Source organism: Rhipicephalus sanguineus, chromosome 6 (assembly GCF_013339695.2).
Source record: "Rhipicephalus sanguineus isolate Rsan-2018 chromosome 6, BIME_Rsan_1.4, whole genome shotgun sequence".
Lineage (NCBI taxonomy): Eukaryota > Metazoa > Arthropoda > Arachnida > Ixodida > Ixodidae > Rhipicephalus > Rhipicephalus sanguineus.
This window is the reverse complement of record NC_051181.1, coordinates 150974145-151035092: the sequence shown is the minus strand read 5'-3', so window position 1 is coordinate 151035092 and position 60948 is coordinate 150974145. Positions and strand designations below refer to the sequence as shown.

Below are 60948 nucleotides of genomic sequence, written 5' to 3'. Positions count from 1 at the left end.
TTCGCTGGTCGAGCTCGAGCGTGTTGGTGGCATGCGGCGCTCCATAATATCCACAATAACTGTGATACATGCAATGCACAAGAGGAACTTTGGTTTTATTTTGATCTCGCTCAAGGATATTATACATTAAATACAATCAAAGTGACTTACGAGCGTGAAAGAACATTAACGCACGAGGGGACGTGAAGTGCAACTCGCTCCTCGTGAGTTAGCAGTTGTGGTTCATCGTCGCTGTCACTCTCGGTGCTTTCACAGCCTTCTACGTCCAGTGAAAAATCCTCGTCGTCAATATGGTTTCCTTCAACATCACTGCTGAAAGCAATCTGAAGAATTTTCTCCGCCGAACGACTTCGACCACTCCGCGTCACCACGTTTACAATTAGAGAGACATCTGGGCGCGAACATTTTGCTCTCAAACCGGTCAACAAGCAAATCGCTTGCAGTGTGCTGCCACCTATCAACAAACGTACAAAAACAAGCGGCACAGCGGTGGCTATGAAACCCAACACCACCAACACTACCAACACACTGGCGAAGGACGGCGTGGATGGAGAGCGTTCGCTCCACGAAAGGCGTCGAGCAGACGCGTCCTCGAATGATTGAAACGTCGCTCGCACGATTCGTAACAGCGCTTTGCTGACAAAGGATAGAGGTTCTATTTTAATGTGTCGCCAACTTGAGATCGCTCAGTTATACAAGAGCACATCGCGAGCCCGCGCGACCGCCCGCGTACAGAATTATGGGACTCATGCACTACAAGAAACACTGACCAATGCTATATGCAAGTAAAACAGGGTGAGCTTCAACTAAATATGTCAGACGATAACATTTAACCAACCTACGTGGCTAAGAAAGCCTCGCGAAGCTGATAGTATGTGTACGCTCTGGGCTAGCATTGAAAGCGCAAGTTGCCACGTATTTTCACGAAAACTTCGCGTCTCGCAAGAACGAATCAGATTTCTCGTGTCACGGAGGGCCCGGTTTCTTCACTGATGCCGGGAACATGCAAAGTCGTAGTGTTCCTTTCTTTCCAACGCGTTAACACTGAGGCTAGCACAGCCGAACAAGGGAGCGATTGCGTAGTGCTGCCATTTTGTCGTCTACTAACCCTCCTCGAGAGGACGCTCCTGAATTCCGCTTGGCGGCGCGACAGTCTATGGGCATTGCGAATACACGCGACAACCCTACACGCGATGGTTCACCAAAGCAAAGGTTGAACGCGATTAAAGCAAGATGGTCCCGACGGAAGGTGCGAGAGCTGTTCAACAAGTAGGCTTATCTGCAGTGGAACGTCCGTGTGCTGGTGGTTTGCCGCCGTACACCGCTGCCGACGATTAGCAGGAACTCGAGTCACACGCCGCTGACGAAGGTGGAGATTTGATTCGAGCTGTGGGTCCTGCTACGGGACCACGCCAGAGAACACGCTTCATCTACCAGCTACCAGTTCGAGTTCGCGTGCCGCTTGGCTAGACGGTTCAACGAAGTGTTCGCAGGTGTTCGTTCCCTCGCTCCCATGCATGTTCATCCCCGCTCACCCACCACTCTGTCGCCTTCCCCGTGCGCGAGCGAGAGGAACCGGTCCACCACGAGAAGGAAGAAGGGGTGTTCGCTCCCCTCCCGACACGCACAGAGCGGTGTCACGGCGGTGGAGCTTGTCGAGCACGCGCACTGTGTGTGTGTGTGTGTGGGGGGGGGGGGGGGGAAGAGGGTCTGAATTCGCCTAAATTTTCTCAATTTTGCATGTGTGTATGTACACGAATTAACATGCACAAATGGTGGCTGACCACCTCCCCCCCAATCTTCCCCAAAAAATATTTCTATCTACGCCCCTGTACATAAACTGCCAATTTACACCGCGATTCACGACATACCACTGCCTGCCTCAAAAAAAAAAAAAAAAAAAAAAAAACTAACGCAGCAGGAATATATCGATCCATTGCTACTTACACAACAGGCAAATTGACGAGCGCCAAGCAAACGTCCTAGCATAGAGCACCAATCTAAAATAGAGGTCGGCCCACGCTCGTGTTCCGACCAAGCCCGGGTGGCGTTGGCAGAAGGTAAACAGGCGACGTCGGGCCAAGCGCGCTGGCCAACTCGCTGCCGACCAGGTCGATGGCCAGTCACGGGCCGACCTCTTTCTTTGGTTGTATGGCCGACTAGATTGGCCAACGACTGCTTCCCAACTCGTAGCCAACCGTCGGCCACTGGCCATGTCCCCTTCCCAAGCAACATTTTATCCTTGGCAAAATGTCGGCCTGATGTCGCTGGCCAACTGCACTGTCGTTGGCCCAACCTTGGCAACCAATGTAGGGCCGGTCTTGGGGATTGACATTGGCCTCATGTGGGCCTGCGTCGGCACCCGATGTAGGCCCGTCCACCGTGGCCGACGATGCCGAGTGCATGCCGCTCGCGGGTTGACCAAGGCCCGACATCACATAAGCGTCGATTTACCGACGGCCGTGGGTCGGTTGCGGACGTTTCTCGCTAGTATTGCTCTGCTTTTTTTTTCTTATTTTTTGTGCGTGTTCTAACAAAACGCATCAATTGTTTTTCTGGTGTGTTGATGCGTGTCGTATTTAATGTGAACGGGCAGTTTATAGAGGCGTTTAACTCTATCTGAATTAATTACGGGCAGAGTGCACATGTAAGACGGAATTAAACGCCTCTAGCGGTCTGCACTAACGTGTTAATACGTAACACACAATAACAGAAAGACGTGAATATAAGTTTTCTCTCTTTATATGTTTATTTTGCAATGATATAGATGCACTAATTTTACATGCAACATTGTTCGCACGGAGCGTTTGCATCAGCCCTTGTGCAACGCAACCGTACAGTCCATGTGATCGCTGCATGATAGCGTTGACATATATATAAAACGGACGGCATTCTTGTTGGATCGGCTCCCTTCTTTCGGCCAGTTCTCGTGCTCTTGGCCCTGATCACGTACGCAGATGCGACGTTTTACCGTCGAGATGTGAGAGGGTAAATCGCCACCCTCATCAAGATGTGAGACTTTCATTGTTCTTCTGTCGGGAAAGACTGAAAGAAAGAACAATGAATAATACTCTGAGAAAGGTAGACTATTTACTTGACCAGTTGCACAGTCATGTCGCGTCTAGAAACTCTATTCACACAACTAAACAAAATTATTTTGTCACTGCACAAATAAAAAAAAAACACTGCACTTACAATAAATGCCAGTGTGCTGAAATTCTGAGAAGTGCTTGCAAGCTCCACAGCGCACAAACTAGATAATATGTGGAGACAGGATGGATTGAGGTTTTCATTGTTGGCTCGTAATGTCACTGCAAAACAAATGGTACAATAAATAGATTAATGAGAACACAATCTTACTTTCAAAGCGGCCGCGGGCCAGTCACATATTGTGCAGTCGGCATTTACAGCACACTTGCGATCAAATGAAAAGTGATTGTGTGAAACTTTCGTAACCAAGCATGCGTCTTACCAGAATTCTTTTCAGTTGGCGAGACCAGCGCAGCACGCTATCCACACCAGTCCTTGTTGCAGTGTTCCTTAGAGAAAACGGTAAAATAGGTTACGGTCTTACAATAAGATGCCACAAATAAAAAACAAGAAAATCTTACATACTTGCCCGTCAACGATGTCTTGGGTCCACGGACAAATATAACCACCGTTCGCCTGAACATTTCTGATCTGCCCGCTAGAAGAGACGACCAGATTGACGCATCAATTGCGCAAATAAAATTTGATTTTGTCGCTAGACAAAAGTCACGATACGATACACCGAGGAAATAGAATGTCACTTACGGGTTCGCGTCAAATCCTCGGCAGCGGGAGACGGCCGCGCGCCTCCAGGATCAAGGCAAACGAAATGCTTCTGAGTGCTTGCCCGCCTCTGCATAGTGTTTCAGCAGCACGTCCTCGCTCGAAAGAGCTACGATTTCGCGGGAAGGGAAATCACGCACGCCACGGAGCTTGCTTCCCTCCCCAGCGCGGTGACAAAGAAAAAAAAAAAATGCGAGAGTTCCGAGGTCCGGCGCTCCGCTTGCACGCCCCGCCGCCCTCGGCACATTCCGTTCCTCCTTTCAGGACTTGTCGTTCTTTCTGGGAGAGGGATGTGATGCATGTTGCGCGTGCTCTCTCTCCAAAGCAAGAACCGCGAAGACCCCATCTCACCACTTGTTTTTTTTGGTTTTTTTTCGGGGGAACGCACGTGTTGCTTATATCAGCTCTGTCTGGTGAGAAAAAAAAAAGGCGCGCGAAATTTCCACTGAAGCACATGCCTGACTCTGGGGCAGCGCTAATGCGTCCAAAAAGCGAATCGAATTTGAATTGAACCGTTTTCGTTGTTAACACAAAATATCGTTGGCACCCTAACATTAAAACAAATTAACATGAAAACCATAAACTGAGCATCAAGTACAAATATTAAAACTCTTCAGAGTGTGCGGACTATCGAATTCTGGCTCTTCAAGCGACTTTTACGCTAATTTTGTGTTTATTTGGACATAGATGATATTTTGAAACATTCGTATTAACGCATATGGGCTATTCCCGAAGACCGAATCAAGTATGATGATATTCGATTCTATATTCCAAATGTTTCCATTATATCTGATGTCCTCCCTCTGTCATGCGGCTCGATCAGATCAATCATATATTTATATTCACGACTGTGCTAAAGCGGTGGACAGTTCGGTGAACAGTTCAAAATCATCGATATTTTAATAGAGATTAGCGCGCTATAGTATCAGGATCAAAATTAAATTTCTGCTCGGTACTCGCATTTATTCCCATTTATTGATGTTGTTTAACCAAATGCTTTGCGTCTAATGCATGCAAAGGCGGACATTTTCTTGAGCTTCGAGCAGAAACCGTAAACGCTCGGTACACTTGAAAAGCACTCATGTCGTACCACTGTACATTGAGCATATAAGTGCTTCATCATAACAGGTCATCATAAGGCTTGAAAGGTGCTCATGACAATGCGGCGGAGGATTCTCAGCGGCCCGATCGCTAAAGGTTCTGAAGTTTCTTGCGAAACAGGTGAAAAATTTCGACATTTAAATTCCGCATCCTAACCAACTCCGCAATTGTACCTTTTTTATTCACATACTTAATGTGCACATCAGAAATATTCGGCTGGATTCGGGAAAACTGAGGCACAGCAAACATGTAACTTTAGTGCTGGGGTTATTGGTTGGAGCAGAACTGCAAATGCGACGTCATTCTTAGACAAATGGACATGTAATAAGCTACAAGAATTCCAGATTTTAAGATTACTTCGCAATTCAGCTTTTCATATATTCAGTTAGAGCTTTCGCGCCCCTGAAACACGTATATGAAATTTTCCATTAAAGTTGTGCAGTCCGCGAGAACTCTATTTCGCACAATTCGTGTGACGAAATTAATATTTTTTTTGGTCTCGCTATAAAGCAGCCAAAACCTTTCCGACGGGAGAAAGAATGAATTAATTCATTTTCAATAAAGTTTATTATTAATAGATGGTGTAATGTATATGGTCGGTTACAATCAACGTGCCATTTGCGAACTATTTCAGTCAATTCTATACCGCGGCACAATGGACCATTGTAAAGCCACATTAAACATAGATTCGCGTGATTGCACATTCTTATCCGTTATGTACTTCCTGGTGGCAAATACATTGATCTCCAGAGTGTTCAAATCTTGCGATTTCTCAAGGTTATAAAAATATTTTAACGATATTCTCCGATCGAATAATTCTTCACAACGCCGAAGAACTCCAACTTCCATATTGATGCCAATTGCATGCGCTCATCACTATGGCCATCGCATGTATAGTCAGCATTCGATTAATAGCTTAACTTCAGTCAGTTCAGAGCAAAACTCGATGTTATCCCTTAGCCGGAAGTTTCCCTTACGTCTATGGTTGACGGTCATTGCTGTTTTCCTTGTTTGACCAAAGGCCGTCATCGCGTTTGTAGCTACACTACATGACTTATTCCTCAACATACTGCCCAAACGCGCTCGCGCTTGTTAGCTCGAAACCTAAATGTTGAATTTCAAAGTAAAATTGACCAGTGTTCAACTTGTCACTCGATCAGAGACGAATACTTTTCACCACGTCGCGTTATTTTGCTGTGCTTTCGATAACAACGGCGTTAGATTGATGAGCTCTGCTGACAAATCCTCATCACTCTATGCAGCCGATGTAAGGCTGGACAAATATATAAATCAATCTAACGGTGTCGAGCAGTGCACCTGGTCCCATGTGGTGCGTCAGCAAGGGACTTGATATTAACGCGATAGCGTTAAAGAGCTCGTATCGCACAAATTCCGCCGTCGGCGTCGGCACCGTTGGTTGTGAGCGAAAAATCATCATCTTGTCCGTGACCGAAAAATCGAAAAAGCTGCAAATAAAATAAATAATAAAAATGTTGGGTTCGAGTGAGAATCGAAACCAGGCCGTCTGCGTGGCAAGCAGGTGTTCTACCACACAGCCACGCCTCTGCTTGGAGCTGCACTGAAAGTAACTTTGATGCTTCCCAAAAATACGCGTCCTGTATACAGGTGTCACAGTACGAGATGTAATATCGCAGTAATATTGCGTGTTACAAGCGTACACTGCCATCGGGCGTCACACCATGTGAATATCCTAACGACTTGGTGGTTTAAAGACAGCCACCCATTACAAAAGGCACACACATTACTGCGCGTATTCACTTAAGGCCACGTAGTGGGTGCATCGCAACTTCGAAAACGTTTCTGGTTCAAAGCATGCTACCCATTACATAAGGCACACACCTTAGTGCGCGCATTCTGTTAAACACTCGTCGTGTTCGAAGTGCGCACTAGGGGCAGGATATCGCTATCGCGTTCAACTCTTAAAGGCGAAGCTTAAACGGCCCCCAATTTTTAAGTTCTCATATGTGTAGAAACGTACGGCACGCTTACGTTGCGCACCCTCTACAGTCAGCCACACATATCGTCAACGGCACGTGAAGCGTCTACTATTAGCAATGTAATTTTATTACTTTTTTTTTCGTTTTGCATGCGAGGCACCGACGACGGCAGATTACCGCGAGGCACTAGCTATGCATTTGTCTAACGCGTCTTGAAATATAAAGCTACAGCCTCCATAGAATCATAGAAATATAAAGCTACAGCGTCCAGTTTTAAGCACGTGTTGCTCCCATTGATAATTATCATTCTGTGAAATAACAGAACTAGTAAACATTTTATTAACATTCCAACAGAACAGCAGTGCGCGTTGCGCGTTGCGCGTTACCCGCCGCAAATGCTCCCATTATGCGATTCTTTTACACGCATGAGTCAGAAGATCAGACAAATCCGCGGAATGTTTCTCATGCATTTCCATGCATCATATTCGCTTGCTTATCTTTTTGTTTGGTATTTTCAAGACGTATAAAATGATCACAATGCGATTTCTGACTGGCATTATTTCGTATCTTGAGGCAGTGCATCGTTGGGATTATTTTAACTTCTTTATAATGTAGGTTACGGTGTACCTGCTTTGTATTTTATTAAAAACAAGGGTTCATTTTTATTTGAAATGCTGTGCTAAAATGATGAATGTCACAAACATATGCAAGGCGACCTCTGACAAAGTGATGGGATAACAGAAACTTTTCAAATAGGCATATCGAGGAATATGAGCTTATTATCTGTAAGAGATAAAGGTGTAACTACATTGCACATTAAACAAAAAGATAAATTCGCGTTAACTTAATTCAAACTTGTTACTACCTAGACGTACACGCGTAAATTTTGACAAACGCAAGTCTTTAGCGGTGCTGTTTCGGACGTGTCCCATTTTCTTAACTTGGCGGCAAAAAGCACTGCTGGGCACTGACGGCGGGTCTGCAGATGTGCGGCTTCTTCGAAAGAGGAGGCGGCTCCACGCTGAGAAAGAAAACCGGAGAACAGCGGGAAAAAGAAAAAAAGAAGTTTCCCTCTCCCGACTGGGAGCTTCCGGGGCGCGGGCCGCAGTAGCGCATGTTATTTAGCTTTTTTTTTTTAAGTGTGTTTTTCACTCCACGCTCCCTAGCTATACTGTAGAACAGCGCGCGTTTCCTTTATGTTGGCCTTAGGCCGACCCTCTTTGCTCTTTCCCGCACTTTTCCACCTTCTGCGTTTTATTTTCCACAGCACGAGTCTTCCGTGGATTGCCATCGCTATGTGTTCGTTCTAACAACCTTGAAAGAATATTTCTTGTTTATATATCATTCGTGTATTGGTACTAAAATCTTGCATTGCGGCCACGCCTTTTGATGAGTTTTTTTCACATAGTATATATGGTATTTCCGTTTGCCTGACTTATCCGTCAGCGAAAGATGAGAACGTTTACTCATTCCATTGCGCAAATTACATAATAAAGGACTAGCTGTTAGAACAAAACATTGCGTCTCTCTATCCGCAGACTGTTTGGGTGCAGCGCTGCTCGGGCAGCACGCAAAAATTTTCATGCTTTTAAGTTATACAGAATGGTTTTTAATGGCCGTTTTAGTTCAGAAATGACATAAATGTATTATGTGAGCTCGGTTTAATGCAAGCGGGTGACATTACTTGCATGAAAAAGCAAAATAAATAATCGCCTATCTAAATAAAGTTCATTTATGACCTTCAAATTACACTGCCTTACCTACTGCAACTGACTAACTGTAGGCACTGAGTTTGCAATAATTGGAATGAAATCTTACGATTTAACATTTATGCCATGAAATTTGAGATAATTCACTGTTTGCTTCAGTCACGTTTATTTTTGTAAGAATCCGTTTTAAGCATCGAACAACGACAAAAGCCTAGTTTAACGCCCATGTATATAAATACTGTCGCACACTTGGCGAATGATGGTCTCGAAAAAATCTAGATACGCACGCCTGGAGAAACCATGCATGAATGTAATGGCTCGCTATTATTTTTGTTATTTAGTCAATAATGTATTTGTATTGTTCGCGCAAATAATCTCTATCACTTGGTGTAATCAGTCAAGGACCACAAGTATGTTGTGTGTCACAGGTGATTTTTGTAATGTTTAAAAAATCACACTGTAGGAGTTGTTTACACTTCCTGCAGTGTATTTTATGCTGCCCTAAAATAATACACGCTGTTCGAATTCTCTGCCGGCAACCAAGGCCGGCACGACGTGTTGCCGACTTGTCGCCCCGACAAACGTTTGGCGCGCTCGGCGTTCACTCGGCCACCAACGGTGGTGCGAATCGTGCAGCCGACCTAGTGCCGACAAGCGTATGGCGCGCTCGGCGTTCACTTGGCCACCGACGGTGGCGCGAATCGTGCAGCAGATCTAGTGCCGACGTAGCTGGCAGCGCACCTCCGGCCGACCCTTTTCGGATGCCTGGTGGCCAGTGAAGTCGGCTGCCGGCTATTTGCCAGTGATCAGCCAAACGTCGGCAGTCGGCCAGCGTTGCTTGGGACATGTGCGGATGAGGTCACTCTCAGGCTCGGAGATGATGTCCTAATGGTGTGTGCGACGTACAGATACCTGGGAGTGCAACTTTCCAGTGGACCGGAGCTGTTTGGCCAACAAGAGGAAATCCTCCGGCAGAAGGCACTTCGGGCCCAGTCCATCCTACGTCGACAATGTCTCTGGGGGTGCAATCGACTTGTGATGATTCGGGACCTTTGGAAGATAGTGCATGTGCCGGCGTTGACGTTCGCGAATGCTGTGCTATGCCTTTCGGCAGTCACGCGGGAATGGCTTGAGCGACGACAGCGGGAGGTTGGCCGGATAGCTCTCGGCTGCCATGGTGCTGTGGCCAACGAAGCTATTCAGGGTGATCTCGGCTGGTCGAGCTTTGAAGCTCGGGAGGCGGTCAGCAAAATTGCCTACCGTGGCCGCTTGCTCTGCATGCCCAGAGAGAGATGGGCGCGGCGTGTTTTTGACTACCTGTCTGCAACATGCATGCGCACCCCGTAGGTGAGGCGCCTCTACCGCATCGAGAGCAAGTTCGGCCTCTTTCGCGCCCCTCTCAGCGCAAACTCATCCACCGAGTGGGCAAAACAGGCGCGGGAACGAGTGCGGGAAGAAGAGGAGGCACGTTGGATCCACAACATGTCGGAGAAGTCGACGCTAGCGGTGTATCGGTGCCACAAGAACAGTATTGGCATGGTACACTTGTACGACAACTCCCTTGGCAGCAAGCTACTATTTGAGGCGAGAGCTGGTGCACTCCGCACACTTGTACGCCTTAAGGCTATTAGCAAGGACGTGAGCGATGTGCGGTGTCGTGTGTGTGGTCTACAGGACGAAACTATCGAACATGTGGTACTGCGGTGTGAGGGCATTTGCCCAGCGATGACGGATGGTGCCTCTCTGGAAACTGCTCTGGGCTTCGAGCAGGCCGGCGGAGACGACAGTCGGCGTAGTGTGGACAGAGCCGCGGTCGCAGCGACAAAGGGCCGCCTCGAATGCTGGCGAGCGGCTGTTGCGGCGAGACATTCTTGACTGCTGCCCAGTCAGAGCGGCTCCTGTTTCTTCCCCTCCCCCCCCCTTTTTTTTCTCTTTTTTTTCCCTCTTTTTTCCCCCTACCGTTTTACTGAAAAACAGTAGAGCTTCATGTTTGGCTAGGGCGTGGTTTCCACGTCCACCCGTTGCGAGGGGTTGGCCACAAAGTGATCATCATCATCAACTCCAGAGTCTGACGTCTATGGTCAAGCCGTCTACCTTGATAAAGTAGTTTAAACACTGGCCCCCTTTTTTTTCTCTTTTTTTTTTCCTCTTTTTTCCCCCTACCGTTTTACTGAAAAACAGTAGAGCTTCATGTTTGGCTAGGGCGTGGTTTCCACGTCCACCCGTTGCGAAGGGTTGGCGACAAAGTCATCATCATCATCAACTCCAGAGTCTGACGTCTATGGTCAAGCCGTCTACCTTGATAAAGTAGTTTAAACACTGGTTTAAAACTGTCTGAAACAGCGTGTCCCTGTGAACCACGAACGTCTCTTCAACGTCCATAAATGATTCGAATGTCAATGTCGTGCGGTAACGTACATTTAACATCTCCTGTACGAACCTTGTTTTTTAAAGAAAGCGCGGATGTGTGTAAGACGTACCATGTACGTTAATATTTTGCACTGCTGGTGGATAGACATTGGATGTGCATGGTACGTACACGTGTAGTGAATATAGGAGTCAGGTGAATTGAAGTGAAGTTCCCGGCCGTTGGTCCGCATGATGACAAAAATTGAAGGTAATTTAATTACTGATATTTAAAACTTAATTAGGTGACATAATAAATAATGATGGAAAGGGTGTTACGTCTCAAAACCACGTTAGGATATTTCGGCTATGGAAATTTCGACCTTCTGTGACATCGCACAGAACACGGGCTTCTCATTTCGCCTCCATCGAAATGCGACCGCCGCAGCTGGGATCGAACCCGCGACCTTCGGGTCAGCAGCCGATCACCGTAACCACTGTGCCACCGCGGCATAACTTGATTGAAGAACCCTGCTCACAGCCTCCGAAATTTAAAAGGATAGAAGCGAGTCTCGAAGGCCGTGAAAAAAAGCGAACAGCATCGTGCTCGCGAGAGCGATCGATGCGGGGTAGTTTGAATAGAAAGACAAACACAGTAGAGTACTTCAAGCGCATAAGCACATGAAGCAGAACAAAAGCATAAAACATCCGAATAAGACTCAGAGAAGACACTCGCTAACGTGAGCGTGCACAGCATATGGTTTCTTACAATGGAACTTTGCACAAGTTACGAGATTCCGAAGCCGTGCGTACACGGATGTTTCGTTCTGTTTGAAAAATGTCTTGCGTCGTTACAATCTGCTGCAGTCCAGCAAAAGCATAGCCTTCGAGATATTTAGGCAGCAGTCAAAGAAAACTGTTGCCAGAGCCGGGGGTTTTGCCAACGTCTTCCTCATGCCTGGTCGCGCTGCCCTGTACGCTTGCATTCTGTTGCTTTTAGCTTGTTCTTTCCTCCTTTTGGTAGCATGGCCAGCCCTTCTCGAGGCTTTGGTGAATGGCTCTCGGAGGTAGCTTCGCATTGGGGCCAGCAGGGGGCCTTTTACACGTGAACAGAGCAACGCGCGGGATGTGACGCAACGAACGTGACGTTTGTCAGTCTGATTTGAAGCGGGAAAACGCAGCGGGCGGCGGTTAGTAGTGTGTTAGCGTCACTTAGCGTGTTAGTGGTGTTAGTTTTAACGCGATAGCGTTAAAGAGCTCGTATCGCAGAAATTCCGCCGTCGGCGTCGGCACCGTTGGTTGTGAGCGAAAAATCATCATCTTGTCCGTGACCGAAAAATCGAAAAAGCTGCAAATAAAATAAATAATAAAAATGTTGGGTCCGAGTAAGCATCGAACCCAGGCCGTCTGCGTGGCAAGCAAGTGTTCTACCACACAGCCACGCCTCTGCTTGGAGGTCCACTGAAAGTAACTTTGATGCTTCCCAAAAATGCGCGTCCTGTATACCGGTGTCACAGTACGAGATGCAATATTGCAGTAAGATTGCGTGGTACAAGCGTACATTGCCATCGAGCGTCACACCACGTCAATATCATGACGACTTGGTGGTTTAAAGACAGCCAACCATTACAAAAAGCACACACATTACTGCGCGTATTCCCTTAAGACACCGTAGTGGGTGCATCGCAGCTTCGAAAAAGGTTCTCGCGCATAATTGCTCCTGGTTTAAAGCATGCTACCCATTACATAAGGCACACACCTTATTGCGCGCATTCTGGTAAACACTCGTAGTGTTCGAAGTGCGCACTAGGGGCAGGATATTGCTATCGCGTTCAACTCTTAAACGCGAAGCTTAAGCGTCCCCCAATTTTTGTGGTCCGTTGTGGCAGTTGCTAGTTGCTCAGTGTGCATTGTTCGTCCTTCGGCTTGTCAGCCTTGGCGGCCCTGGTGACACTCCGTCTGCAAGCGGCAACCACCGAACGTGAGGTCGTACAGTGCGTGCTTGAATCTGTTTGTTGTTGAAGTGATGTTTTCCAGCCGCAACGGGCACAGCGGGTATGTTAGGCTTAGCTTCGGTGCAGTGTAATGTCGCGAGTTAGCCAGACGTAGTTTGAGTTCGTCTTGTCATCGTCAGGGGCTGACAGTAATCGCCGTTCTACATTGTGGGAAACCTACTTAACGTGAGAGCGTGCGTAGTTCAATCTGCGCTTTGATGTTGTTTTTAAAGATGTTTTCCACCCGCGTTGGCCATTGTAAGCAGGGGCGTAGCCAGAAATTTTTTTCGGGGGGGGGGGGTTCAACCATACTTTATGTATATTCGTGCGTGCGTTTGTATGTGTGCGTGCCTATATACGCAAGCAAAACTGAAAAATATCGGGGGGGGGGGTTTGAACCCCCCCCACCCCACCCCCCTTGGCTACGCCCCTGATTGTAAGCTTAGTTGAGTTGCCGTGATTGCGGTCGCTAGTTATTCCGCTGTGGAGCTGTTTGTGTTCTCGTATTGCTCGATGGTGTCGTAAGGCATCCACGTGGGGTAAAACTCCGTTCTCCATCGCGCGAACTCGTCGAACGAGATGTACGTACATCGCGGTTTAAAGTTTTTTCTGTGAAAGCGAAGTACCGTATTCACTCTGTCGTAACGCGACTGCGATTTTAGGCCTAGTTTCGTTGCAGTGATTGTAGTCGCGCCGTGCCGCTGTACCAGAAGTACTTTGTGTTTCTTGGTATGGTATCGTGAGGCATCCACCGAAGGCAAATTCTGCGATATTTTGGCTTTGTCGAAACTGATGAGAGGTCATGCCGTTCGTCTAGCAACGTGAAGTGCTCTTTCGCCAGAGTAGGCTGTCTTCTTGTACTTCGTTCAAATATGAACACAAGTCGAGATGCCGTCAAGAGCAGAGTTCGCCGTGAGGTTGATGCTTTGTTCGAGACGTTTGGTCGTCCCGACGAGGCGTGCGGCAGCTCACAGCCCAGTAAGCGTGCGCGGCAGGTTAGAGACATTCAGTCGAATTCACAAACCAGTTGTCCAAGAAGCGAGTCGCCTAACTCCGGCGCCTGAGTGCGACGCCTGAGTGCAGTGACGCGGCTAGAGGCGATACTGCAGGATGTTCTGATTCCGCAGAAAGCATTTCAGATAGTTCAGGGAGCAGTGCGGAGGATTTGTGTGATTGGAGTTCACCTGAACACCGTGACGATTTGTCAGCGTTCTTGCCTAACGAAGACTGTGCCAGCGCGCAGGAAGCCACTGGACGTGCACCAGATGAAAGTAGTAACGGAGCTTTCAAAGCTTTGCTTGCTCAGTGGGCGTTGGAGCATAATATTGCCCATAGGTCTCTGACACCTCTACTAGGTATCTTAAGAACCCATGGGTGCTTCCAGAGTCTTCCAAAGGATGCTAGGACTCTACTGAAAACTCCTCGTAACACAGCTGACGTAGCGGGTGTTTCAGAGTTACCTCCTGGTTTATATTGCCATTATGAACTTCGGAGAGGTTTGGAGAGAGTTCTTGCTTGCTTGGATGGCTGCCCACAACTCGTCAGCCTGAACTTCAACATTGATGGCATTCCCCTCTCAAAGAGTTCGAGACAGCAACTGTGGCCTATTCAGTGCCTAGTACTCTCTTGTGGTTCTGTCCTGTCAGAAAGGCCGTTTATTGTGGGTGCATTTTTTGGGCCATCAAAGCCAAGCTGTGCAAACATGTTCCTAAGGCCTTTCGTTGATGATCTGAAGGATGTTCTTGTTGAGGGAGTTTCAGTGAAAGGATCTCTGGTGAGGGTGGAGGTCAGCAGCGTAATATGCGATGCACCTGCACGCTCTTTCATTTTCAAAACCAAAGGGCACAGTAGCTACAATGGTTGCCCGAAATGCACGGCTGAAGGTAGCTAGGCAGATAGAGTATGCTTTTCGCCAACAGCAGGTGTTCTGAGAACAGATCAGTCGTTTCGTCAGCAGCAAGATCCTGACCACCACCAGGGCGTGTCTATTTTGACCGAGCTGCCCATTGACTGTATTAGAAATGTCCCTCTCGATCCAATGCACTTGGTATATTTAGGCGTGGCACGAAAGCTGGTCAATCTTTGGCTTTCTGGCCCCCTTTCAGTGCGCCTGGGTCCCCTGGAGCGTGAGGAGATTTCAAAGCAGAGTTTAGCTTTGCAGAATAACGTTCCTTGTGAATTTGCACGGAAGCCAAGGGGGCTTGATGAAAAGGATAGGTGGAAAGCAACAGAATTCCGCCTCTTTCTCCACTACACAGGGCCTATAATTTTGAAAGAAAGCTTGTCTGAGGCTGTTTATAAGAACTTCTTGACTTTGCATGTGGCACCTGGATTGTGTCAGGAGCATGGAGCATATGCAAACACTCTACTGGATCATTTTGTAAAGGGCTTCGTGGACCTTTACGGAGCCAGTAATGTGTCCTGTAACGTGCATTGCCTCCTGCATCTAGCTACTGACTGTGAGTTGTATGGAACTTTAGATGCCTTTTCTGCATTCCCTTTCGAAAGTAACTTGCAGCTAGTTAAAAAGCTTTTGTGTAGGCCAGGCTTCCCTCTCAGCCAGCTTTACAACAGGATGCACGAAAGAGCTCACGCAGAGCCAGTTGGCGCAAGGCGCACTGCAGATTGAGCTTCTTGGTGGCTATGAAGGAGATGGCCTGCCACTGGGTTGCAAATCACCCCAGTACGCCTCGGTGAAGTTCCCGTCATTTACTCTAAGCAAGAAGGAAGCTGACAGGTGTTGCAAAATAAATGATGATGTTGTTTTGATCCATATGATTGCGCATGACCAGAATGGGCAGCCATGCATCATTGGCCGATGTTTCTTAAGTGCAGAACCTCTTTACAGCTACCCCTTTGATTCTAGAAGGCTTGGCATAGCTGTTGTCGACAAATTGTCTTCTCTGAGGTGTTGGCCAATTGTCGATATCAGAAAACTAGTGTTGCTTCCTTACAATGGCATGTATGTTGTATTGCCTCTGCTACATACCAGTGCGTGTCATTAACGGCAGTTTCATAGTCCGGCACAGATAGGCATCTCTATCTTGTTTAGACGAAGTGAATAGGATGTATTCATAATGCTTTGTGCTCTAAATACCTTGCACCATTAAACTGGCACGGCAGATGTTGAGGTGGCGTGAGACTTTGTATCGAATTTTAGCAGTACAGAAGTGGTAATAAAAGCTATGCCTATGACACTTGCAACATATTTTAAAGCTAGAGGCAGGTTGCATTGCAGTGGTAGGTTACTGTAAAATTGTGTGTAGTGTTGTTTAGTTTTTGGTGCTGTTAGTAATGTAGTGCTTATTCATTAAGAAATAAAGTTGTTTCTCTCTCTCTTATTCATTAAGATATCATATTTGCAGAACATTTCAATATTGTACAAAGATAGCTACTGATGCTTAGGATTTGGAACTGAAATTGTGGGTGTACAAAAAGTATATTTGCTTTTTAAGTTTGTTGGTGTGTGCGAACTATAACTTCTGGTTTGTGTTGTTACTAAAAATATGTAAATGCCACTAATTAGCACATGTGAAAATTTTTGTTCGCTCATGCCCGCAAGAAAAAAGTTGACGAACTTCAAAGAGGTTGTTTTGAGGAAAACGCTGAAGTTGCGTAGGAGCACACGCACATTTCCGGTCAATGTGTGAATGAAATAAAACCAAAAATTATATTGGACACCTCGAGCGCCCAAGTGTGATATATTTCTTGAAAGATAACGTAATTCTCTGTAAGGTGATTGCAAAATTACAAAATTGAATTTTCCTGACCAAAGGAAGTCTCGCCCCACCTCAAATGATTGCTGACTTCTAGTATTGCTGTGACGTTTGACAGCCATCAAATCTTGCGGGTAAGAATTTCGCAGCAGACACTTTTTCTGCTGCTTTAAAAATGCAAGTTTCAAGCAATGATCTATGAGAGAGCACCCCTGCTTTTTGTTACATTATTCTTTGCAGATGAAGTTCTCTGTAGTAGAATTCAAAGACGACAAATCTATAGCCGTCATTCCGTCCTCATGGATTCGTGGGCGAAAGTGCTTCTGGCCCCCTGGTCCTGGCAGCAAGACAGCAATGGTTCAGAAAGGTATGCAGCCTTCACCAAAGTCATGAAAGCAACATTTAGTAAGTTTAGAACATCTGGCGATTGCGGGACACCTACTTGTATTATGAACTTTCCTTTAATTCTAGACAACTATCGCGATGCTCGTCTGGCACTACCACGCCTGCAGTACACATCAGAGTTGGAGAGCACTGGGGGAGGAAAGAGAAAGGTAAAAATGTGTTTGTTCAGTTATCGTGTTGTCGCATCACACAATGCTTATTAGATCCTTACATTCAAGGTGACAAAGCCCACCAGATATGAACCTGAACACAACAGGCAGCCACCGCGCCCACCAAGCACATTTCCTGGGCCATCTGTGGCCAGTAAGTGTTTTCACTCACATCTAAACATCACCTTGTTGTAAGGACAAGCCAAGCAAATAACAAGATCATATAGAGCATTGCATTGGCCCAGTTTTGTACTGTACCACACAGAAACTTGGCTGAGTATTGAGCTCGAGAGTGATGAATCTATTTATCTCTGCAGGCCATGAAGAACCACGAAGTGAAGACAGCGAAGGTAACCATTTGAGGTTTTTCGATCACATGTCACATAAATTTTTTGTTTTCTACAGATGTACCTGTTCAGGTAGACGCTGATGCAGAAGACGAAGGAGGTAATTATGATTAGCTTTCACAATAGTTGTATTGAGCGTAAACTGTAGAAATATTCATTTTCACAATAAATAAATTGCCACTGTCATTGGAAATGGTTTTCCTCTTTTTTGCCTTGTGCAGTCTGTTTTCCTGTAGTGTCTTCTAGTGGACTTCTATTGTTGACAGTCCTCTATTGCTGACCAATTTTTAAAAGAAATGCTTGTCTTGCTCTTTTATGCATGTCGCCTGTGTCTTAATGTGCATTCAAACTTTGCTCTGTCTTGTGCTTTGCTAAGGCATATCTAACCATAAATAAAATTATTGGTTTTGTTCTATCTTAGTATGTGACATTGCTAGGAAGAGCAGGTGAAATATTCATTTACCTAAAGTTATTCTTAGCACCTTCAAACCTGTGCATCCTACCATGCTGCAACACAGTGTCTTATTGCCAGTGTGTTTGCTGTTCTGTGCTCAGTGTTTTTGGAGCTTCATGGTGAAACCCCAGAAGGTCATGCTACTGGAGAAAGCTTTGCAGCAGGTAGGAATACACACAGAAGTAGGATTCTTTGTTGTAGCTTTTGAACGTCTTTGAAAGTTCATGCGGCTGACAGTTATAATCTGTATATGTACAGTTCATTGCATGCAAAAACCCACTGATATAGAACACATATGAGCCAGTTTGGGCACAAAAGCACTGGGACTGTGTGTGTAACACATAATTGCTTGACACTGTCAACCCTTTATTGTCCCAAAGTTATGATTTCTCCAGAAGCAAGCTAACTGCAATGAATTGTTTAAAAGAGCACTGTGCTGTGTCAGTGCACATTTAATAACACCCGACGATACAAATTACTGCAGCCACAACTACATAGTTTGTCAGCATATTGTCATTATGGCATGTGAAACGCAGATATTGGTTAAAGGGAAGTCACAGTTTTCTGAGAAATTGGTGTTCTTGCCATGTGAAGTGGACTATGGTTAGCATTGCTAATATGCCCTCGGTGGACATCATATGTATGAAGATTGGATTAATTGGCTTTCAGTTTTCTTTGCCTCACTAGGAGACGCAGAGTTTGCAGCAGCTGGGACTGGTCAACCGCATAAAAAAAAAGTGATGTCTCAAGAAGGTAAGCGGAGCACTCAAATGCACTCAAGTAGGTGGGTGTCGCCTTGCTGAATGATTCTAGTGCGGTGTGTAGTAATGCACAGTGAAAATATAAACATTACGTAGTAGTGCCCTTGTTGAAATGTAACTTCTGGGAGCTGTACAACTTATTGAGCTTTTGTTTGATCACTTGGGCAAAACTGGTTAATATGCACACCGTAAAATTATGTGGTAGTCATCACATAGACGCGAGAGGTTAACTCGAGATTGATTTCAAAGCACACCAAGTGTTTTTATTAGGTGCCTGCGAATATTCGAAGTTTCGAATAATTTTAGAATATTAATTGCGATTCGATTCGCACCAGAATTTTACTATTTTCTGATTTGCCGAAGACAAATACGGTGAACGTCCGATTAGCAGTGGCTCCTTCAGATTTTCAGTACGCTTCACCACATTATACGTGTGCTTTGCGGCAAAGCCAATTTTAAATTACCGTTTTTTTTTTTGCGTATAACCCGCACCCTCTGCAACGATTCGCGGATCATTTTCTGAAAATGATCCCCGCGTATTGCGGCGAAGCTAGCTTCCTTGCACAGCTGCAAAGCACTGCCGCGATGGCAGCTTTACAAGCAAGAATTTGTCTTTTCTTTTTCTTTTTTTTTTACTTTCGCTACGAATATAAAATTATTTTCTGCGGCTGATACGCAAGAAAATGCGTAACTATGTTTGCAATTTTATTGAATCAAGAAAATGCTGGTTCCAGCTCGAAAACGATACAGTAGAGGTGTAGGTTCAGTTAATGCTGTTTTAGACATGAAATTTGGGCAGAAAGTCCGAAAAAACGGACGCCCAAAGATTCTGATCAAGCAAACTTCAGCGCCGACAATGGCCTCTCTACAATGGCCTGTGTGAGGGGCAAGCAAAAATTCAGTTGCAATGATACAAACGGCTCTGGTTGCCATTTTTTTTTTTGGTTTTCCGCAATATTTCAACATATATTTGGGATATCTGCCCAAGATACGCACTGATTCTGTACCCTGAGTTATGCATTATGCTCACGTTGCATGACCACGGTTGTTCCGGATCGACAAGTGTTCCCGTGAACCGAACATCGATAAAAAATATTTTGTTTTTACTCCAGAACGAAATAATAAATAACGTTCTGGTTACGTTTTTTGTTTCAAGCAAAAATATCTTTTTTTTTCTGTATTCGTTTCGTCCCGACACTCTCATACTAACAGATTCAAAAACCATTGTGCTGGATTGCTCAAGACAACCACGCCATGCCGCCACGAAACTGGTCGTTGAAGATGATGATTTTGATGAATGAATGTGTGCCATTATTACGTCGATTGAATTAAGGTGAAAGGGAGACAGCGGAAGCTGAAATGCACGGTACACTTGCGCCTAAACGTCTTGGTTGCTATCTGTGATTCCTGTACAGGGCATTTCAGTTGACTTAGGCAGATCAATAAGAGGTACAGGCATGTTGATTATGGCTTGCAGCACAGGAGTGCGTGGCCTTATAAGTTCAAAGATTGTGTGTGGCTTCAGCTTGTTTTCATTTTAACAACAATAATATTTTCTAACTGGGGTTAGAAAAGTGATAGAACAGCATGTAGTTATGGAAATAAGGGTTAGTGGAAGTCATGCATAAGTATTTGAACTTATGAGGTCGCGCGCTCCCATGTTGCAAGTCATATTCAGTGCGACTGTACATTATGTCATGCAAGCCGAACTCGAGCCGTAAAGTGTTCTTAATGTCCATGTGTATGGGTGCACTTTTCCCCATCATTATATGTTATACTAGCTAATTGACATTCGATTACTCACTTCTGAAAGTTTTTACTGTTCACAAACATCAGCTGTTAGTTCTAACAAGTGTTGAGAAACGTCACAATTTTTGCATGTATACATGGGGATAGCTACTCTTTTAGCATTGTTTCAAGACTTTATGTTAATTGCGTATTATGTAAGAAATGCTAACATGCTGTACTTTCAGTGTGTTCAAATGTGACGTGAATGAACTTTCAAAAGCAGCTCCACAAACACATAGGATGCACAAGCTCCACGCACACATAGGATGACTACAGTGGATGAAGTTTGCACAGGCGCATGTTTTTACTTGCATCCCTTCTCACACGGTCACATTCACCACTCGCTTCAATCATATCCATGTATTCACGAAAAAAAAAAGGGTAAATAGTACCTACTGAGCTCCAAATGCCACCTTACCAGCCCATCTGTATATAGTGTCTTGTTTCTCTAATTTGGGATATCTGGCGACCATACACTTCCTAATTCTTGGCCAAAGTGAACTGACGCTTTTTGCGAAACTATTGATGCCCATTATATTTTCAGAATTCCAACGCCAAGTTTTGACCCAGTTGGCTGGGCTTCGTGTGGTGCAGCAGCAGCAGGGGCAACTCCTGGGGGATTTAGTAACAAGGTTTGCAAGGCGCGACATGGAGGCTCAGGCCAACAGTGAACCACTAGTTGCGATGCCGTTTGACGACTACGGGACCCTGAAACAGTTCGATTGTACTCTGACTGGCACGCGAAAAGAAGTATTTGTGAGTGGCTTTATTCATGTCGACTTCTTTGTCACTGCACAATGCCTTGCATTTATATGGCCTGCTAGCAACATTTTTTTTGCTCTAATTATTTTCTAGCTTAACTTATAATGGCCAACTGTAATTTGGACACCACAGGTGCGGCATAAGAGTTCCGGTAATCGGGACAATCTGGTGGAGTTGAAAGAGTTTCTAAAAGTGGGCGTCCTAATTCTATAACAATGGGCAGAGGATTTGTAGATATGAATGTTTCCGCACTGACATCAATCAATCAATCAGTGTATTTGGCATTCATTACAGCAAGATAACGCAAGGACAAGAACAAAAAGCTGCAATCTAGCAGCTTGACAAAGGTTCTTTCCTCGATTCCTGACAGCCAAAGCATACAAACATCTCTTGTTCTACATTTACACTAAACGTTTCTGCTTCTCATATGTAGCAGAGTAGTTGGCAAAAGTAAAGATATATATATCAAAAGTAATACATGACAATTATGATGTACACTGTTTGCGTGCGCAAAACAAAAAATGTAAAACAGTACGTCACAGAAGCTGAAATAATGTACAATAATGAATATGCACAGATTATTTCACACAAATTAGACAAATTTGTGTACGCTGTATGGACTATTGAGCATTCATATATAAACATAACTATGCTTATACAGTAGGACCCCTTTATACGAGGCATGCACGGGGGAGAAAGTCTTGCCTATTACATGAGGTGTCTCTTATAAGCAGGGTACTAAGTCGTGCATTTTCCTATCAACCCTTACTTTCATGTAGCAAACTGGTCTCTCTTATACCCCACGTGTCTGTTATATCAGTGCCTCTTATGAAGGGGTTCAACTGTACAAAAAAAAAAGAAGCATGTAAACAAGCCAACTTCGAAAAGAAGAAAAAAATACTGACAATTTAAGAACATAACATGTAACTGGCAAATTGTTTTATAATGATAGCGTAACGTGCACTACTGCCCTGAAGACAAGTGCTTATACAAACATGTGTCTGTATAATTTATTCAATTGTGTGCAAGCTTGCGCGCTTGGTTTTTCTAGCAACCAGCATTTTGTGTAATGCTTGAAACTTTCATTCCTGCTGTATTTTCATGACTATGCACATCTATTGTAAAGAGGACCCTTCTACAAAGACGTATTTTGCTTTGCAAGAATATCCTGGTAGCGTAGGAATGGTGTGGTAGAAGAAAGCGTGAATAGTGTGCTCTGTGTGACGTATTCCACTAAGGAGATCGCGTAACAATCAGATGATAGGAATAAGAACCTCTTGCATCTGCCTGTAGCCTTTTTTAGGCTCATTTTATTCAGACTGCCTATGTAGAACTATGCAGTGATCGGAAAGTGCGAACCTGGTGCACAGCGTAAAAGAGACCTAAAATATATTGGATTCTGGAATGTCTCTTATAAAGTGGTTATTCTGCTATTACATGGTGGGTTGCTAGACCTTTAGTTCTTAGTTTGCAAAGTGGCCTGAGCCACCTTGACAAGAGGATGAGGAAGAATGAACACGTCACAAACGCTTGTGTCGCGTCTGTTTTTCCTTGACCCCCACGCATATCACGTCGCCCATTCCACACATTATGTTCTATTACTTACAGAGCTCGCCATTTCAATTCTCTTTAGCCCTCCATTAGCCTAAAGGCTTTTTTTGTTTGCTGAACTTGCTTTTCCAGATTCGAGAACTTGCTGTCAAAGGCGGCGCAAACCCGGCCGCATGCACGAAAAGGATGCTACGGTACGTTATGACTGATCATCTGGCGTGCCAGTTCTCGTGGCAAGGGAGGAAGGGGAAGCTCAGCTTCTGTCAGATGCAGTTGCCGTCGTGCATAACTTGTAAGTATTTTGGTCCTCACATGTGTGCACTCTACGATATCGTGAATAGTTTTGAAGAGTGCCTGGACAGGTGCAGTAATTTGTAGGTGCTTCTGTATCTTAAGTGTATGTGGTTTATTATCATGCAACTACCTGTATGATTGTCTGTTCACTGCAAGTGGTCAAATTGTACACCGTGTTCCAGTAATTACCGTATTTACTCTGCTCTAGGCTGCCCTCGATGGCAGGGCGACCCCCGAAATTCGAAAGGCAAAAAAAAAAACAAGTCTCAAATGCAGGTTGAATGAAAAAAGAAAGGCCGTTTCACCAGCAAAAAACCTCCACTTTTATTGTGTAAACGTGCACCCCGTAGGCACGTAATATCGACTTCGAACGAAACAATAAGAGCGGCAAGCATTCCCAGTCATCACAGTTCACTGGCGCACGTGCGTTCGGTATGGCAGCACTGCGCATATGTGCACCCGTCCACGGTGATAACTTGACGATGGTTGCCGCTCTTCGGGTTTCAATTGAAGCCTATAGTGCGCATAAAGTGCCAGCGCAGCACACCAAACTCGTGCTGCGCTTGCAGGTTTGAAGTTTTCACCGTGTGCAAAATGACCTTGCGCTTAAAGGCCTTGATGTAGTGGCACTGCTGTAGTTGGTTTGTGGCATCAAACGGAGGCGTTTTGGGAGCACGTCATTAAGGCACGACATTTTCAAAACTCTGCCGACACAAGTGCACTGAACAATTGCTTCCAGGAAACTGTCAGCTCTGCGCGTGCCTCAAGCGAGAGGAACATAGGAGGGGGTGTCAAAGTGCGTGGCAAACGCTTTCGCTGCAATTTGGTGACACGAATCGCCCTTGCCAGCGTGAAAGCTTGACGGATAGATGACCCTCGCTGCATGAACATGGGACTACTAGATTTCGGAACAATAGACAATACGAAGCAGGCAACTAGTTCGTATTGTAGTGTGGGGACCACTCTTCCACTGCTGTGCCTGAGCGACCACGGCATCGTGCAGCTACCGTAGAATGTTGCAAATATGAGGTTTGGGCGCGCATGCAGAACCACCTGCACACGTCAGCCCGAGATCGTTTTTTAATTTTTAAGTTTACAAGCCTGTTATACCAGCCTATGCGCTCTAAGTATGCAGTTGTACCCCTTTATAAGAGGCATGCATGAGGGAGAAATTCTAGCCTCTTAATTGAGGTGTCTCTTATAAGCAGGGTACTAAGTTATGCATTTTCCTATCAACGCTTACTTTCGTGTAGCACTCTGGTGTTCCTTATACCCCACGTGTCTGTTATATCAGTGTCTCTTATAAAGAGGTTCAACCATAGTAAATTTTGAAATGCAACATATTTTACAGGTTATCACTTGCATTCTACTGAAATCCCGCTACTGTTCAAAATTTTTTCCACATCCTTCAAACCAAAAAGACTTGCATAAAAAATAATATAATAATGACCAGGTTAGTTGGATCAGGACAAATATGCTCATTTTTATTTATGATATGTGATATACACTACAGTGAACTCCCGTTAAGACGAACTCGGTTAAGACGAATTCTCGCTTATACCGAACAACACGGGACCATTTGTTTGGTTTCCCATAGACTCAATGCAAAAAAAATTCGCTTAAGACGAACCGCCCAACTGTACTCTTCTGTTAAGACGAACTTTCGCGATGATCAACAACGCTAGCGATTCTGCGAAACGAACACTGCAGTCTTGGTGGGGCATTCAGGCGACCGAGAAAAAGCAAAAAAGATGAAAAAAAAGGCACTTCCTGGAGCAAAGACGCGAAGCAAATCGCGACGCGAAGATAAACGAAGAAGACCAGTCAGCGGATAAAGCTGGTATCCCCTCTCACCCCCTGCCTGTGGGTGGGGGAGGTGTGGGCTTTATCAGCAAAGAAAGCAACAAAAAGAGTGCGGGATTTACAACTTGGACCCCCAAGCCATTGCGTCCTTTTGTATCCCCCCCTCCCCCCCGTTCTTCGGCTTCCCAGCTGGAGTACAAAGGAGAACAGAACAACACAAGAGCTTGGGGCCCCTCCACTGTTGTCAGAGGGGGAAAACACAAGGGGAGTGGGGAAAAAAAAAGAAAGCGACAACAGGAACAAAAATGGTCTGTGATGTCAGAGGGGTCAGGTGCATTGTCATCGCCATCACACAATGGCGGCCGAGCACATGTATTTGTGCGCGTTCTATCTGTTCCCAGTGAAGTGCAAATTGTGATGAGCCATTTTGATTATGGAAGCGCACGACAAAGGAAGGCTATTTTGCGCAGTGAATATAGCTGCGTCGTGTCTTTTTCGTGGCGAGGCTTGTGACCGTGAGTAGCCCGATGGGATATCTTCAGCTGCACGTCGATCAGGAAAAGTTACTACGGGCCGAAAACGGGAAAATATCCGGACCTCGAAGAAAACCTTGCAGACTTTCTTAAGCAACTCAGCGTATAATGACTTTGTCAAGGCAACAGCACGCGACCGAGGCGTATCCAGAAGTGATCTTAGAGCCAGCAAAACAGGCTCACAGAAGAAAACGAACTGCCAGGACAATAACTTTTACATTCTTTGAAGGAAAATTGTGCTTGTCTCTTAATTTTTTTGTCTAATCGTCAACATAGGAGCGTGTTACAGTTTTGTCATTAAAATGTGGTAGCAAATATCTTCACGAGCATTTTTATTTTTGAACACGCGAAATCGGGTGCTCGTAAGATTCGTGTAAATACTCTGCTTGAAGGCATAGTCTTTATCTAGATGAGCCAAATAAATGCTTTTTCTTGTCTTTTTGCCCCACATTGTAAGTCTACTGCATTCATTGTTTCAAGTAACATATTTGGATGCACTTGGCATGTTAGCATCTCTCTTTTTGGGGGCAATTCCTGTAAGCCGAACTCCTGATAAGACGAACAGATGACCGCGGTCCCTTCGAGTTCGTCTTAACGGGAGTCTACTGTATTCGATTCAAAATTATTCAACTAAATCACTATTCGCTTCGAATTCAACTTGAACCTAAATTTACTATTCGCAACAGCCTAAGAAAAACCAATACGCATAGCATGAGCACGCCCTCGATTCTGAAGTCTGCTTCGAGACGGTAGCCTGACATGATTTCTAGCGTGATCGTAGCACAAGAACACATTGTGTTATACTTTTACAGGTGAATTTTGGGCATCATCAAATTTGTTTTGTATAAACACATTCAGCCAGCATAACACGTTATTAGGTTCATTAGCAGACACGTTTTACCTCGCATAATGCGGTTGACTTTACAGCTTCAAATTCGTGAAGTGGTTCAGGTAAAAGGCAATTATAGTGTGCCAGTGCTTCAATGTTTTCATGCTTACTGCCTACAAAAATTTGTGTTCCAGGTGAATGGAATACTCTTCAATAAAACCTCTTGTTTCCTCGTAGGTGCTGTCCAGACTGCACACGAGGCTAGCGATTTCACGGTGGAGATGGCCATCCGAGAGTGGCTGCGGCATGCTCCTGCCAGACAACACAACGCGATTGCTAAGGTAAGGCATCTTTAGGCATTTCGCTTCACTGAATATGCTGTCACAAGAGAGTACAGGCACTCATATTTGAAAACTGCAAACAAAGAAATATTAAACGACTTGTGTTTTTTACATTGTAAGAGCGAATAGCATGTGACCTGTGTGCCAGAGGCTTGCACTTGCTGCTGAACATGAGTGCGATAATGCGACTGGTGGAAGCTTGTATTAGCACCCCTTTTGCTGCAGGGGCAAGGTTGCATTTGGAACGTGATTTACGGCACTGAAGAGTACATGCCGGGGTCTAAAAGCGAACAGGAGCAATCTGTGACCAATAGCGAAAATATACATGGCTTTTAGATCAATTGGGAATGCAAATTGTTTCATGTGTCTTTTTTAGTTGTTTTTCTCATGAAAGTTGTGAGTGCATTACAGTGGCTCATTGAAGCTTTTTTAACGCATTCTAGAACTGACTGTTTTTTGTGGTTCATGGAACCTTAAGAATAATACCCTTCCTACACTGTACTACATCTCTGTTGAGTGAGTGCACTTGTTTAAATGCACAGACTATAAATAACTGGAACTGCTAGCCTAAAATGCCAATAATTTTTCAAATATATTCAATGAATCAGTGATGTGATAACTGCACCAAAAGACAAATCCTGCTTCATCCAGCTACGTTTTCGCTATTATGCGCCAAACTTGGCATTTTCATATTTCGAAAACATAACTAATCTCTCGGGATGAAAACGCCCCAGCATGCTCTGATCCTCACGTGTAAACACCACGATGGTGGTTGTGAGTACACGCAAATGAAAAACGTGCCCGTGTGTGCATGCTGAAGAGACTACCTTTTTATTACCCCATACACTGTGTAAAACCTAAGTCAAGAACAGCGAGTAGTACAGTGTAGCCCGGTTATAACGAAGTTGGCGGGAATCTGAAATTACTTATTAACTATAACTGCTTTTTCGCTATATCTGGACTGTAAAAAAAATCACTCATCATGCAGACGAAGTAAAAAAAAATTTTTACGCTCCCTGTAAAACGTGGTCGAGGGTCCCCTGCACACGTTTCGCATACGCGCATATCGCCTCAGCATGCAGGCCGGCGAGAGCGTTCGTGGAATCCGCTTCGGCGGCAGCGGGGTCCGCCGGAACAGCCCTTTCCGCGTCGATCGGCCCCGGACTGATTTTTGCGGCAGCTGCCGCCGGATTCCCTCGACGCGTGAACCTATCGAAGCGCGAGTCAAAAATTCGAAAAACGGCGGCAAACTTCTCATATCGCAGTCGTCGAAGGCAGTAGCGACAACGAAGTACTCCGTAATAACTCTGTTCTTTCCGACAAACGCAATGCAAAGCACAATGACTGTTGTCACGAGTAGCGATATATCTCGACCCGTTTCTCGCGTTTTGCAAATCAGGATGGGCCAACGACCACTGCTTGGGTCGTTTCCTCTTCAGCGAATGCATGTTCCCGCTCCTGAGACGTCACCAGAAAGTTGCTTGCCAGCAGGCCCAGCAGTTCGACAGCCTTGCCCCTGTTTGTGATTCGCCATAGCAACACGTGAACACACGCGAGCGGATAGCCGGAGCGTCCCGGGCTCGTGGCTAGGGTGGCCACGCTAATAGGCCTCCAACGCTCAAGTTTGCTGCAGCGCCGTCCGCCGCCCCAGCGGAGAGAGGGGAAAACTCCGGTAGCTGGGACGGGTCGCTCTTGCTTGGTTTTCCCATCGCGCGCGCGGAGAACGTGCTCCCCGGGCGCATTTTTCACGCTATGGGTGCCGTTCCTTCGTCGTACTCGAAAGCAGGCACGCAGTCTTGCTGCATTGTGAACTGTCACAAAAGTTTAAAAATGTCGAAGAGCCGAAAACTTTCTGTCATGTTCTACGGTTTCCAATGCAAGCAGTCCGAGGAGCAGAGGCGTCAAGAGTGGATTATGGCAGTTCGCCGCGATGCTTTCGCGGTCTTGTCACCTTGAAGCAGTTTTTGTCGTACACAGTATTACGAACTATTAACGGGGAGAAACGCGATGATCGTGCTCATTTGAAAGGGAAGTGCGTTTGTGAACCGAAGTTACAACAAATAGACAGCCGCTGTACGTTTCGAGATTGCGCGCTGGCTTTCCGAGTCAACCATTTGTAATGTTACAGCAGCGGAGCATTTGGGCTTATTACACCACAGTTTAAATAACGTACCGCGAGTACTAAGTGTTTAATTCAGCTGATTGCGGTACATTTCCCGTCGCGGCTCCCTGTAAACAGAATTAAGCTGTATGTTTGCACTGAGCGTTTATATTGGCCTTGCATGCGACACGCCGTGATTGCTTAGAAGGCTGAAGTGTTGCGCTGCTAAAATCGTGGTCATGGGTTCGATTCACGCATACAGCAGCTGCATTTCGATGGGAGCGAAATGCACTAACACCGGCGTACTTAGATTTACGTACACGTTAAAGAAACCCAGGTGGCCGAAATTAATCCGAATTAATCCACCACGGCGTGCCTCGTATTAATGTCATGCGTTCGGCACGTAATAAAAAGCCTTGCATGCCGCTTTGGAAACGAGCTGAAAAAAGAAACAAGGTGGCAATTAAATTTTCGATGGCTTCGCGAATTCAGATGCGCTTATTATTGGGCACAAATCTCGGTATAATCATAAACATGCGCGATCCCAGTGGTTATTGTATAGTATCAGGGGCGTAGCCAGAAATTTTTTCGGGGGGGGGGGGAGGGTCCAACCATACTTTATGTATGTTTGTGCGTGCGTTTGTATGTGTGCGTGTACATATACGCAAGCAAAATTGAAAATTTTCGGGGAGGGTTTGAACCCCCCCCCCCTGGCTACGCCCCTGTATAGTATGATGCTGACCAAGCGAGCTGTCGAAACAACCAAAGCGACATTCGAATGACACGGTGCGTGATCAGGCGTCGATATTATTCGAAATGAAACACGCCTCTGCAAGAAATTTAACATGCATCGTCGAAGTGGGCATGAAATATTTATTTATTTTTTGTTTGCGTATATCATTATGCTGTCAAAGGGAGCTATAAAAAAATCCAAGGCGACATTAAACTTGCGATCCGACGTTATCATTCGATGCAAAACTCGGCAAAAGTGAAACTCCCACGAAACTGAACACTGCGCATTGCGATGCAGCCAGTGACTCAACAGGGCAGATGTAAATTTATGCTCTTCACATTGAGCTCATAATAAATTTAAAGCCGCACGACAAACTTGGCATCCAAGCAATTGAAAAGTTATCAATAGAAAACGCACGCGAGAGCGTGCTGGGTGATTGCTGACAGCTCCGAGTATACACGACTGCCGCAACGAATGTGCGTTTTACCGGTAACATAATTACAGAACTCGCGCAGTCACCTCCCTACTCATGTCAAAGAAATGTGCCCGTTCAGCATCTGCACGCACGTAGCGCTCGCACAAACAGCATCGCCCTTGACGACCTGCTCGGTCCCGAAAAGGTGGTCGATCAACCGTCCTCCTCTGGTAAGATTCCCACCGTTAAAACGTTTTTTTCCATCTCTGGGATTTTTCTAAACCTTCAGAGCAAGCGACACGTGAAGCTGCACGTGCTCGGCGAGCAGAGACAGTTCTAGGTGGCTTTGGCAGAGAACAGCGCGTGCAGGGTGCCTGAACGTGCGGAGACAGCGCAGTCAAAAGGCTGGTGTGGGGACAGGAGCGACCGGTTTTCGCAAGAAAGGCGGCGAAACGCGTGCGACGCAGCGCCCCCTGGCCGAGCTTGGGAGGCCTATGCTAACCACCCAACGTGGCCGCGCCGCCGCGGAAACATCCGGGCAATGCGTTTTTCTAGGAGACGTTGATCCGGCATATCCGGCGTGTGTGTGTGTGTGTGTGTGTGTGTGTGTGTGTGTGTGTGTGTGTGTGTGTGTGTGTGTGTGTGTGTGTGTGTGTGTGTGTGTGTGTGTGTGTGTGTGTGTGTGTGTGTGTGTGTGTGTGAGCGCGTGTTTTACTTTGGGGACTTTACTTTGGCGGTGCGGTCACTGGTGTGGGTTGGTAAGAAGTGTGAACGATGCTGAATTTCGGCGGCGCGAAAATTCCGCTCGCTGTGTACGGCAGATTCCCCAGTGTGACCGAGCCTGTGCAGGCTTATAGCTGGTGCCGCCACCTCAGAGAGAGAGAGAGAGAAAAAAAAAACAATTTAGAAGTGCACCACCTCGCTTTGCTTTTTTGCCACGATGAGGTATACCACAAACGGAAACGGGCTGGAGTGGCCTAAAGCGTGGGGCGGCTTTCTTGTGAAATAAACAGGGGACTTTGTACACAGTGCAACGAGATAAGATACTAGCAACCTTTTACTACTTTTACCCGGCGGTCGCCTGCCTGGCACTGGAAAAAAAAAAAAAAAAGGTTGGCTTGTTTTAGCGCCGGCGACCGGGCGATGGTGTGATGCGGTGAAGCAAGCTTACACGTGGAGCGGGGTGAGAGGGCAAACGACGTTGTAGGAAGCTGCCGGGAGCCAAAAATAGCCGGTTCTTCGGCCTTACTGATTCACGTGAAAGCTCAGAAGGTTGTTTGATGAACTTTTTTTCGAAAAAAAAAGAAAAAAGCTTCGCTATATCCGCTGAGGTGCGTTTATTTACTTCGTTAAAAGTGGACTTGCATTGCATTGAAAATGCGGAAATTTGATCGGAACATCAAGATCACTTCGTTATAACCGCTATTTCGCTATAAGTGGGTTCGTTATAAATGGGCTACACTGTATATGCACTATAACTAAAACGTTCGCGGGCCTGCTGTGCCGACGAAACAAACGCAGAAGGAAAAGCGCTGTAGCAGATAGCAGCAGACATCCATTATAAAAACCAGGGCGTGCAGACAAGGACGCAAGAAGGAAGTGCAGACACCACAAACGTGGTGTTTGTTGTGTCTGCACTTCTTGTGTCCTTGTCTGCCCGCCCTGTTTGTTATAATGAATCCTTGCGAACTAGCTCGGCTTTCTGTTATTCTGACTTTTCATAGTTCCTTGTTAGGGCGCCAGATGTCCCGCGGAACGGCAACCACATTTCCGTACGCTTTCGATTTCCCAGGTGCGATGTCAAAAGCGGTGCGACCATGAATCAATACTCGAGTGATGGCCCCCCGTGTTCGTTGACGATGCTAGTGGCTATTTTTTTTAGGGGCGAAGCTCCTCTTAGTCTAACCTTGTCCTGCGTCAGGCGTAACCGGCAGTATCTCCCATAACCGATCCATCACTTCACCGACCATAAAGCCGTTATCATAAAGGGGGAACGGAATCCTTCCCCCTATTTCTCCTCTCCTACGCTCTCCCCCCTCTCTCACTTCACAACGCCGATGCAGGCAGCGTCTGCTAGCGAGTGTCTTGACTGAAAAAACAGACTGCTCGCTCTGCACAATAGTTCACTGACCACCCCGTATGTATAGGCACTGGATTTTGACTTCCAAGGTATTGCATGTGAGATTTCTCCTATGCGTGATTAAACAATAAAAATACACAGCGTACATGTAGAATTATAGTGAGCTGCAAGTTGCCATGACTCTCATCGACACTTTAAACGCGCCCGATCACACGTCGTTGATGCTGTACTGGGCAGAATTCACGGAAGATTTACGGTTTACCGATGAACCTCCGGAGCTTCGCCCACTCATCGTCATTAACTCTGTGGATATGCTGCGATTTTTTTCAGGATCAGAAGGTTATCATCCATCCACCCCTAACAGAATGTAACTGCTGCAAAAATTTTCGCTAACTCTGTACCAAAGCAGACATGCGCGACATCGATGAGGCGGTTATGGGCAACCTAGCATGCCGCATTGCCACCTGGGGAGCTTTCCCTCGACAACATGAGATGGGGCCTGTAATAGGTCGCACTCACGAGCTCAACTAAAGGCAGCACACGTAAAACCAAGTTTGGCTTCGCGGTTGGGAGAACAACCGCAATACACTGCATAAGTCTACCAAGCTCGCATGTCCACCTGCTGGTATCAAAGACGTAAGGCCACATCGCAAAGCGTTTACATTTGCCGAACAGCACCTTCACTGATAGAGGAATCAAGGTCGCACGCAAATACCTGCACTGTACGACGACATAACTATTTTCAGGACAAAAAGTCGAGCAGCGGCACCATAAACTTGATACAAGCGCCCGTTCAGCGTGGAACGTGCGGGAAGTGGCCGAGGCAAAGACTTCTCCGGGGCCTAGACAGCCGAGACAACACTTGCTCGCACCAGGCGCCCGCGACACCGGCAACACATCTTTGTTTTTAACCGCGACGCTGTTCTTAGTCGAGGCTTTTATGTCCGGGGACGGCGTAGCGGTGCTCACAGTGTGGGGAGCGTGAGGCTTCGTAGAAAGGGGAGGGCTGCGCTGTGCTGTGAGAGGCGAGGGCGGAGGATGGTGAGGGGTAAACCTTCAAGGAGGAGTGAACCTTTGAGAAATTCACCAAGATGAGATGACGGTGATGTGCGTGGAGTGTAAAATGGCGTGTCAGAGTTCAGTAGTATGCGCTCTCATAACGGCGAACATTTATCGTTCTTCCGATGAAGAAGCCACCTGACGGGAGCGTCGGCGAAAGCCAACGCGAGAGCGGGCATGTCATCGTCGAGGCCACCATGATGTTTGTGCGATAGAGGTCGAAGCTAAGCGCCAGTGAAGGGAAGACTTGAACATAAAAGAACGATACATCCTGATGAAGGACAGGCATAAGCTTCGTTGTTTCGACAGTGTTTGCGAAGTCAAACTGGCTGGGGGTTGTTTTTCCTTCCTTCTTCACGCTCCGCTCCTCTGCGTCCCCCCCGCGCCCCCCCCCCCCCCCATAACAATTTTGTCGCTGTACCTCCTCGTTCAACATACAGTAGACTCTCAGTAAACTGAAATCTCTTAAACGGAACTGCTGCTTAAACGGAACAACTGCATCTAACACGATTGGTTTCTTACTTGTATTCTGCACCCTTTTTCATCTCTCAGTAAACGGAACTCCTGTTAAACGGAACACATTTTCCTGGTCCCTTCAGGTTCCGTTTACTGAGAGTCTACTGTACTTAAGTTGAGAAGCGCGGTCGTTACCTCCCTTATCTGAGCCATATCATAACCAGTTTTTCATCTTGGGCGCTGCACAATAAGTGGTATTCGTGTACATCTGATTCTATGTCTAGATAAACGGTAGTAAGAAATGACCGCTTTATAGCCGGTCTTGCACTATAAGCGGTTACTTTTGGTAGTCCAAGCTGTACCTGCATGGAATGTCATAGAATGCTGCTTAGCTCCGCTTTACAGTCGCCGGCCGTTTATTCGGACATGCTCGTTTATTCGGACACCCTCGCGGCACCGCCACTCGTCCCATTGAAGTAATGTAAACTCGCGACCGAAAATTCGGACGCCCCACAGCGGGCCGTTCGATTACTATTCAGACTCCGGCGGCTGGCTGATCGGGTCGCTGTCGGCAATTGCCGATCTCGAAGGCCATGTTTGTTGGCTATAATGGCCGCCTTTCGGCTTTAGCCAGTCCAGTATCCATTAAATGGCCACATCGCAGGCCAAGGCACGCTCGAAATGGCCACACCGCAGGCCAAGCCAAGCCATGCTTGAAGTCAGATCAGTGTGGCATTTGAGAATGCCACACTGGGCCGACGTCGTTTCCTTTTCGCGTTTGAGCGCTTGCATTAACAATTGTTTCTGTGGCTGGGCTTATCTGCGCTTCGCTCACTCATTTGTCGCTTGGCATTCAAGGCCCGATGTGCTGAACTGGTTCCGACGCCATCCGTTCATTTGCGCCGTCGGTACTAATGATGAAACGCGACAACTACAAGACACTGACGAAGGCGAAAAAAAAAAAAAAAAAAGCTGCGATTATTCGCCATGTGGGAGGCGGCCGACCTCAAACCGATGTTGCTCGCGAGTTTTCACAGAGTTGGACGATGATGAGATTGTCTGTGAGGTCCTCGAGCCAATGCAGGCGGATGGCTACTCCGACGCGGCCCCAGTTATCAGATGTGGATTTATCGCAGCCCGGAACAGGTTTCATTGACAACCTACAGCGATGGACGACAAGCACTGGCTGAAATGCAGGCCAACTTAGTCTTGCGCGAGTGTGCTTATGTGTAGACGTACAATGACAAGTTTTTCTGGCCTTTGTGCCTTTAAAGGTGTGTTTTTTTCCTGGTCTATCCGTTATTTCGGACTCTCGATTATTTGGACTTTTCGGCGGTTCCCACCGAGTCCGAATAAACGGTCGGCGACTGTATTCAGCTGGTGTAGTTGTCATAAATTCAATTTTTTCAATCAGCATTGAGCCTTTAGCGACTCTAAAAGGCTTTTTTTTTTTGTCTAACATGCACTTTTCGCTGCTCCACAACCATGTTTTCCTGCTCCAAAATGCGCTCTTGGCTGCTCCAAAAACATGATCCAAAATGGCTTCAGCCAATCACATGACTGATGAATCCATGAGTTTTGTCCACCATCAAATTTATTTAAGGTTTTGGGTTGGCTGTGCGCTTATTTTGTTGTTCTCATTCTCTTCAGGATTCTGCCGCTGAATAAGCCGAATGCATCTGTCAACTGCGTCCACCCTTGTGCGTCCGTCAACTGCGGCGCTGAACTGTGTCGTCCTTGTGGTGCGCCGATGAACTGTGTAATCCTTGTGGTGCGCCGATGAACTGTGGCATCCTTGCGGTGCACTCATGAACTGTATCATCCTTGTGGTGCGTCCATCCATTCTTGTGGTGCGGCTCCTTCAAAAGAGCTGACACAAAAACTTTGCACCTTGTTTTTTTCCGATGAAATAAGTATCTAATAAGCCACTTATCTCGGCTACAAATATCACTTGCGCAAACGTGCGATGTTGATTGTTTGGAGATTCCCAGTTGCATTTTCGGTTTCAGAGTGCACCGAGTGAGGTGGGAACCAGAGTTGTTTCTGTGTAAACAAAAAATTGTGCACGTGAGCACCGCGCGTTGACAACTCCTTTCATCAAGGGACTGCTATAATCCCCTCTGAGACACTGTAAATATGCATAACCCACTAAGGCAGCGGCTTTTGTACTGCCATGCAAGCCCCCCCCTTTTTTCCATGAAAAGGTCTGCTAGGAGAGTGTTCGCAAGGATCGTGGCAGCCTACGCAGGTGGCGGCCGCTTGTGTGCACAGAAACCAAAGGCAGGTTTCGCATGCAGTAATGCGTGTGCACTTTTAAAATTGCTTCTAAATATGTTGTAGGCTACATTGTCTGTTCATATTTGGTAGATGATGCATGTGTGTCGTAACATGTCTATTCAGGTCATCTCTTCTTCAAAATTTTGTGTATGCACTCCCTCAAGGGTGGACATGGCACTCAATCTTTTTATTTCTTTCTCTGAAGAAAGTTTTTTTGTGGTCATTTCAAGTAAGGTTACTTTTCTAGCATATTGTGTACTTTCTTTAAACAGTATATTTCATGTCCATTTTGAGGAGCACGATTTTTTTCCTGCACTCGGCAACTTCAGAGAAAGAAGTAAAAGATTGAGTGCCATGTCCACCCTTGAGGGAGTGCAGACACAAAATTTTGAAGAAGAGATGACCTGTGAGATAGATGACCTTTTTTTTTATGAACACTGATTGTGATCTTGTACATCACAAACGACTAGTGCAGGAAATTCAAAGAGGCATAAGCACTTATTCTTCAGTGTTTCCCCCATTTTCTAGCTCGTTATAGCCATAGAGTTTCCTAATATGAACTAGAGGGGACTCTGGCGCTGCAATCGTTCAGCTACCATGGGAATGATGGGTAGTACACAAATTTGCCTAGTCTTCGTGCTTGCGGCTTCAAACGTACTTGTGGCTTTGTTTATTGCTATGTTTTGGTTTTCTTTCGGATAAAAGAATGGATCGTTGTGAACTTCGTGACCAGATTTGAATCGCTGAGCCTAAAGAAGTTAAAGTGGCGAAGTGAAACTGCTGACTTTTGCTGAAATTCGTTTTGCGACGAAGCGGATGCAGCCGACGCGGAGCCAAACGGAGCCTAAAGTACGAAGTTTAGACAAATTTGTGTACTACCCATCATTCCCATGCTGGCTGAAGCGTCATGCGTTGCAGCTCCCATAGACACTAGCGCCAGAGTTCCCTCTAGTAAGTATTGTAGGAAACTCTATGGTTATAGCCCTGTTCACAGTAAGCACGGCTGGCACAACTGTGATCGTAGTGGGATAATCTACTATTCAAGTCCCATTTGCTGCACCTCCTTAGTGTACCATTATGGGATTGACCCACAGTTGTCATTTTTCTAGTGCCCATGCAAGTCCTATCACACTAGTAAAATAAATACAGTAGACTCGATAACTCATTCAAACTATGATAAATTCAAACTTTTGGTCAATTCAAACAAATTAAGATTTTGGTTGGCCCAGTATGTTTTCAGTGTATTTTAAAGCCACTTAATTCAAACTACCCCACTGCACAATTTCGGCTTATTCGAACTTTTTGCTTGTCCATGCCTGGAAATATCTGCTGCCTTTGTTGCTCTTAGCTGAACATTTGCATTTTTATGTCGCAAATAAGGCCTATTGCCTGCCCACAAAATGGCCAAACTAGTCAAATCATGTGTACCAACAATCGAATGCTGACTGAGGGAAAAAAGTACCAAAAATGACCTGGCCTTAAAGGGGCCCTGCAACACCTTTCTTTGTTATATTGGAATAGTCCCATTATTGACGTATGACTCTTCACGAGCCATATGCCGCAAAAATTTTTCGAATCCGTCAAGTCTAAGTGGTGTTACCAAATTAGATCACGTTCCGCAGCTTTCTCTCTCAACTCAACGCAGCGAGCGCGCGGAAAGCTGCGCGTGGCGTGAGGGGAGGGAGGGAGGGCGGAGGTGCGAGGAGGCGACGTCAGCGCCGGCGGCATTTTTTTCATTTTTTTCTCTCTGGCCTCTCGGCGCAACCACGTGGTCTGTGCCGCCACTTCCGGTCGGCTTGCGTCGTTCTCGTCGAGCGGAGTCGATCGCGCTGTGTATCGCGCGTGCTTGAAAACTGCGCGTCGGTTTGGTAATGTTGGGTGTGCACCTCGAACGCCGTAGTGTTTTCATCGCTCTGCCAACCATGGAAGCAAACGTGCGCGCTCGTTTGGAACGAATGACAGCTGAGATCGGTTTCGGCCCATACTCCGATACACCGCCTCGTAAGACGGCACTGGCAGACGACCCCGAAGCGCCGCCATTACCGGACGCCAGCATTGTTATCGGAGACAGGCTGCGCCCGTGCCTCGGTCGGTCGTGAGAACGTGCCGACGATGCAGTTCTCAGCTGACGAGGCAACACTCGAACGGCTGCCACTGTCAACGGCAACCGGCGATGGTCAAAAGCACAGAAATATTCACGTTTTCGGCACTGCGCATGGCGAAGAAAACGGAACCACGCAACTACGCGCAGACGAGCTGTCGGTGAGACCGGAAGTGCTAATATTAATGTTTGTTCGGTGTTTTTAACGCGATAACATAATATAAACGTACATATTATCTACTTATTGAACTCAAAATTAACAACGAAAGTAATAATGAGGGTGTTATCGTGATTATAACATCAGCCAATGGTGGAACTGCCGACAATCGCGTCATATTTTGCGGACTAATACATCATTTGTCGAGAGAAGAGGGAGCGATTTTCAGCTGACTTTGAGAATTTATTGTAAATTCCAGGCCGTGCGCATCGCTATAATATTTGGCTGGCGTGTTCTCGGGAGCCTCGACTACCGATCGGCAGCGCTTTTTGAGCATGCTCGAAAAGTGTTGGAGGGCCCCTTTAATCTACCACGTGCCAAATGCTTTTTAAAGTCGCTTTTGCCGCAGTACATTGGCCTCATGTGGGAAAGCATCCTAAAAATGGGAAGGGACTACCAGCTGTCACAGTGCACAACAGAGTTTGTCCCTCAATTACAAACGTGTGCACTCGTTTTATGATAGGTACCAGTATGATCTCTGCCATCTAAAAACTTTACTGGCAATCATGCCGAGCTGTCTATGATGTTGCTGCGGCACTGAGAAGCAATAAACATCACAACGCTAGTTTGTATGTTGCCCTGAATTATATTTATGAGAACTTCTGATATTTCAAACGAAATCCTGAGGTCCCCTCGAATAAATTATCGAGAGTCTGCTATATCTTACCAGTGTTTGTCGTGTCTCCTGTCTTCGCCACGAGTGTCTCTCGGGGTGCCATGTTCGCGATGTTATTGACCTCTTGCCAATTCGCCAAGACACTCATATTCGTGTTGTTTATGAGAGTGACTTGGCCCTGCAAAAATGTGGTTTCTTGTACTATGGCACGAAATACCTATATTTCATGAAATGATTACTGTAGTAGTTGAAATGAGAATAAAACTCTGTACATTCTATAAATTAATTTTTGTGGTTTTCACAGCAACTGTGAACTTTGATTCTAAGGGCGCGATCATGGTCACTGGTGTGCGCTCTAAGCAGCCATCAGCAGGTGGCTCGTATACTCTTCTACGTGCTGTGCTCTCAACGCACAGAGACTGCAGAATCATCTCTCCATGGAGCAGCCGTAATCTCTTACACCAGTGTTTTGTAGAGTTACGAGAGACTGGATCCAAAAGAGCTGCCAGCCTTCCTTTGTATATCATTACAATTTGTTGCTATCGCATTCATTGCTTCACTCATGCACTGAAATTTTTTTTTTTGTGTGAGAAGTGTGCTTACTCCTGCTGCCGCAAGCAGATCTGCCAGGCTTTGTCGCACAGCTTCGTTGAATGAAATGGCATGGGTCAATGTCGTACTCAGCACGTATTGGTTCTCCTGCAAACCAAACAACACAAAACAGGGGTGTACTGACAAACATTACCCCACACACCTATTTAAATGTAAAGCCTACGCTTCCCGCCATGTCTACTCAGTCATTATTTGGTATTTTTGTGGTAAAGAGCCAAACATTGCCAAATAAATTTACAGTGAAGCCATCAATTTCCCGTATTTTATGTCTAAACCTGATTAAACTAAACACACTTGTTTAGTTGCTCGTGCTGATTTCTATTATGCAATTTCTTGTAGGCCCACTTTTTTAGGAGATACACAAAGCTGGCTCACATGCTTACAGACAAAGTAGAAAAATAAAAGACTGTCTGGCAGAATGGGATTATTGTCAGATAGCTAAGTACTATAATATCCAACAAGTCCAACGCTATGAACAGTTTTCCGATCAAATCATAACTAAACATTCTGCACATGATCAAAGTTCCATGTTTGTAACATGACTACCTTAAGAGATGTGGGTCGGAAAACGCTATTTAAAAAAAAAAGATCCATTTATTTGTTTTGACCTGTTTTGTTAAGATCTGTACTGTTCCTAAAATAAAAATCAATGACGAGACGTAACTAGAAATGCATTAAAATTGCGTCTACAATGTGGCTGTTAAAAGATCGAAAGTGTGCAGTCTTCTAGCGCCTCGTGACTAATAACGCGCGACCAATTGCCACTGCGGATTGCACGAGGAGAACAGCCAAGCCTCCATTCTCCAAATAACCACAGTTTCCCAGGCTGCTGCAGCGTTAGAAATAATAAAGAAAGCATGCTTTTGCCATGTTTTTCAAGCGCTGTGACTGGCTTTTAAATCACATGGTACGGATCGCGGACTGTCATTGGCTGCTGCGTGCCTTGTGTGATGCGAATCCTACTTGCAGCTGAAAAGCTGAGCTGCGCAGCTGAATGGCTCACTCGCACCTATCTAAAGCAACCATCTATACCATCAGCTTCTCCTGTCTTCAGCCAATTCCTATCACCCTGCATTTTTTTATGTCTATTAACCCAGCACTTGTGCTTACGTCGTTTTCTTCTCCTAAGAATTCCACGTCTCTTTAATATTGGTGCCACTATGGACTCGTCTTGGTCTACACAGGTGGCCTCAGAACTCTGGGTCCACCTAAAAAAGCTGTTGCTTGGTGGCCCATTCTACTACGCACTCTCTTGCCTGTCACACCACTGTAGAGAATGCCATCCTGTGGCAAAGGGGTGGGAACCAAGCTTACGCATGTCATTGTTTATCTCCATTACACTGTGCCCGAGTTGCCGGCTCACAACCCTGATAACACGGTTACCTTTAACAAAACTCCTTTCCAACCCGCTAGACTGACCCTAGACCAACACATGCACACCTCCGTGGAATGCATCTATCTGGGCAGATCAGAAGTACAGTAGGTCGTGCAACGGACTTATGCAATACCAGTCTAAAGCGAGGTTTGGGTATGGGCTGGTTGGTATGCATACCGATGCTTTCCGTCCTTTGTCTGTCAGCACTGCATACAATTTCAACAGTCAGAAGCCCACCAGAAGGAAAACCGCACACACACTTGAAAACACCAATCTCTACCGCTCCTCCGAAACAACTCGTGGCAGGCGTAACTGGTTCTAGGCTAGCGCGGCTCGCAAAGTTGATGGGGAGAAAAAAACGTTGCACATACCTCGTTGGCTGCAGCTGCAGCTGGGGCTTGGTCCATCCTGCACTACACAACAAAAAACCCATGAAATATGCATTGGCTATCGGAGGCTACATTCACATGTGAAAAAAAAAATGTAGGAGCCCTTCTTCAAATAAAAAAATGGGTGGGGGAAGGGGGTGGGGGGGGGGGGGGCGCAAGTGAAGCTTGTCGTGGGCGTGCCTCATGTACAGCTTTTTTCTTTTCTTTGTAGGTAATGGCCGTACCCAGTGCACCGTTTTCGAGTGAATCCGCATGGAGTCTTATGTTCTTTCCACTGTTCGTCAGCCTCTAGAACAGCCCAACGAAAGAGCTATCATGCAATCACGAAAACGCGGATAAGGAATTCACTTTTCTTAGCCTGGATTTTCCTGAAATGTGCGATTCCCGATATTGACCTATGCATTGTCCAGCAGATTGCTTTTAGTCCAACACAAAATATTTCAGTGAAGTGCCCACAGTAAAGACACGTTCACACCGAGCGCGAATTATCCACAGAAGCGGAAAACCCGTGGCCGCTTGCCCGGATCGCTCCTGGACCGATTTTATCCGCGCGGAAAAGTTGGCCGGCTTTGACCGCAGCCAATCGGGGCCTGAGAAGCGTGCGCGCAGTATTGCGTAGTACCGCAAGATGACACGTCCACCGTGGATTGCTCCATCCCTGCGGTGGAGCGGGCAGAAGGCAATGCGATCAGGTCTGAACAGCCGCGCAGCCTTGCTGCCTCTCCACTTTGAAAATCCGCTTGCCCGCTTGCATGCTCCGCGTTCGGTGTGAACGTGCCTTAAGTGTACTGCTGCCCAATTGTTCTTTGCATGGTCGGTAGAATGCATTCATATGTTTCAGTTCAGTTTACACTGGGCAATCATGGGCTTGCCCATTGTCAACTGCCTAGAGTGTAAAGAACTTGCTTTTGAGCTGGGGGTGGGGGGACTGGGGTTCAAACACCCCTACCCCCAATCAACTGATGTTCATCGCCAGGAACACCACAGCAAATTTGTTTCTTTGTGACGTGCGGGAACTGTGGAATGCAATATATGTTATTGTCATGAATCACAATGTGGTGCCTCTTAGAGTGGAGAAACCAATCAAATTCACTAAATTAAGTGAATAGTTTTTGCTGTTGACCGATATGTTTACATACTGCGCAGCGAACAGTCATTACATTTTTTATTAACTTATTCCTTGATGTATGTATACATTTTTAGTGAATATCAATATTGAAATGTTACATAAACGTTAATGAAATGTTAACCTGCTGTGCTGATTCTTTGTGGAATCAAACATTACAAACACAATCTTCAACGTCCTTGATTCGGATTGAACGCTCTGTTTCAAATTAAGAGTGAATATAATGTTGCACTTCGAATATAAGTATAACTGTTTGAGTACAACAAATAACGTCATGCAAGCAGAAGCTGTCCAATTTCTATGTGGCGCAGCACCAGCTCGATTGAATGGACCGCCTCCATTCTGCAACAGAACACTTACAAAATAGTCCCCTAGATTTTTCTAGCATTAGCTACACTTGCCTAGCCGGAGCCGATTTCGCGTGGAGCGTCATGAGCTGTGCTGCGCATGCGTGAGGATCGGTGATGTCACGCAGCTGGGTCACCGGAGCTGGCATCTCACGTGCTCTTCGACACCGCCCTGCGCGGCTTGCCGCTGCTGGTCTGCGCCGCATTCGAGAGGAGTGACGTCGTAGACACAGTGGCGCCAGCGTGCGCGCAGCTATTCGCCTTCACAGCGCAGTCACCGTCTGACACTGCGCCAGGGCCGCTTGATAGCGCCTCTGACTGGCATTTGCAGGAGAGTAACGCCATGGAGAAGGAGAGCGCAAATGCTGCTTGACGGCGCAGAAGAGCCGAGAAGCTTATCTCATCGGATCCCAAAGTAGTTGCCTGGCAATTAGCGGTTACTGTGTTGGGGCCATAGAGACAGCAGCGTGTTACTTCACTGACCACTGAGCCGTCTTTGTGGCAATTGAGAAGCAACCTGACGTTGAGCAAAAATAAATATGCATGTGCCACATAATACGTATACCGTGTGTGTGTCATTGGAGCAGCGTAATCATGACAATCAAGCTAATCCTAGACAATCTGGAAAGCTAAGAATAATCAGCTGAACCTTTGCTAACGCTACGTATATCCTGGCATAGCCGAGCTAAGCCACTGCAATTTTTTTACAATGAAGTGAAAAAAATCTAGAGACTTTACCTTATGTGGCATCTCGCGTCACCTAGCATCTAGCATGGCTGTGCTCAGCCCATGCAATGTAATAACTTGGACGGTGCGCGGCGACAATAAGTCCTTTTCACTTTCTGCTTTGCTCCCCGAACACGTGCGCCCGACGCATGCTCTCACGCTGCGCCAATTGTTAACCTGGAGTTTTGTGCAGACGCCACAAAACTTGCTGGCCAAGGAGTATACAGCTTCGCTGTAAAATGTAACGTTATTGTAATGTTTTGTGCTACCTGGATTAACGGATTGCGCATGTCCGCTAATTGAGCTGATAAAGAGGGTGTGGTCTTCACCCATGCTTAACGATACCTGGCCCGAGCCAAGCACCTATAACGCCAAGTGTTCCATGCAACCCGGTGACAACTACAGCTTGTTACACACAACAAGTTCTTCCACACAACAATCGTTATGCACGTCGCATACTTTGTGACAGCCGGGTTTTCAAGAAAGGAAATGCGAGCATGCCAGATGATGATTATTGTTGTGTGGCAGAAATACTCCTCAAATACTCTATTTTTTCTTAGAGAGTACAACCTAAGAAAAAAAATAACTAGCCATGCCCCCAGGACTTCCTGTACGGAAAGGGATATTTTACGTTTAAAATATTTTCAGACCACTGAGGTTTCTAAATGTTAAGAGAATAAAAAATCAGGAATTTGAGAAAAGCATAGATATTTCGGTTCACACTGAGATGCAATTTATATCACTTGGTGTTCCAATGAAAAATCAGCTTTGTATTTCAGTCGAAAGAAAGGAAATAGTTCTTATATGGCAAGTTTTGTTTTCACAATATTTGTTGTAAGAAAATTTTTGGAGTTCCCCAATGACGGCAATGGGCTACTTCAACGAGGAAGCCGCCGTAGGAAGAAATGGGAAGATAGCTGTCAATGGTGAACTTCAAAATGTTATTCAAAACTCCCTAATAGGGAGTTTTTGAATAGGGGCCCCAAAGCCCTTTGCTCGCTTTGGGTTAAGCAGGCGCTAAGAGTTTTCGAATAGGGTCTGTGGCGCTTTGGACACTCCCCCTATTCTAGGTCACTCTAGTCTTGGCCAAGAGCCGTCGCCTCAGTGGGTGCCGTCATGTTTGTTTGACGCAAAGCTTTTGGGGCAGGCTTTGGGGCTCCCGCTATATTCGAGAAATAGCGTCCCCAACGCAAAACCCAAACGCTGTTTGAGTCTCGCGCATGCGCAGTGGCCTCGGCGCTATTTCTTTGGGGCCCCAAAACGATTGAGGCCCTGTTCGAGAACTCCCTAATATTCGCGGGCGCAACAAATTTTTGAAAGCACTCCTACGTGGTTTTCAGTGGAGATATCTTGAAATCGGAGCGAAAAAAATTGGGGAAGTTTGCACTAAGTCGCGCAAAGCTTCGCACAACGAAGCACGGGCCCGTTGCCGCTCGTACTCCCAGTCGACCGACACGTCAGCATGACGTGACATTGTTCAGCGGAGGGCTAAAGGCACGGTGTAAGAAGTATACTCTTTAGGCGAGGACACTCGCGAGACGCGATCGACTGGATAATGACAAAAACACGTTCCCGTGGCAACTGCCGCTTAGCGGGAAATCTGAATTTCCCAGTCAGCAAACGCGGCTATGGCACGCCGGCAACTAAAGTTGGAAACGCATACCGCGTTCTTCGCGAGCGAAAAACGCGACATGTAGACGCCGACAGCGTCGGTTGCTGTAAAAACGGTGCAGAAAGTTGCATCGTCTTGCGACAGGTACCCGCTGCAGTCACCGGCCCAATGGACACGCGCCGTTGTTACTTTATCCGGTCGAACGCGCCTTGCATGCATGCGGAGAAGTGACCCCACGTGAAGAGTATATATCTTATACCAGTGGCTAAAGTCTTTCAACAAACTAGAAACGCCGAAAAAAAATATAGTATTAAATTAGCACGTACAGCCGATAAGACACTGTCTAGTGGTAAGCTAAGAGTTCCGCAGAAGTCCTGCGTAGACGGGTACCATGCATGTGACAAAGAATGCAAGGCTTAATACGTACACGTGCTAACCTTGGGCTTGTCCGAATTCGATCACCGTCAACCCGACAACCCTGAAAAAAATATAGTATTAAATTAGCACGTACAGCCGATAAGACACTGTCTAGTGGTAAGCTAAGAGTTCCGCAGAAGTCCTGCGTAGACGGGTATGCATGCATCTGACAAAGAATGCAAGGCTCAATCGTACTACCCTTGGGCTTATCTTCAACCTCTGACCTTTCTTGTACACCACACAACCCTGAAAAAAATATAGTATTAAATTAGCACGTACAGCCGATAAGACACTGTCTAGTGGTAAGCTAAGGGTTGTCCTGCAAAAGGGAAATCTGACAAGAAAAATGCATGGCTTTGGTACGTACTCTGTTAGTACCGTTAGTACTGTGAAGAGCGGCCGGTTCACCTGCGTTCGATGACGCACGCTGGAGTAGCCACGTGACTCGGAAGACAGTTCCGCAGCTCCGCTCGCGTGCCGGCACATGCGGCCGACGCGTGAACTTACGGCGCTGCTGTTCACACTAATTTTGCTTCACTTGCCGTGGCCCCGGGATCTGATACGGCAACGCACCGTTGCCCTCAATGGCGCGTTGCCGTAGCTGATCGCGGAGGCGACGCACCTGCCGCAGCGATCTCAGACGTGCGAGTAGCCGCTTGCGACGCGTTGCGCGTTTATCTGTGCTCGCTTTCTCCGTACTCTGCTTTCTGTTCGAGACAGAGAAAGACGTGGTGCAATAAAGTAGCAACAAGAAGCTAGTGTCTCACGGCGGTGCGGAGAAGTGTCAGCGAGAGAGCGGGAAAGCCGTATGCTCTCTACCGAGCCTCACTAGTTATTAAAGCTCTGTTTCTGTCTGTTTATATCCCACTTCATCAATTCCCAAATTCATCTGGGTGACGCCTTACCCCATTGTCGTCTCTGCTCGAGTCCGCGAGCCGACTTTAATCACACGTATCGCCATTGTCCAAACAAGCCAAATCCCCCCTTTGAGGGGGCTGAGAGACAGGAGCGATGGGAGGCTGCTTTGCGCAGCTCACGACCGGACGACCAACTCCGGATAGTGTGCTGGGCCATGGGGGTCGCCGAAGCGCAAGGACTTTCGGCCACCTAAAGCGGCCCGAGGGCCCATCGGCTACCTTTTCCCTGCACCCATCCCCCCCCCTCACCTGACCCATTTCATGGCGTCAATAAAGTTGTATCCTCCTCCTCCTGTCTGTGACAATCGCCTCGGCTTGCTTCGTTCTTCATTTGTTTGCCTGCGGCACAAATCCTCCGCATTGAAATCCTGCTGGCAACACGCGTAGGTTGATGTCAAGGTAAGAGAAATACAGATCAGATCTGGATGTCCTTCTCTGTTCATATGCCTCTCTGCCAGTGTGTAGGAACGGAACGAAAACCGGAAACGAAAAACGAAAAAAAAAAACCGATATTTTTGACCGGAACGAGAACGTAACCGAAACTTTATCTATTATTTCGTTCCGGAGTGAAACCGAAGTTTTTTCAATCGTTTTTCGGTTCACGAGAAAACTTCGCAATCCGGAACAACTGAGCTCATGCAATGTGCATATCTCAGGGTACAGTATTAGCGCGTACCTCAGGCAGTAATTCCAAAGCAAAGATATGTTGAAATTGTGCGAAAAACGAAAACAGTGGCAACCAGAGATGTTTACATTAACGCAAGTGGACTTTTGTGCGCCTGTCACGCAGGCCAAATTAGAGAGGGCATTGTCGGCACTGAAGTTTGTTACAGCGAAAGCTATTATAAGATCACAACCGCTGATTTTGGCGCCATGGCTGTCCGCCGCCGCCGGTGTCCGTGACCGCTATCGCGTGAAATAAGAAAAAAATGAAATGAGAAACAAATTTCTAGGATCGGATGTGATTTTAACCCGCGTCCTCTGCGTGGCAGTCGAGTTTCCACCACAGTGCCACGCTGGTGCTTGTAACTCCTTCGCCAAAATACTCTATACAGGCGTCACGTCGGGCAAGGAATAGTGTTAACATATGCAATATAGCGCGGCAGAAGAGTAAAATAACAACCAGTCATCACACAATGCTAATTGCGCAAAGAGTGTGGTTTAATGCTTCCCACCAGTGTTGCGGAGTTGCCACTCCAGAACTGGAATCACTCCTGAGTCATTCCACATTTTCGCGACCCCGGAATGAAATGGGAATGGAATGGGGACAACGCTTGGCGGAACGGAATGAGAATGGAATTACGTCTTTTTCCGAAAATAGAGCACCGTTTTCGTCTACGTGCTGTTTTTCAAACTTCAAACATTAGTAAGTCAGAGCCTGGAATTTAACAATAAATCGGTATTTTTAAAATGGCGTGGCTGATTACAAACACGGTACATTCACAAGCAACGCGCCTACTACAAACCGAGGCATTAGTTAGTGTACAAACAAATGCATTATCCCAGCATGCAGATACTCATGGGAGATACAAATTACCCCTGCGCGTTGGTTCCCATTGATACCCCCACACGAATGTGACGAATACTCTAAGCACAGCCTGATCTTTATCTCACAAGCAGTTCAGTACCTGACGCACGTAAATAACCTTTGCAAAAAGGGAGACATTAGCTGCGCACAGGCGAGCACAGAAATTTGTCCTCACCCCATCCATGCTTGCTAGGCGCTCTTAACAAGCGTGAGTGCTGACGAGCAGTGCGGCCCAGTGTTCCGCATTCGATGCAAAGGCACAAGGCGCCCGAGCGGTGCACTGTTCCAACTAATATCAGCAGATCTAGAGGGTTTTGTTCCCCATTAACTAAATCTTAGCTTTCCCCATATTCATGACCACTTCAGAAGCATGGCAAAACTGCGTGGTCTTCTTGAATACTACTTTTGTCAGCATAAAAATACGCTATGTCGTCATTTTAGCATTAACACATTTAGGCTTAAACAATATTAACACATCACCATTCGTTCAAACATGCTGACCATGCAAATACTATAGGTAGTGGGAGAACTGCCTCTATGGTTATAAGTAGGGTGGTTGTACTGGACGAGGTATGTCACCAAGCTACTATCCCTCGAACTTTGTAATGTGTCTTGCGTGCTTTTGCAGTTCTTAATGCATCTGATGGCATCAGCTTTATGGGGCGTTCATTCATAACTCGATAAACTATCAAGGCGCCTTTCCTACGTTGAGCAATTACAGGGAATGGAATTGAACTGCCCGGCCATTCCCGGAGTGGGAAAGGGCTTAGTTTTTTAATTCTGAGAAATTGAAAGGAATGGAATTGCGGAAAGTTCTAATTACCCGGAATGGAATTGAAATGTAGGCGCCCATTGCGCAACACTGCTTCCCACCCGCTGCAATGTGGTCAGCTATAATTCTTCATCATCATCAGCCACAGCACAAAGTGCACATAATGCCTTACAGATGTGTAGCGGGTACTACGATTCTCCGAAGAATGACGAAAGATGGCATTGTGGAACTTCGCTACTTCAGAAAAATTGCGATGATTTATGGCCTAGTGGGTACCTTGCATTGGTTGCCCCAAGGGACTCTACAACGGGCTCTACAAAGTCCGCTCTTCCAGCTTTCGCTGTTTGGGCCGGAAGGTCAGCGGTGACGACCAATGGGGTCCCTGACTAGGAACTCCACCTGGTATTGTAAGGGAGCTCACCCACTAGGGGCTGGTTTCCCGAACAACCTCTCTGTATATAACAGCTTAATAAATGTTTACTACTACTACTACTACTACTTTCGCTGTGACTGTGCTGCGTGTTCCGCGCAGGCATGGCGATCTTTTTATTAGAACAGCGGTCTCGCACATCAGAGAATACACTCAGTGACGTGCTGCTTCTGAGATCGTGCACACTCCCTTGACACAAAGCAGTGAGCCCACTAAAAAAATCGTAATTGACTTTTGAGAAAATAAATACTATGACTTTGAAGGGTATACTGGTTTGTGCAAGTTGGTGGGAATTCGTGGTACAGTTATATACTACCGCTCCTCTGAAGAACGTGTTTTACACTTGTCCCAATTTCTTAAGACGAGGGAAAGTAACTACACCGCAAATGCAATGTCTTTTATCATGACCTTAACTTCAAAATTTTCATTAAAAAAAACCGTTAAGAACCACCACGGAACATTTTTTTTTTCGTTCCGGAACAGAAACGGAACGGAACTTTTTGCGGTGGAACGAAACTAAAACCGTTACGAAAAACATTTCGTTCCGACACCCTGCTCTCTGCATTCATATGCCTCGTTTGAATAAGTACAGCGTGTTGTTATTATTACATTCTTACTTTGAACAGCTTGACAGTATTTATTCCCGTAAGTTTGATAACTTCATTCTTTCGTTGCAATTTTGCTGCGACAGGCTAACAGAGTACACTAAGGTGGTGAATGCAGACGTCCGTGAGAAGGAATTGCGGAACAAAGATAAACCGCAGTCACCTAGAGTCGTGAAAAGCAAAAGTAACAGACGTGTGTTGTTTGGCAGAGTAGAGGTTTCACGCAAGTGCTTCAGGTCGCGATGCTGCTTCAGTGCAACAGAATGAACATCAAGAAGCGCGGAACACGAACTCTAGAAAAATTTTGCAGTGGCTTAGCTCGGCTATGCCAGGATATACGTAGAGCGAAGGTTCAGCTGATTATTCTTAGCTTTCCAGATTGTCTAGGAATATTAGCCTTCTTCTGTTCATTCTTCGTACGCTGAAACGCTAATTGCCAGGCAACTACTTCGGGATCCGATGAGAAGCTTCTTGGCTCTTCTGCGCCGTTGAGCAGCATTTGTGCTCGCCTTCTCCATGGCGTTACCCACCTCAAAACGCCAGTCAGAGGCGCTATCAATCGGCTCCAGCGCAGTGTCAGACGGCGACTGCCCAGCGAAGGCGAATAGCTGCGCGCGCGCCGGCGCCAGTGTGTCTGCCGCGGCTACGACGCCACTCCTCCCGAACGCACAGACCAGCAGCAGCGAGTCGCGCGCGGCGGTGGCGGAGAGCGCGTGAGGTGCCGGCTCCGGTGAGCCAGCTGTGTGACATCACTGATCCTCGCGCATGCGCAGCACGGCTCATGAGGATCCACGCGAAATCGGCTCCGGCTAGTGAAGTGTAGCTAACGCTATAAAACAAACCCGGAGGACACCGCTACTAAACTTTTTTCACACTTTATACCTCACTGGGATTCGGCGTGTTGTGTCGAAATCACCAGAACCTCTAAACCGGAAAAAGCGGCGTGGTTTTTCTTGCCGTGTTTTCTGTAATGGAAGCTGCCTGCCTTCGCTGTTACTGTGCTCATCGCGGTGGGTTGTCATGGCAACATTACTTTGCGGGTTTGTTTATGCGACAGTCTTTGAGAAAGTAGTTGCGCACGAAAGTGCAGTCATGCGGTGAAAGCTCTAGAGGACAAATGATACATGGACGCGCAGGTGTTCAGATGCTGCAACAACGCGCGCTCTTACGCTTTTATTGCATTCCGAATACATTCGAACCTGACTGTAATGAAGTAGCGTTTGAACGACAAATTAGTTCGTCATATCTGATATAACAGTAGATATAAAAATCGTCTTTAGCAAATCGGCAATCTGGCTCGCGCAAAAAACCTATATGCAAAAACGGGTTATTCTTGGCTTCAAACCCCGCGCTACAAACGAGATAATCTTTACCTGTCTCCTTGTGCCATTTCACACTAAATAAACCGGAACATGAGAAGTTGAAATTACAATAGAAGAAAGTTCAATTTACAAAACAGGCCAGGCCTGCGTTGACATTTAATTCAAGGACGATGGTGCAACCCGTCAAATGCGCTTTTTTTTCGCTGAAGGACCGAAATTTCCGCAGTTTTTTCAAACGATTGAAAAATATAGCTGTGAATTGTCTTTCAAATTTATTTTGCGTCTTATGCTGCCGTTCGAGTTTTTAACCTCGCGCTAACCAAATACTCCTTCGTTACAGGTGTTATCGCGGCGACTGTCGCTTTTTTGGTTTCATTATAAAAAGGGAAGTAGCTTCACTGACTAACGTCGCGAAGGCTGGCTAAACAGCGGAGCTGGTGACATTACACTGGTAGGCATGGTCAGCATCGGTACAAACGAGGCCTTCCACACTTTCCTCCTGCTCTTTCAACCAAATGTCTTTCTTTCTTTCTTTCTTTTTCTTTCTTTCTTTCTTTCTTTCTTTCTTTCTTTCTTTCTTTCTTTCTTTCTTTCTTTCTTTCTTTCTTTCTTTCTTTCTTTCTTTCTTTCTTTCTTTCTTTCTTTCTTTCTTTCTTTCTTTCTTTCTTTCTTTCTTTCTTTCTACGGTAATACGGCTACGAGTTGCGCTGGCTAACGCTCCGAAAGATCAAACGCACATAAATACCCAACAGTGTGGACGAGGGAGCGCCCTCCGTCGTAGCTCAATTGTTAGAGCATCAGACGCTTAATTCGGAAGTTAAGGGTTTGGATCCCACCGACGGAAAGGATGGCACTAAAAAAATTACACCATCTCCCGCTAAAGGGGACCATGAGGCGATGCGAAGCCGGCGCACTTGCACGATCGCGTTCCGTTGGCGTTCACTGGGCATGCTACCGACCTCGCGTCGTGGAACGCGAAGAGGAACACTACGCGCGTCGTGTCTTCCCTCTAGCCTGGCCGTTAATTCTCACAGGGCGTGCGGGGAACGCGGTCGACAGGCGCGCGAGAGAGAGGCAGCGTAGGAGTGGAGAGAGAGGGGGAGGGGACGCGCATGCGCTGGCCCTCATCGCGGTGCTGCGCAGGAGCGAATTTCGGCATGTCAAGCCCGCATTTCAGAGGAGCCAACCGAGACAAGCGCTGGACTGAACGCGCGCAGCGCTCTACCACTTGAAGGAGAGGAGACTAGAGGAGGAAAGTAGCGTATGCGCCGTGAGAGCAGAAGCGAGAACGCAGAAGAAGCGCAGGCAGGTGCTGGTAGAGAAGTGGAGAGAGTAACGCGCAGCTGTTGGAGAGAGAGAAGGAGGAGAGTTGTGCATGCGTAGTGTGAGTGCGGACTACTACGCTGCGTGCGGATTACCACGTCGCGTGACATACCCCCGAGCAAGAGATACTTCGCACCTAAAAATACAAAAAACCAAAAAACTATCACTACACTCTAAGAAAAAAAAAAGTCAAAAGAGGGTCACGGCCGCGTGACTCTCTTCGGGTGTCCATTTGAACCCTTTTGGAAGGTAGATGAAGAGAAAGGGAGTTAGCATATCGGCTGGAGTCACGGGGCTCTCCTGAAGCGCGTTTAGATTGGCTTCCGTGATGAAGGCGTCGTCGTATACGCCATACGTATCGCGCTTTTGCCGTTCGGCGCCGTTCTGGCGCGGTGGCTCGCCTCGCTCGCCGACGGAGCCAGCCGGGCTGGCGCCGCGCCTCGGCCACCTCTCTGTCTGCTCGGTCTCTTGGAATGCGTTGCGTCGGTTGCGCAGGTTGCGTCAGTTGCCTGTCGTAGAGCACTGCACGGGCCGTAATTCTCGGCCCGGGCCCGTCCCGGGCCCGGAACTCGTTCAAGTTTACCCGCCCGAACCCGGCCCGGTGACTCAAAATGAGAGCCGGGCCCGGCCCGAACCCGAGAAAAAGTTTTGCCTACCCGGCCCGGCCCGACCACAGATCAGGCCTGACTGAGGCCCGACCCAGTAATCTAGGTGGTTGTGCCCGAACATGGAATCGACAGCAATGTGTTTTAAGTGGAAAATATCTACGCTTTGTTGCGTAGCGCATGTTTCGCTAACAATTATACTTTAACATACGGTAATTTCTTGTAAAAAGGGATACAATGCTGGATACAATGAATGTTTATTCGACAGTGGTATACTGTACCCATTTTTTCTGCAAATACACTGGGGATCATGATGGGCGTTTTGTAACAGACATTGTAGCAAGGAAAGTGACTTGCAGCACGAGTTCAGTTTCGACAGGGAGCGCAATAGCAACACAGAATGAATTGATGGATGGATAAACTTCATTATGGTCCATCGGAACTCGCTCTAGCACGTTGCGGGCCGCTCCGACATCGGAACAGGAAGACCAAGTCTCTCTGCTGCCTCGCGGGCCCGTTGGACTTCTAGCGCGGAGCTGCTAATAGCAGCCTCCCATTTGGACTGCGTGATGACTTCGCCGCCGCGTAACACGGAACACCGCCAGAGCATGTGTTCTAGATCGGCTTGGCAGAGAACAAAACGCTCATTTCACTTTGTTTTTACTGCACTCTATAGCCTATTGAAATTTATAGCATGCTCTAACCCCAAAGCCAATCGTGCACACTTCTCGATATGTAGCACCTGTCTTCACCATTGTAGCACCTTGCCACAGAAAGAGAAACAGAGGGAATAAAACCAAATTTGTGATCGTTGTTGTACACACACTAATCTACAACGTTACTAGAACAAACTCAGTTTAAAAGCTCCGCCGGAGAGGCGGTCCGCGTGGCGGTCGTGAGAACTAGTGGCGCTGCAGTCACGTCTAGCTCCCGCGGCTGGCGCATGGCGCTTGTTGTGATTAGAGTTACTGTATATGCTACCTTTGCTACCTAAAGGTAGCATATACAGTAACTCTATCCTAAAGGTAGCATATACAGTAACTCTAGTTGTGATCGGCGCCGCCGATGTACGAGCGCACGTGGGTTACAGCGTCGTCTGCGCTTTGTTAGCTCGTCATTTTTGCGACTGTTCTTAACCAGGATTAGCGTCTTGTACGAAGACACGTGCATGATGTACGAAGCGTAACGAGGGCGAACAGATTCACAGTGCGATATGCCGGCTTGCTTTGCGCCGGGCTGCAAGAGCGGCTACCGCAACGACGACTCCGCTTCACGACACTTCTTCGGACCTGCAAAAGACCCTACGCCATTCAAGCTTTGCATCGCAAAGATAGAAAGCTTACTGCGAAATGCAAGGTCTGTGACGTTCATTTTGAGAGTGACGACATCGTAAAGCACTATCGTCGTGTCGTTGCGGGACAAGAAGTTTTGATCCCCCGTGGAAAGTGGGAACTCGCGCCAGGTGCCGTGCCGCGCTTGTTCCCAGCACTTCCAACCCACATTTCAAAGCCAAAATGTTCGGGGTTTAGACGCCAATCCCCCCCAAAACGCACGGCGTCCCGCGAAAGCCCTGTGCCCAATTTGGAGGAGCCGCCAGAAATAGAACAGCAAAACGAAAGGCAGGCGATTGTTCACACTAACATTCGATCAGTTGTCAGCTGTCGCTATGCCTTCAAAGCAGTGGATTTTCGAGAGATTTTACGACGAGGTATTGAACAAGATGTGCGGAATATTTTACACTCGCCGGCTCGGGAACGGGCTGCTCAGCGCAAAAATTTGACACGGTACACATAGAAAAGACGAGGACCAGCGCTGGTCCTCGTCTTTTCTATGTGTACCGTGTCAAATTTTTTGCGCTGAGCAGTTTAATAATGGAATACCAACTAGCCCCATCCCACACTTTGCTTCGGGAACGGAGACTTACTTGTGCAAAAGATAATTGTAGTTGACGAGCAGTTTAACTGCGTAGTGAACGGCAGCACGAAACGCAAACCGCTGTCGTACAGTGTAAAGTGCTGCGGGCATGGAACATCTGCTCGGTGAAGTTGAAAAACTGAAGTTGAATACTGACGACTCTTCTAGCGACAGAGTACGCGCGAAAAACTGCTCGGTGCTCACATCACGGCCGATCTGTTCGAATTGTTTAAGGCACCGTAGAAGGATGCGTCGTAGAAAGATGAGACACCGAAAATACAACTATCCGCTGAAAAAATTGCTCAGAGACGACATCTATTCGATGTAATCGCACACAGGGATTTCATTTGCCGAGTTCTCGTAAAATTTTCCGATTTTGGGTCAGTATCCCTTTAACCGTCGCGAAAACGTGTCTTGTAAACATTGCAAAGCATTGGTGATGTTTTTCGAGAAAATTTTTTTCAATAAATTGTAGAAACATGAGTACTGTTTTTCTAGAACGTTTTTGTATCTCGAGTAAGTACGCTTCTTTGTGCACTATAAAGGCTTTTACAAACGTGTTGCGTTGTTCTTGCTCTAGATAAGACGGCAGCGGCTAAAATTGTGGTGGTAGTTATAAAAATTACTCTGAAAATCCTCATTCACTTAGAAACTCATATGCTTGAAAGTTAAGCGCAATGTAGACAGCTCAAATATTGTCACAGGGTCGTGACGTCGACGAAGGCAGCAATCAGCAGGTCCGAGATGAAACTCTTTATTTGGCCGAACTTGTGGCCGGCAAAATGAAAGTCAACTACAGCAATACACTGATAGCGGCGAACAGAGCGTCGACCGTCGATCAACTGACAAACGGTCAAGCGCGACGGCTTTTATACAGGCGCTATCGAACTTTCCAGCGATTTCGCTGGTGGCGGCGTTATCTCTCGACAAAGCTGAAACATTCGCGTGCAGCGCGCAATCTTACCAAAACGACCTATTACAATCGCGAAGCTTCTCGAACACTGCTTCGCGGACAGCGTCGAACGTTGATAACCGTCCTTGCTGGTCAAACCCGAATACATCAAAATAAAACAAGAAGTGGGCGTGGCAATATAGACCGAACATCGATTCTTAGCCAATCAACGAACAACGCTCGCGGGCCAATGCATACACACGACCTTATGCATATCCACCTAAGTATCCACCTAACTAGTACAATAAGAAAGTTGCCGCGCAGTTGCCACGAGCAACTGCACGGCCGACCGCAGTGTTATGCCGTGGCAGCAGACAACGCGCCGACAGTGGCGCAAGACGGAACTGCAGCGCCGCTAGTTCTCGCGACCGCCGTTCGGACCACCCTCCTCCGCTGGCGGAGATACGGAGCTTTGAAACTGAGTTTGTTCTATAGTCGGTGACAAGCTAAGGCTAAGAATAAAAAGTAAACTGTACCACTGTCCATTTGTATTATGCGCGTCCAACTACGGCCGATCTTTACATTGACGTAACGGTTAAGACGAACCAATGAAAAATGCAACATGGCGCCGTTCGCGACGAGAGGCGAGGTACCGCTGCACCGAGACCGAGATCCGTCATTGCGAATTTCCTGCGGTGTTTGTTTCTTCCAGAAGATGCTATTTCCTACTGCTATTCGCACGTACCCAGCATCGTCCTCGCCGGTCGTCATCCGATGCATTAGAAGCTTGTGACTGTGCCGCGTTTGAAGTGCACCAAAGCGGCAGCAGCTCGGAGTGTTTTAAGACGCTTTAGCGCGTTCCGTCGTTTCGGCAGCGTCAAGTTGCAACACGGCGTGTGTTCCTTCCATTGCTCGGATACATCAAGCATATCGCCTGAGGGCATAGAGTTTCTTACAAGCCTGAGGGTCACCACATCGGCGATTGTCGTCGCGTTCATTCGTGTGCAGTGAGGTGAAAGTGAAGCCGGAATGTGCGCGTCTGTGTACGATTTACCGCCCGCAAAAGCAATGGCATTAGCGTTGCCGCATGTGCGTGTGTGTGTGTTGCTTGGAGCTCGCGACATGGGAATCTTGGTGATCTATTGTGATATGCGCCGTGCCCTGCGCCTATGTGAGTTACGTATGTGCCGAACAAATGAGGAGGGGAAGCCGGAGAGCTGGGGCTTGAAAATGTACGAGAGGAATGTACTTACTGATTGTGTCCACCGAGATTATTTATGTAGACATCTATATGTTTTCCTTTTTTTTTCTTCGAGAATGCACATGCTTTTTCTATGTCCGAGTGTATATTTGTCATCTTTTGGCTCCTGATTTTTTCATTTCTACATTTTATATTATTATTTTTAATCGCTCTACCTGCACGGAGGACGATGCTATAAAAGCGCATCGAAGCGTCGTAAATTTTCCCTTGATATAGATCGGTCTCCGATCGAAACGTTGACAAATAAACTGTCTTTTGAGAAGCGTGTATCCTTTTCCTATTTGTCTTACGGCAACCGATGACAGCCTCTTCACAATCTACGTATAGATATATATACCTTCGCACAGACACAAACATATATAGAAGGTAGGGACCCCTCTTCTAGCAAAAGTGGGCCCCCCTGCTGTAATTCCCACTGGGGTGACGCAGTTATGTAATAAATAAATAATAAATTAACTAAAAAACTTGAACGTTCAAGGGCTTAAGGGGTAATGGCAGTGCCAGTGCAAGTTGTCGAAGCGTGAAACAATTCCACGTAAAGCTTTTACTCAATGCCAATTATTTAGCCGCGTGCACCTCCTTGGCGTGAACGGCAACGCACGCGATGGCCCTCACAGTTACACGCCATGTGTGCAACACGCTGTTATTTCGATGAAACAAGACGTCAAATGAAGCCTTGGCGTTTTCCTCAAACACGATGACAAGCACGGCGACTAGGGACGCGAATGCGGTATTTACGGCAACACAAACAAAGAGTCGAAATTCACAAAGGCGATCTCAGACCTCTTCGCCATACCTCGCTTTGAGTCACAGTTGCCATAGTTACAGCAGACAGTGAAGAAAACTGGCGGCGAGAGTTTCGCAAAAAAATTACAAACGACCTTATTAAACGTGATTAATGTTTTGTTTTTTTCTGTGAAACCGTAAAATAACGATTCCTTTATTGTAAGTTTTATGTTAAATCTGGCATTCTTTGTTTTAATACCATAATAGTTACTGCTCAGAAACATCGCCTTTGAGATGTACATTACTTTTTCGTATAGACTCCGAGATGAACGCAGTGGGGGGTGCGATTTAAACAACACATATATTGTTATGCTGACGCTGAACTCCGTGCCTTCACAATTTATTTTATCTAGCTTTGCTTTCTTTATTTCAATATTAGTGCAGTATTGTAAAATAAGGTTTATACGAGTGAAAATTATTGCCATTGTTTAGGAACTACTTCGTTTGTAGCGTGGAGGCATGCAAAATATGAGCAATGCGGCCTCGTGGGCGGAGCTTATATTTATTCTTAGGTTGTCACCGACCATAGTAACGTTGCTAATCTAGGTAAAGGTATGGAACCGCGTGCACCACGTGCATGCGTATAAGCAATCGAAAGGCAGAAAAAAACTATTTGTCATAGCATTATTTTCATATACCACACCACTGCTAGTATATACAGTAAGTTTCTTATGGCATAGTTTATAGTTTACTTCATCACATGTTATTGCGCGAAAAATCAAAGTATCAAAAAGATTCCTGCTTTAATTAAAAAGGGAAGCTGAAGCACTTTAAAAAAAATGACTTGGGAATGTGTAATCATAGTTTGATCCTTGCTGAATACGAAAACCAATGTAAGAGTTCACAGAAGTGAACGCAAATGGCATTTCTTGGCAAAAAAACAGCGGCTGCAGCCGCAGGGCTTCTTGAACTGCTGAGCGAAGGCGGTGACGTCAACTTCGGTGTGCCGCGTCATCGGCGCCATCAGCTCTGTAAAAGCACGGCCTTCGCGATCCGTTCCACCAACGCGCGCAGCCAGAAGTAGTCACGGAGGCCACGGCTCCGCCAAAACCACGGTGGTAGAATAAAACAGGTGGCCCATCCAACACCGCGAGCGCGTCGCCATAATGCCCCAGTTGCTCGCGGCCGCCGGTAGGTACGCGACAAGTTTTGGGGCCGAAAGACGCGCACCGCAAGCTCTCGCTGTGCTGAAAAACCGGTTTCTCTAGCTAATTTTGTGGCTTTAAACGGTTGTTTGTGCTCTTACTAGCTTGTAGTGGTTGTCTGCCAGCTTCGACCGCAAAAGTAAGAGTGCCAGGCTTTATGAAGCTTAAAATTGTTTAAACGACGCGGTTAGTCCCGATATGACTGTCACTGGGTGCCGATTGCAAGAGACGTGCGCGTATTTTTTTTTCGAAAGTGTGAAAATTCCTACCGGCGAGTGTACAGAGTAAAAAAAAAAGCATTTGGTTTTCACGTTATCTTATGTATGTCGGAGGACTGTAGCTGGCAGTCTTTCCATGGAATTGCATTTCTCCACAACTGCAGTCGCTTTTCGTCTTTCGGCGCGGAGAAAAGACACAGCTTTTCTTTGCACGTTTTGTAGCCAGATTTGCAATTTGGAGCAAAGCATTTTCCTCCCATGGTGGCCGCCGCATTAGCGGCACAGATCGAGCCACCGTGGTTTCAGCCGTGGTTCCAGTGAGCGGAAACACCGATGCGGTCGCGCGCGTTGGTTTGACAGAGCGCAACAAACGCGACGCATCAGAGCGTATCTCAAGCCGTGGGATCACCTAATCACGACCACAGTGATCTGGCCGTGATCATGACTCGAAGGCTGATTGCGACTTTGCGACGCTGGTTGCGTCACATAGGGACGCTCTTGCTCTTAGGACGCTTGCACCCACGGACGCCTCCGCATTTATCGAAGATGACCAAGCAGAAAGGAAGAGACGCGGCTGCAACGCTGGTTGCGTTGCGTGCTTTCATTAGTGGCGCGTCCGTTCTAAACTCATCAGTGTTGCTCTAGGCCTCTCTGGTGTAATAAATACACCGCGGATCTCTTTCTCAAAAGTTAAAGATGTAAATTGCAGTTTAAATGGTCGCGACGCACACTGGCCACATGCTTTCAAATGCGCCGGAGCGGAGATATCGGCCCAGAGTATACCTGCTGCCACCTTGCGGAAAAGCGGCGGCAACTCGAGCACCTCAGTGACACGCGCGGCGCTTTGGTGGAGCGGCGCGTCGGGCCACCTGTTATTCTACCACCGTGGCCAAAACTACCGACGATGACGTAGTTCCGGTCACGCCCACACTTTCGGCGCGTTCGCGTGGGCGGAGCAAGACGAACTTTTCTTTCGCGTATTTTAAAGCTCCTGCTGCCACAACAGCGAAAAAAATTACGCCATCGTCGACAATAATGTTGGTCCTTGTTAACAACAAAGTTTTACCGAATTGTAAAACCACTTCAGCATCCCTTTGCGCTGTTGCATCACATATCCTGCCGCGCTAAAACTTCTTGCACTGCTCGTGCTGGCCGCACGGGTGCACCACATCTGCCTTCCCTTGCCAATTGCGAAGGCGTCGGCAGTCGTTGTTCTTAACTTCCACCACTGGAGAAAATCTAGGATGTCTTTGTAGACCTCTTTAGAATGACCATAGCTGTCCAGGTCATCCCTTCACTTCTCTCGTTCCCGAACGTCGTGCCACTCTTCAGTGTCATCTATAAAACTACTCTTTGAGGGCTTCTGCAGTTTTCAGCAGTGTATGTTATGCACGGTTTGCACCGTGCTAGATTTTTCCATATTATAATGGTTTATGCCTTCCCAGCGATGTTGTACCGGTAGAAGGTGGCCATCGGACTACGCGGTTAAGACTAGCAGGAGGTGGACGAAGCGATTTCGATATATTTTCGGGGTTCGTTCGAGTTTTGTAATAAAGGTGCGACTAAGCTTGTCGAAGCTTACTCGTTAGATGCATATGGTTCGAGGTAAGGGGACATCACCCGGCACGGAATTTGTCATTGTCCTTTTTCAAGCCAGATATTTCTTCAGGCGAATATACTTCACCCCAGGCCTTGTTTAATGAACCTATCATATTCCTGCAAGTTCCAACGCTGTTGCGGCAGTATCATGTAGCTCTCGCACTATATAGCGCACTATATAGGGCCTCAAACACGCGGCTCGCGGACCTCTCGCTAGCGGCCCTCCGCCCGCACAAGACAGGTCGAAAGCATATTTTTTGTGAGGCACCCCCTGCGGTCACCGTGTGTTGATGCATAACCATGAAACAAAAGCTATAT

General features: G+C 46.7%; 1 protein-coding gene and 1 long non-coding RNA gene across 2 annotated transcripts; both read left to right on the top strand.

Moving 5' to 3' along the window:
- The first annotated feature begins 17024 nt into the window (after positions 1–17024).
- LOC125758808 (uncharacterized) lies at positions 17025–17592 on the top strand. The gene is made up of 4 exons (XR_007416436.1): positions 17025–17042; positions 17109–17191; positions 17261–17345; positions 17509–17592. It is a non-coding gene; the product is annotated as an uncharacterized LOC125758808 (long non-coding RNA).
- Positions 17593–17932: 340 nt separating this feature from the next.
- LOC119397637 (uncharacterized) lies at positions 17933–28244 on the top strand. The gene is made up of 6 exons (XM_037665063.2): positions 17933–18156; positions 18680–18745; positions 21086–21297; positions 22987–23146; positions 26551–26654; positions 28191–28244. The coding sequence occupies exons 2-6, from the start codon at positions 18733–18735 to the stop codon at positions 28242–28244; spliced, it is 543 nt and encodes a 180-aa protein (XP_037520991.1). The 5' UTR covers positions 17933–18156; positions 18680–18732.
- Positions 28245–60948: the final 32704 nt, after the last annotated feature.

Bases quoted from the DNA above. Each gene is read 5' to 3' on its own strand.
- LOC119397637 (XM_037665063.2), top strand. The intron at 21,298-22,986 runs GTGAGTGGCTTT...TTGCTTTTCCAG, and splicing joins GCACGCGAAAAGAAGTATTT to ATTCGAGAACTTGCTGTCAA. The intron at 26,655-28,190 runs GTAAGGCATCTT...GATTCGCCATAG, and splicing joins AACACAACGCGATTGCTAAG to CAACACGTGAACACACGCGA.